Source organism: Elgaria multicarinata, chromosome 21 (assembly GCF_023053635.1).
Source record: "Elgaria multicarinata webbii isolate HBS135686 ecotype San Diego chromosome 21, rElgMul1.1.pri, whole genome shotgun sequence".
In the NCBI taxonomy this organism is placed as follows: Eukaryota; Metazoa; Chordata; class Lepidosauria; order Squamata; family Anguidae; genus Elgaria; species Elgaria multicarinata.
In genome coordinates this window covers 1308728-1379526 of record NC_086191.1, presented here as the reverse complement: position 1 = coordinate 1379526, position 70799 = coordinate 1308728, and the positions used below count along the sequence as shown (strand labels likewise).

At 51.0% G+C, this 70799-nt stretch overlaps 2 protein-coding genes across 2 annotated transcripts in view; both read right to left on the bottom strand.

Annotated features, from left to right (window-relative positions):
• Positions 1-4622, bottom strand: part of LOC134412328 (semaphorin-4A-like) — a 71994-nt gene extending 67372 nt beyond the window's left edge. Inside the window, exon 1 of the mRNA XM_063146229.1 lies at positions 4525-4622. Coding sequence (XP_063002299.1) covers positions 4525-4622 — 98 coding nt within the window. The remainder of the gene's footprint in view (positions 1-4524) is intronic.
• A 7555-nt stretch (positions 4623-12177) lies between these two features.
• LMNA (lamin A/C) lies at positions 12178-65969 on the bottom strand. The gene is made up of 12 exons (XM_063146146.1): positions 65495-65969; positions 28689-28845; positions 26031-26156; positions 24214-24384; positions 22101-22226; positions 21499-21719; positions 20733-20946; positions 19870-19977; positions 19202-19321; positions 18139-18234; positions 16549-16809; positions 12178-13284 (listed from the first exon to the last, which is right to left on the bottom strand). The coding sequence occupies exons 1-12, from the start codon at positions 65842-65844 to the stop codon at positions 13258-13260; spliced, it is 1977 nt and encodes a 658-aa protein (XP_063002216.1). The 5' UTR covers positions 65845-65969; the 3' UTR covers positions 12178-13257.
• Positions 65970-70799: the final 4830 nt, after the last annotated feature.

Here is a 70799-nt window from a genome sequence, read left to right as displayed (position 1 = left end):
CTGATACCTGGGAGCTTGCTCAGCCTGCCCCCTGCCCTGCCCTGCGTTCCCGCGCTTACCCGATCTGCCCAAAGCTACGTCCACTTGCATAACCCAAACCAAGGCCACCACTGATACTTGAAGAAACAACATGGAAAAGTTGCGGTAAATCAACACTTTCAAAACGTGCAATTACAGGGAGAAAAGCCATCGTGGCTGCAAGTTGGTGGCTGTGCAGCTATGATTCCTGCATTGAGCAGGGGGCTGGACTCGATGGCCTTTTAGGCCCCTTCCAACTCTACTATTCTATGATTCTATGATGGGTGAAGAGGGTGCATGGACACCCCCTGGATAGGTTGTCTGGGCTGGGAGTTGGAGGTGCTGCACTGTGGTGATTTCGCTTCTTCTTGGATGGCCGATGCCAGAGGTCGCGCTGGGAGAATAGTACTCTGTTCCTTGACAATTATGCCGTGGGGTGCCACAGGCTCTGTTTTACCTCCCCCTACTGTTCAACATCTACATGAAACCACTGGGGAGGGTATCCAGAGACATGGACTGAAGTGTGTCACCAATATGCGGATGGCACTCAGCCCGATCTCTGCTTTCCAACAAATCCAGGTGAGGCAGTGGGTGCTCTGAACCAGTGCCTGACTGTGGTGATGGACTGGATGCGGACCAATAAACTGAGACTCAGTCCAGACAAGACGGAGGCCATGATAGTGGGTGGCTCATCTTCCTGGCTAGGTGATGCTCAACCTCCTCTGGAGGGGCTCGCACTCCCCCTAAAGTTCAGGTTTGTAGTTTGGGGCTGCTCTTAGATCCAGCACTGTCATTGGAGGCACAGGCCTCCTCTTGGTTAAAAGAGGCAATAAATGAAACAAGCAATCATATGCAAAGACCTTCACTAAAGAAAGTTTCTTTTGCGCTAGGAGGACCGTTTAACTATAAGCCAGCTTCGAATGTACCATTCTTGGCGAAGGTGTTGTTGTTGCAACGCCAAGTGCATCTGGATGATAATGATTATCTTGATCCAGTTCAATTGGGCTTTTGGTTGGGATATGGGACTGAGGCTGGTTTGCAGACCTACACCAGGAACTGACGGCAGGGGCAGGGGCCTTTTATTTCTCCTGGACTTCTGGGTGGCTTTCGGTACCATCGGCCACGGTGTCCTTCTGGACTGCCTGGTGGGCCTGGGCTTTGCAGGTGCTGCTTTGCAATGGCCCTGGTGGTGCTGGGGGATGACTGCTTCTCCCCATGGCCATTGGTTTATGGTGCCCCTCAGAGTTCTGTCTTCTTCCCTATGGTAGAGTTACCAAATGGAAAGGAGGACAAGGCTTCTGCCCTTCCTTCCAGGTTGATGGAAGGCAGATATAAAAAAAAATCCTTTATGCAAAAGATGCTGCCCTTGTAATGAAACTGAAGTAGAAACCATTACCCACGTCCTGTTTTTTGTAGCTTCTATGATGATATCAGAAAAGAGCTGATACACCCTCTTATACAGGCTTTGCCTGGCCGCTCCCCAGAGACGCTGATGGTGAGCCTCCTCCAGGGCCAAAATCAATCAATCACTATACAGGTTGCCAAGTTTCTGAATCCTGCCATTCTCATGAGACCACATAGGATTGCTTGAATTTTCCTCCTACATTCTGTTCAAGATCTAATGTTAACACATGTCCCATCCTTGCTCTGATCTTACTCCTTTTTACCCTTGATTTTTATGTATTAAATGTATTACTAATGATATGTTTTATATGCTTAGGTTATCTTATTGACCTTTTGCTTGGAATAACTGTACCTTTCTTTTTCTGGTCTATTGACTGTAAATAAAGGATTGATTGATTGACAAGGCTTCTGTATCTTTAACAATTGTATAGAAAAGGGAATTTTAGCAGGTGTCCTTTGTATGCATGCAGCACCTGGTGAAATCCCCTCTTCATCTCAACAGTTAAAGCTGCAGGACCTATACTAGAGTGACCAGGTACAATGGAGTACCTGTACAAAACAAGAGAGGAGCCCTAACTGTATAAAATGTTTTATTATGGTTTGAATTTTTGTGAACCGCCCAGAGAGCTTCGGCTATTGGGCGGTATAAAAATGTAATAAGCGAAACCCAAGGGACCTTTGAAAAGTGATACATGCTACAGACAAAGCTGTGCAAATCATAACTGTATTAGTCAGATAATGTATTACATAACACGCCATTGCTAATCTGTGTTAATACATTAAACATTATACAGATTGTTATAACTGAAATCCATACAGACATATTTGTCATATAAGAACAAGCCAATGCACAGAATAAGAAGACACCAACTCCAGACTGTGATAAACGTTTCAGTACTTCTTCAGTCAACTCTGCATGTGGACCCTTGAACCTTTAGTCATTATCAGGTGCTTAAGCTGCAGGATCTACACTAGAGTGACCAGATACAAAGGAGGGCAGGGCTCCTGCAGCTTCAACTGTTGTGATGAAGAAGAGGGTATTTCACCAGGTGCTGCAGGCATACCAATGACACCTGCTGAAATCCCCTCTTCATCTCAACTGTTGAAGAAACAGGAGCCCTGTCCTCCTTTCCATAGGGTCACCCTACGCCTATGTTATTTAATATTTACATGAAATTGGTGGGAGAGGGTGCTTTGGAGAAGGTGCCACCAGGGCGCTGATGACACCCAACTCGACTGCTGTCTGCCACCTAATACCAAGGAAGCAGTTGAAGCCCCTGAACGTTGCCAGAGTTCGAAAACGGGCTGGACGAAAGTGAACAGGCCCAGGACAAACCCAGAGACGTAAGGGGGGTGTTCTCAGCAGCAAGCCTGCCTCGGGGATTGGGGTTCAACCTGTTCTGGAGGGGGCTGCGCTTCCCCTAAAGGATCAGGCCCAGAGTTCAGGGGTGCTTTTGATCTTACACTCTCCCTGGATCTTCAGGGGGCAACAACAGCTACGGGGTTTCGTGCTTGGGGCATCAGCTGTGATCCCTGCTTAGGTTTTCATTGTTTTCATTGTGCGTCCGGCCCTTTTCACCAAAAATGGTGCCCAAGGCGGCTCACAATACTGAAATACAGATTACAAACAAATTCTTAATTAACGTAAAAACTTAATCCATAAAAACTCAATAAAAAATACAAATAAAATAAAATAAAACCAGCACTCAATCAATTACAACTCCCCCTTAGCAACAGGCCTTCGTAAGTTTGTAATATCTGATCAGTTTTCAGGTAGTTGATGAAAACGATGAAAGTGGTCAAAATATGAATTTCTCCTGCAAACCAATCAAAGCCTCTCTCTCTCTCTCTCTCTCTCTCTCCTGCAAACCAGTCTAGGAAGAAGCTTCTTACACCGATGCGGAAATGAAGCCAGAGACAGCATCTCCAGGCGACAACACTGGAACAAACCAATCTTCAGCTTTGACAGGAAAATGCCCAGGACTGACTGGGCTGAAGGGAAAACGCGGCGATCCCTGGGTCAGGGGCATGTGCTGGGCTTTGACCATCCTGCCGCTTCGGTACCCTCCTTTAGTGCCTCCTCACCAGCACCAGCACCACCCGGGTCCCCACCACCGCTCGGCACCTCCCTTCTGCTGGGGTTAGCAGCACCCCCGCCTCGACCCGCTCCTGAGCCTTTCCCATCTCGCCCCATCACTCCATCTGCATGATGGGAAGGGGAGGAGGAACTGCACCTGTGGAATTTGTGCCTGCTGTGCAGCTGTTTTTAAAGGTACAGAAGGGGGAATGAAGAGCAGGCCGTTCCTCCTACCATTGATTAAGGGGGTGGAAGGGGGCTTCACTCCGCCTCTTGGCTTGGCCCACTAAAGGTGGACTAGCTCCAGCAGTGGCACCAGCTGCTCATCCGTAAGTGGCTGAAGGCACAAGCCGCCCTGCCCCACATCGCCTGCTTCCCACGGGGCTCTCCAAGGCTTAACATACCTTGAGCTCTTGCGCTAAGGAGCTTGGACTTCATGCTGGGCCCTACAATGAAAGGACCCTCTTTGCACCAACAAAAGCTGTGTAGACTTTTCTAAGACGACTCGCCACTCCGAAAACTTCGTGATCAAGGCACACATGTACCAAGTTTGCTTTCATGTTGCATAAGATGTATAATGTAATCAAAGGTTGGCTGAGCTTCTTTACTAGGGAATAATGGAAGCCCTTGCCAGACATGAGCTGCTAGATGGTCTCAGGCCTTGCAAGGAGTATGCAGATGCATGAATCTGAGCTGGACTTAACAGGGATACATTCTGAACATGTGTCCTGTAGTGTCCATGCCCCAGTCCTTCTGCTCCAGGAATTAATTGGGGGGTTGTGGTGAGAGCAGAAATCCTATTTGTCTGAGTAAAGCAAGGCCCTAAACAGACTCGCTGGTGCCAAAACCTCTGCTCAGTTCTCTCCTTCTTGGGTTTCTTCATTCGGATTTCATCACACACTTCCAGCCTCCAGGACATGCTTTCGCGCACCACTGAAGCAGGCGGAGGCTGCACCTGACCGTCCACACTAATGCCCTGTTTGCAGCCATGCTTAGAGCATCCATTTAGGGCTGGGAGACTTTACCCCAAAGCTCGGTTGACCCGTGGGGGCTTTGCGGCAGTCACTCGCCCTGCGGTGCGCACACGGCATTTCCTGCGCTTCCCTTGTGGCCGCACCAACATAGTCGGACTTGTGTTGACCTGTGGCTGCTGGATATAAAGCAGCAGTTCCTGCCCACACGTAGTTTAAGAGGCCCAAGAACATCTTGCTGGCACCTCACAGTTCAGGGTAAGCCCTGACAGCGAGCTTAACGGATTTCTCCGAAAGGCAGGCAATACAATGACTGTGTCCCATTTTAAGGCAATTTTGTAGCCTCTGGGCGTGGGCCGCGGAGTCCTTTAAGGACCTCGCCATGCCCCTGCGCTGACCTGCCCTGGATGAGTCTCCCCTTCACAACTCCCTTCCTCCCACGAGATGTGGTTGTGCAATGCTTGTCCGTCTGCTGGATTTGCAAAACAGACCCAGATGCTGCCTCTGCTCCAAGGGGGGGGGGGCAGCAGCACTCCACGCACACCCACCCACGCACCCACCCTCCGTCTGTCTGCGCCTCTCTCTCTCTCTCTCTCTCTCGCGCGCGCGCGCGGTCTCACACTATGGTTGAGTTCGGACGACCCGCTAATCAACTAGAGGGTGTTTTGTTTTGTTTTTTAAACAGCCGTTGATTCGCGTGTCGTCCGAACTCCGCCATCCTGTGAAACTCGGCGCCCCAAAGTGGTGCATCGAGAGGTTCGCCCTGGCCCCACACCCCAGCCGAGCCCCCCTGCTGCAGCGCAGGGCACAGGCGAAGCCGGGGCTCCAGCCGCGGGAGGACTTCCCTCCTCCTCCAGAAGAAGACGCCGGAGACCCCACTCACGTGGCGGCGCGGTCGTTGCTCCGCGGGGCAGGCCGGCTCCGCGCGCGCCTCCCCGGGACCAGTTTGCCCAGGCAGCGCGCGGCGGGCGCCCCGCTGCCCTCTAGCCCCGCGCCTCCCGCGCCGAGGACTGGCGCGCGGCTCCGGGCGCTGCTGCTGCGCTCCCCCGCCTCGGCCGCCCGGCCCCGCCCCTGGGCTCCGCGGCGGAGACGGCTCCGGACTTTCGCAACTTCCCCGCGGGAGAGACGCGGCGGGACTGCCCGGCTCTTCGGCACATGGAAGCCGGGGAGTCTTCTGCCCCCGCCCCCCTCGCACTCGCGCGCGCGCGCACGTGACCCCATTCCAAGGCTGTGAGGTCCAGGCCAGGGTTTGCGGGGAGGGAGAAGGGGGCCCCGCCGCGGCCGCGCGCTCTCGCCCGGTGGGTCCCTTGCGCGGCGCCAGCAGCCAGGCGCGGGCCCGGGCCCTGCCGACGTCCCCCGAAGGCAAGGTCGCCGCTGCACGTGTTCGGCATGCCTCGAGGCAGGCTGCGTGGAGCTCCGTCGAAAGCCCGTCCGGCCCGACTCTCTCTCGCGGGAGGGGCGCGACTCTGCAGGCGCCTGGGCGCGTCCCTCGTCGTGCGAAATGGCTTCTGCATGCCCGCCCCGCACCCCCGTCCGGTATGCTTTCTTCCAGGTTTGTAACTCGCGAGGAGAAGGAGGCAGCGTCGCAGCAGTGCCCCGTCGTCCTCCGCCACTGCGAACCTCCTTCCAGTTGCCCCCTCCAGATATGAGAGGGCGACGCTCACGCCACTGCAGCGCCCACCTCTGCGACAAGAGCGCCATTTCTTCAGCCGGGCGGACCTCTGCGTGGCCTGCAAGTGTCTCCCAGATGTGAGCCCAGATGTGCGGGGACTCTCTCAGTATACACTCTAAGTCCTCTTGCATTTGGTGGCCTTTGGGCCCCACTGGCAGTGAACACAGGTGGGCTGGCACACACAGGGCCCTCTTTGCAACTGTTACAAAGGAAAAGTGGCACGTGCGCGCACACAGCCCACCGCCGAGACTAAGAGTTTATCGTGGTCCAGACCTGCATGGCCAGAGCCCACGTCCTCAGATGTAGGAAGCGCTATCTTCGATTGGCAGAGAAAGGGGCATTCACATGGTATGAGACAAAGAGAGAGAGAGGGAGAGAGAGAGAGAGAGACACACGGAAGGCTTTGGAAGCAGGTGTTGACCCTGGTGCCTCCAGTTAAAAAGGTGCTGGGCATGGGATGCCCCAACTGCATCCTTGGGAAACTCCTACTCTAGTATGGGCTAGAAAACTTGATGTTGTGCGGACTTTATACTGTTAGTTTTACCCTACCCTGTGCCTGCTTACCCTACCCTGTGCCTGTTTGCATTCTCTTCCCCTCCTTATTGTTTTACTATGATTTTATTAGATTGTAAGCCTATGCGGCAGGGTCTTGCTATTTACTGTTTTACTCTGTACAGCACCATGTACATTTATGGTGCTATATTAATAATAATAATAATAATAATAATAATAATAATAATAACTGGATTTACCAACGGTCTGACTCAGTATAGGACAGATCCGTGGCTTAACATACACAAGAGAAACGTAGTGTCCACCATTCACAACAGCAGTAACTGGCGCTCACTCTTGCTATGTTCATTAACACTTGCAGCAGCACAGAAAACCCTGATCTCAACACAGTCCTAAACAATCAGAATCAAACTTGGTGATGGATGTCTTATGTCATCTTTCCTCCTCTCTGTGTCTATGAGGGAAGAGCAGGCTTTGAAGAGCTACTTCTACAAATATACCACATTCCATTCCAGTCAGTGGTTCCAGTTGCTCAGAGTCTGTATGCGCTATCGTGCCATGCAGCTTGCCGGCACATCAGGGAGCATCATGGGCGTGTCAGTGGAACTACGGACCAAGCGCTGGACTGGAGGCCTGGGTTCAAACTCCTTCTGGAGGGGGCTGGGGCCCCAGGTACTCCCTGACCCTAACCTACCTCATAGTGTGGATTATTGGGGCAAGAGGGCTATGCCCCGCGTCTTTCTTTGGAGGGCAGCATATGTATGTGACAGACAGTGTGTGCCCCCCTCCCCACCGGTGTCCCCCAAAGTAGCCAACTTTTCTTGTGCCCTTCATAGACTGGAGCCACGGAAAAGGCGCCCATGACCTCTGGCGGCCACAACGAGTAGATGCAGAAGAGGCCACCTGAATATTTTCGAGAATCCCAGGCAAAAGAGTTGACAGACTTCAGCCTGAAGGATAGGCGCTGACAGGGACCTGCCCAGGCCCCTTGACAAGAGATCCCTGGAGCTGCTGCTCCCCCTCTTCATCCTTTCAGCCTGCACCTTCACCTGCCTCTCGCTCTGGCCCAGACAGCAGCAGCAAGCAAGTGGGATCAAGGAGGAGGAGGAGGAGCTGGTGGCAACGGTGGTGAGAGCGTGGGCTCACTCAAAGAGGGCCTGCATGGAGGGGGTCTGTCTTTCCCCAGGGCCTTCAAAAACCTGGAGCCGGCGCAGAGGATGGGGGCAGCGACAGCGTTGTTTTGATGCCCAAGGTGAAGTGCTGCAATAACCTGCCAAATGGGTTTGGAGGAATAGTTGGGACAAGCAGCGTCGCCATATTGGGATGGCAGGAGGAGAACCCCTTAAGGGCGCCCGGCTCAAACTGCAGGTAGAGATCGCACATAAAAGAACGCCGTGGCCTTAATCCCAGCCTGCAGCCTTGCTGGCACTTGCCAGGTGGTGGTGGGGGTTTTTACAAGCTAGTTTAGCCTTCCTGTGTTGGAGGGACTGTTAGCCTCCAGAGGAAGGGAGGACTCACCACAACTTCGTGGTACAGCCCTGCTTTGAATGCAGCGATCCCAGCTAGCAGGAGAAGGATAGATCATTCTCTACCGGCATAAAGCTTTTCAGAGCTTTCCCACACAGGGCATTTATCATGCCATCAAGATTGGTTGCTCATGGAAGTTCGCTGGTCCTTTAAATAGGGTGAAATGATGGCATTTTCTGTCATCACAGTGCCATCTAGTGGTTGTAAAAATGAATCATATAGAAACATACAGAGCTTGCTGAAAAAGGACTTTCCTCGATTCAAGGCACGCCCATGTAAAGGAGCCGATCTTAATCCCGCAGAGAATCCGGAAGCAGCCTTGTGGATTGCAGCCTTGTGTGATGAACCCTTTATTGCATGCGGAAAGTCCCGGAAAGAAAGACCCTTCTTTGCCCAAGACCCCAGGGGGTGGCTGCAGTTGACCTACGCAGATCTAGATCTGGTGTCAGGGACTAGATGGACCTAAGACCTGAAGCCTCTGTTTCTGAGCAAAATTTGATTGCTTGAAAGGAACAAGCCCAGAGGCTGTGATGTCTCCAGCCAAAGAGGAGCTCTGGAAACAAGACTGGGAAAGGTCTCTGCAGCAGCCATTGCACAGTTGATGTCAAAAGAGCCTCAGAGACACTGATTGGCTGAGGTTGCTTTAAGAATCTCAACTCTTTCACAGCCCCACAACCTGCCAGCCCTTTTTAATGGTCAGGGATTGGGCCTGGGCCCTGCCCTGCCACGAACGCAGCTGCCTTAGCCAGAATCCAGTCCTGAGTCCACTCTGAGCTGTCTTCCTGCCCAAAACTTGGGGCGGGGCCAGCTTCCCCAGCCCTGCTGCTCAGGGGGAGCCTCTTTAAAAGGACGGCCCAGGGGGCTCTGCCAGGGACTTCTATGTGCAAAGCCACTTATTTAATGAACCCAGACAGTCCAAAGGACGGACCTCTTCACACAGCACGTTGTTCAACTAGGGAATTCGCTGCCACAAGAGATAGCCACCCATTTGGATGGCTTGGAAAGGGGATTAGACCAATTCATGGAGATGATTGCCTGCTCCTCCTGACAGCTGTAGGCCACCTCCAGGATCAGAAGTAGGCTCAGCTCTCATTACCAGTTGCTGGGGAACACAACCTGGAGGGCGCTCTTCCACTTGCGCCCAGCTTGTGGGCATCTGGTTGGCCACTGTGGGAGCAGAATGCTGGACAACAAAGACACAGCTCTTCTTAGGCTACCCTAGAAAGGCAATATTGCATTTCCCCCAAACGGATCCCTAGACAGACCCTGACACCAGCCTAAAGGGATAGATCTACTCCCGGAGCAACTCCCAGAGTGCAGGACACGGAATAACGGGCTCTCAAGTTAAAGGAAGCCAGATTCCAGCTGGACATCAGGAAAAACTTCCTGACTGTTAGAGCAGTGCAACCGTGGAACCCATGACCTAGGGAGGTTGTGGGCTGTCCCTCACTAGAAGCATTCAAGAGGCAGCTGGACAACCGTCTGTCAGGGATGCTTTAGGGTGGATTCCTGCATTGAGCAGGGGGTTGGGCTCGATGGCCTTGTAGGTCCCTTCCAACTCTGCTATTCTATGATTCTATGATCCTCAGTGAGTTTCCTTGCACCTTGCGTTTTTCATAGGACACCACTCATTCAGGTTCTAACTTCTTGCCACATGAAAATGGGCAAGGCCCAGAAGCAAAGGCTTTTGGGAGGCCTGCTGAAGTCATGCTTGGCTACATACACGATCAGAGGAGACCATCAGAAGCAGAAGTAAAAGAAACACAGGAGACAAGTTGGGTAGACGTCTTGTAAGTGTATTGGTTTAAGAAAATACAGAAAAATTACGCTATTGCCACATTATCAGCAAAGCAGGCCTTGGCAGGTGCGCCCAACAGCATCCAAACTCAACGGGCCCGACAGTCTTCTCCTGAAGAACCGTTTTAGGTAGTGGACCTTTGCCAGGAAGGGTGGGGGGTCGTGGTGTAGTAGCAAAGGCAGGGCTCTCAGGGGTCAAACCCTCCCGACATTCTGATGAGCAGGGGACGTTCTGCCGGCCCCCTCAGACTTCCTGTTCCCTTCAGAGCTTAACAGTAGCTGGGGAGAAAAGGATTTCCCCAGGGAAAAACAAATTGTCCTGAGCTGTGCCTGTTGTAATGTACCATGTCTTGGAGAGCCCTTGGCCTTGAGTTGGCCATTAACACCTCTTAGCTCTATAAAAGACTTGCTCCTGAAGAACTGGTTCCTTGACTTACAGATAAAAAGGTCTCTCCCTGGTGCTGGGAAAAGACACTCTTGAGCTGGTGGTCTTCTGTCCTTCGGGCCTAGCTGCGTCCCTCCCTTTCCCTTTCTCTGGCAATTTTAGGTCCCTCCAGCGCAAATCCAACAGGCTGACCTCCCCTTCGCCAGTTTAGTGCTTTATTAGCTATTCCATTGATTTCAATATATTGGGTATTATGCACTGCTCGGGGTGTGTGTGTGTGTGTGTATGTGCACACATGTGCATTCATTCACACCAACATAATACACACTGAGATTTCGCTCCCCATATTTTGGACCCTCCTTGGTGGCACAGCTAGCGGGGTGTCAGGACAAGAACCTGCACTTCAAAATTTGCTACTACACCACTGGATGGGAGAGAGTTGGGTTCAGGTGGCAGAACAGAGAGGGGCTCCAAAGCTCCGGCACCTACTTGCAGAGAGCGCGAGGCCAACCCCACCGGTAGCCAGGCACACTTCTGGCACGGCGCTTTGATTCTGCACCGGCACCCGCATTAAGGCAAGAGAGCAGATGCAATGCAACAGACACACAGGTTTGCTGTGTACGACTGAGAGGCTCACGTCAGGCTCCTTGCTCACAATGTTGCTCAGCGGTTCCTGAGGAAAGTATCCGGCTGCAGTCCAAAGAAGCACGCAAAAAGGGGGGGGGGGCGCAGAAAAGGTCCCCTCACCCCACTGTAGTGCCACATTGGAATTGAGTTTTTTTTAAAACCACCCACTTCTCATTCAACAACAGCCCGTTTCCTGCCCATTCCCCTCCAGCCTGAGAGGTCTTCCTCCGCCCTGCAGTCTTCTGCTTAAACCTCCTCTCCTGGAGCCATTCCTTGAGCTACGAGGAAAGGACAGGCAAGACTGCTGGGATCCAGCCGGGAGCACGGGAAGGAGGCCAGAGGCTGCCCTCAGAGCTTCCCTCCCGACTGCCCACCTGCACGGGGTACTGTGGCTCACACCGGTCCAGCAATCGAACCAGGGCCCGCCCAGGGCCTAGTGTTGGTGTCGCTGGGGATGCTGGAGGAAAACGTTCCCTGCCTTTCCCAGGGACATTCCCGGCACGGCCATCTAGACGTGCCCTAGACACAAGGTCACCCCCTAAGCGGATCCTTGTGTCTTCCAAACTTTCCCTGAGGCGCGAACCTGAAAATTAACGAACTGAACTGGAGCCTCCCTCCGCGCCTGTGCAGTAAGTCAAGGAGAAGGCGTTGGAGCTGCAGAGGCGGCTGGAACCATTGTGGGCCCAGAAAGGGAATTCCCTGCCAATGGACCGGGGGGAGGGGCTTGTGTGCTTTTGCAGTGGGGGAAGCTCCGTGGCACAATGTCACTGTGGGGCTGCTGCTGCAGCTGGAGCTCGGTGGGGTGGGGGAGTGAACTCCCGGTCTGGGCTGGAGGCAAAATCCCCAAACCTACCTGATGTGTCAGCGAGGAATTCAAGTCAACAGCCCATGAAGGGCGTCGGGGGCCAGGCCTGGAAGCAGAAAACTGGTCCCGGGACTGCAATAAAGGCACTGCACCTCCTGTGCCACTCAGCTCACCTGCCCTGAGCCCTCAAAGGCGACCCCCAAACACCCGCCACCCTGGTCGCACGAAGCCTCTTCAGCAGCAGCGTCTCCTGGCTCCCCCTGCCCCGGGCTGCTTCTGGCTGCCACTTTTTCCAAGGCACATCCGGCTAGTTCTGACCCACACCTGCTCACTCTTTGCACCCTCAAAGTGCCACCAAAGAACAATACAGTACATAAAATGTCAACGCAGTAGCATTTATATTGGCTATTACAACATAGCAGTTGCGGGGAGGGAACACCAGCTGCAACGCAAGCAGAGCATGTCAGCGGGGCGGGGAGGGGGTCCTAAAGGTGTCGTCGTCGTCGTCTTCTTCTTACTGGGCAGCGGCCCAGCCCCAGCTGCTGACTACCTTTTCTAATAAAGCAGGATATGAAATGCTAGTTTCCAAAGTAAGGTGTTCTCCATTTTTAAGCCAAACATTCTTCGAAGCAAAAGCCAAGAGGGGCGTCGAACGCCTGTGATTTGACAGCATACAAAATGTTTGCATCACTTGTTTGTGAGGGGGGGCGGGGCGGGGCGGTTGGTCACTGTCTCCTAGAAGGTCGTCAGCATGAATTAAAAGACAACCTGAACGACCTTACATGGGATTAAATATGGTGAATTTCTTGTCTAGGAAATCAAACTGAAATTAATTAGAAACTACGAACAGTAACAATAATAAAAAATCTCCCATCCGTATTCAAAATGTAAACAAGGCTTAACTCTGACTTGAGACAGCCTCTAGAAGGGTCAAGCCAGTTCACCTCAAGGGTGTCTTGGCAACTGTGGCTTGAGGCTGCTGTTAACCGAGGGCATAAGTGTAATTCCATCTTTTTCAGATCCCACAGAGAGAGATTAAGTGCAAAAAACCCCAAGGGGAACAGGGCCTTAACTCTGAGGGACGTATTTCCTTTTACAAACGGAAAGCTTTGGTATTCAAAGAATATATACACACACACACACCCCTATCTAAAGACATATTGAACTATAACATTTTTTAAAATTCTCTTTTTGGCAAAAATAACTCAACCTCTTTGGCTTGGTTCTTTTTTTTTTCTTTTTTTGTTACAGAAAAAAGATTTTTCTTGAAAAAACCCTGAAGCATCATTTAGCATTTGTATGTGTGTATATATATATATATATTATAATAATAATAAAGTATAAATTCCTGCTGTAGAAAATAGCTCTTTATAAATGTTTCTTTCTTTCCCCCTGCTCACATGGAGAGGAAGTCGCTTCATAGAACAGGGGCAGTGAGCAGATCAGGGAACGTCAAAAGGGTTACATGATGCTGCAATTCTGAGGACCCTGCAGGGGAAAGAGAGGAGGAGAAAGAGGTGTTGATTCCTGTCCAGTACTTTGGATCCTGGTCAAAATGCTGAGAAGCAAGTAGTGATCCACCTATGCAGAAAGAGGCGGACCACACAATCGAGGAGGCGAGATTTAACCAACGCATTTGGGGCCTTTTCGTTCAGAAAAGATGACAAAAGGCATTTCTACAGGATGCTTTTATCTCGCAACTTTACCAAAGCTTCTGCTTCCAGATTCTTTGTAGAAGTAAGATTGGCTCCTTTATAAGAGCTTCTTTCTGGGGGGTTTCTTTCTCTGTCCCTCAATATATTTCATTATACAGCTATATTAGGTGGCACGGTGGTATAGTAGAATTGCTCAAATACATGGAGCCTTTCATTAGGATACTCCAGACTTTCCTCAATTTAAAAAAATCTCGTGATCACGATTGCAAAGCCTGGGAGACACCCTGGAGGAGGATGATCTCATGTAAAGGACCCACAGACTACAGTCATGAGCACACAATTAAACCCTTGTGTAGAAAAGATCTAAGGAGGGACATGATGAAGGATACTACAGACTTTCCTCAATTTAAAACATCCCATGATCATGGTTGCAAAGCCTGGGAGACACCCTGGAGGAGGATGATCTCATGTAAAGGACCCTCAAACTACAGTCATGAGCACACAATAAAACCCTTGTGTAGAAAGTATCTAAGGAGGGACATAGAATCATAGAATAGCAGAGTTGGAAGGGGCCTACAAGGCCATTGAGTCCAACCCCCTGCTCAATGCAGGAATCCACCCTAAAGCATCCCTGACAGATAGTTGTCCAGCTGCCTCTTGAAGGCCTCTAGTGTGGGAGAGCCAACAACCTCCCTAGGTAACTGGTTCCATTGTCGTACTGCTCTAACAGTCAGGAAGTTTTTCCTGATGTCCAGCTGGAATCTGGCTCCCTTTAACTTGAACCCAACATGATGAAGGATTAGAAAGTTATGCATGGTGAGGAATGAGTAGAGGAAATGCACCTCCTGCTCATCATACTGAACGTTTGGGTCACCCAATGAAAGTGGTTGGTGTGAGATTCAGAACAGAGAATCCCCCAGCAATGAGGCTCACACCTGGCCCCTCCCCACACGCCTATAGGGAAAAAAATAAAGAACAGTAATGAAAGGGCACGATGAATGTCCCATCTAGATTAGCCCTTAAATCACTGAAAAAAGTGGAAGTGGTGATCTCTTTTTTTTTAAAAAAAGGAGCCACATGCTGGGAATGGTGATAGCAGGGAATGGTGTGGATCCAGGGTCAGTCAAACTTAGAGCAGATGCATTGAAATGTTCCGGCTGGACATCAGGAAAAACTTCCTGACTGTTAGAGCAGTGCGACAATGGAATCAGTTGCCTGGTGAGGTTGTGGGCTCTCCCACCCTAGAGGCCTTCAAGAGGCAGCTGGACAACCATCTGTCAGGGATGCTTTAGGGTGGATTCCTGCACTGAGCAGGGGGTTGGACTCGATGGCCTTGGAGGCCCCTTCCAACTCTGCTATTCTATGATTCTATGAAATAGGCCGACTCCAAGCCAGACTTCAGCCCAGCGCCGGGGACTTTATTTCTTACCCAGAAAGCCCGGGGCTTTTACCACCAGGTAAGAGACCATTCGAGATGCTGCCATTTAACATTGCCTTGCTGAGCAAGAACTGCATCCGTTGTGATAGAGGGTGGAAGCCCTTGAACCCTGAAGCGGAGGTTCGACTTGGTGGAGCTGCCTAAGATCTGAGAGCTTTCGGAAGCCTTGGTGAGAAGCTCAGATATTTGATGCTACATTTGATTCTTCCCAATTTAGTCCACTGGGTGTATATTCCTGGGGTCTCTGAGACAGTCCGCGTACCTCAAACAGCTGCCAAGATTTCACATGGCCCTAAGCCCTCCTCCTCCACCACCACCACCACCAGTGGAAGGAGAGATGCACATAACTGGCACAGAGCTTTCACTGCACAATTGTCTGGTTTTGTTCCTTTACAAGGAGGCAGCTGGCTAATCGTTTTCGGGGGGTGGGGAACCTCAGAGGCCTTTTGTAACCTTCATGAATTCTCAGTATGGGACAGACATTCACTGCCCTACTATGGCCTTGTGGGGATCTGCTTACACAAGGCACGAGCACAGACCGCTTGCCAGGCAAATCAGACAAACACAGGCATCAGTCGTGGCTGGGCCCCAGGGACCCCGGGGACACTCCACTCCTTCCAGTACTCATCGCTTGTGGAGAGGAGCCGCTGCCTTCATGTCCTACTTGCGCCACTCCTGGAGTCAACTCATAGGAGCGGGATGCTGGATTAGACGGAGCTTTGGTCTGACTCGGCCGGCTCATAAATACCTAACACACAGCTTGCACTTAGCAGCCTAGGAAGCTGCCTAACAGAGCCAGACCCTGGGTCCACCTAGGCCAGTACTGTTGACACGGAATGGCAGCAGCGGCTCCCCAGGGTTTCAAGCAGGCATTTCCCAGCCCTTCCTGGAGATGCCGCCAGGGATCGAACCGGCGACCTTCTGCCTGCAAAGCATGGGCTCTTCCGCCACTGAGCCACCAGCCGACTTGGGCAGGAGCTCGCCGCTCCCGGGTGTCGGTGTACGGAGGACCAACTCAAAGGTCCATCTGGGGGACGAGGACCATTTGCTTGAGGACACTAAGACCTTTACATGCGTCAAGCTCAGCAGGACACGCTGCGCCCAGCACGGGATGCACAGAGAGATTTTGACCTGGGGGTGCGCGTGCTTTCCTTCCAAGTTGGTTTAGTCCAGCTATTTTCAAACTTTCCCACTACAGGGATCCTTTGCACATCTGCGTGGCACAGAGGGTTCGAAGGCTCAGGCCCAGTTCCCACATGGTGCTGGCAAGGCAGGCTGGATCACACCACTGATCCAGATCAACTGGATCCACACTGGACAGCAGTCTCAGCAGGCAGGCAGGGCCTCCGTGCTCACCATGACTGACAGCAAGCCATGGGGGCCTCTTTGAGTTTTAATCCACATCTGCACACAGATGCAGGTGGGCTCCAACTCTCATCAGCCTCAGCAGGCATGCCCAAGGGTCATAGATGATGGGAGTCGTAGTCCAACAACATGCGGGGAGCCTCAGCTGCCCCAGCGCTGCTGGAAAGCCCAGAATGCTGACTGCCCTGCCGTGCGAGTCATCTAATAAGGCAGGCAGGTAGAGCCGAGGCCTCCCGAGCAATGCGCCTCCCCTGCCTCCCCCAGGGAAGCCCTGGCCCACAGCGGAGCACTGACCTGCTGGCGTGGGCTGGAATTGCCCAGGATGTAGGACCTGGGCAGCAGGCTCTCCCCAAGGCCGGTGCCGCCGGTACGGTAGCTGCGTGTGATGGTGAGGCTGGAAGAGGAGGAGCCAGAAGACATGGTGCTGGTGGCGGCGGCGGCGGCGGCGTTGGTGCCACCAGCCGCCTTCTCCGCCGGCTGCCCACAGCTGCCGCACAGGACAGTGCGGGAACGGAGGTTGTACTCGCCCGGGTCACCGGAAGCGCTGCAGTGGCTCTGGAGGAGAAGGCAGAGAGATCAGCAACCCAACATGTGCAGAGGTGGAACCGCCCCGTCACGGGAGGCCCCGGAACCTTAGTCCTAGCAAGAGATGGACGCGATCCCCACTGCCCTGCCCAGGTGCGCTCGGAATGGTACTGGTATCTCTGTAGTCTACTACTGGCTGGCACACTTCCCACCTTCGCACTGCATTGCTCCTGATGACGACACTGGTGGTTTAAAAGAAAGTACTCTGGGATACAATTCTATCATGCTAAAATGAAATGGACGTGAGGTTAAATGCAAATTTGCACTTAATGTGTTTTATTTATTTATTTACAATATTTATATTCCACTCAATTATCTAACACAGATTCCAGAGCGGTGAAAAGCAAATTAAAACTGTTCAATTTAAAAACAAAGGAACCAGAAAAACAGCAGCCTCGTGTTGGCGCCTGCCTGACCTCCAGGAGCAGAAAGTTCCACAGAGAAGGGGCCGCTACACTCATGTTATCCTGGTTGTATTTTTATATTGTATTTTATATCATGTTCTTATACTTTTTGTTTTATACTTTGAATGGTTTTAATTTTTGTGAACCGCCCAGGGAGCGTCAGCTGTTGGGCGGTATAGAAATGCAATAAATAAATAAATGAATAAATAAATAAAGGCTCTTCTCCTGGTGGGTTCCAGTCAGGCCATATGTGCAAATGTGGGGTGGGGGGAAGGAGAGGGGCTATAATCCTCAGAACTGCGGCAGGAGGGGTAGGGGAGCTTAAGACTTCCTTTCTGTGCTGCCCTGGGGTAAATCCCTCCTCTCAAGGTGCTATTTGCAGCTTCAAATGAGTTATTTTCTTCAGGACCACAGCAGGAGAAGAAAGGGCTAAACTCCCCTCCCTGAGAAGCCCAATGATTCTCAGCCACACACGCACAGTTGAGGCTATTTGCATTTTTAAAAAATGAACACATCAAATACAAAGACATATCGAGGTCTAGTTTGGGCCACCGAAGCACATGTTGACGGCTCCAACTGTTCCCATTTAGCAGGAACAGCCTCGTTTCCGGCCTCCTGTTCTGAGTAAAACATCCCCCCACCCCCTTGCTGGTCCCTATTTTGTCTTTTGGAGTGATGGTGGAGGTGCATTTTAGATTCCGGTCGGTGCGCCCTGGAAGCCTTCAGGTTCCAACGCTTTTCTCCTGTTTCTCGGCATTCAATACCTCAATGGGAGGTGGGTGCCTGGGGCATCGCTTCCACCTCCCGAAAGCTGCCTACACCTAGATAGGAAACGTGGCTGTAAGCCCATCGCTAGGGGGCTCCACGGGCTAAGACACCGTCCCACGAAACTCACGTGGTGGTGGTGGCGGTGGTGGACGCCATCTTCGTCATCCTCCTCTTCATCATCATCGACAATCATCGTGCGCACCAGCTTCCTCATGGCCACTTCCTGCAGAGAGGGAGAGCGGAACGGAAGAAGCGACGTCACACAGGGGCAGCTATTTGCCCAGCCAGCTCGGCTGGAAGGATTTATGCATGAGTGGCAGCCAGGCAGAGCAGGGAGGGAGAAAGAGGGGGGCAAGAGGGCTGTGGACTGTAGTCTGGGTCCTGAGAAGAGCTCCTGGGCAGAATTACCGCCATCTCTTAAATGTCTAAAAACAAAGTGCTGCATAGCATAAGGGCCTATGATCCAAACCAGGGGTGGGAGAAACCCTGGCCTGAGGACCAGATGCTGACAGTGGAAGTTCTTGGTCCATCCCACGAGTTTATTCTACAGGCTGCCTCCCCCATGTTCCCTCCAGCTCTGTGCAAGAAGCCCACACTCTTATCTCCAATCACTGACTGGAGATAAAAGCTTGGATTTCCCAAGAGAAACAACCACGTCTACTCAGGAGGTAAAAGCACTGGAGCTTACTCCCTGAGTAGACATGCATAGAATTAAGCTGTGGCTTGTGTGCCTCATGGTTTTAATTTCTGTGAACTGCCCAGAGAGCTTCGGCTATTGGGCAGTAAAGACATGCAATAAATAAATAAATAAATACTTGGTGGGAAAATCACCAAACTGGTCTGAATTCCATCTGGCCCTGCCTACTTTGCTTTGCCCCACCTACCCTCTGGTACCCGTAGCCCACCCACTGCTGGAATTATGCCCCTCAGAGACCCTTCCCGAACTGGAATCCAGTCCCAAAAACATTTGCCACGCCGTGATCTAAATACAAACAGAAAAGGAGACAAACAGAGGAAGAAACAGCAACGAGGCAGACGTCCAGCTGCTCCAGCAGACGGCCCCACTCCCTTTCCCGCCTCCCGCTTTGCCCAGGGCCCCCACATGTAGGCGGCCTTCTTGGCTTCGCGACGGACGAGCTGTTCCATACCAGCCACATCCACCCCTGAGCCTCAGCCGCAACGGGCCTTACCTCTCCGGTGTTGGTGAGGAGAGCAGTGCGCAAGCTGTCCCCAGATCCCCACGAGCTTTGGTTCTTCCACACCATATCAGTGGGAGGGTTATGGGTCACGCCAGCACCAGAGGCCCAGATCTTAAAGGGGGCAGAGGGACGGGGAGAGGGAAAGGAGCAGAGAAAAACCATCATGGAACGTCACGCTCACACAACAGCACAGCCTGTCTCTGGGGTGTCCGATGTGGTGCCGCCTCTCACTGCTCAGCAAGCTCTGGATTTTTATTCCACTTCTTGCCGTTTTTAATTTTTGTAAATGGAGAAGTCTGGCCCTGCTGCCCCCAAGCGCCGTCGTTCCTTGGGTTCAAACGAACGGTTTTGGAGCTCAGGCCTCCGCCTTGTCCACAGGGCACTTCCCCCCCCCTTCTTTTTTTTCCCCCTTTTAGCCTCACCGGTTGGCCTTCTGGGAAGTGAGTGTTTTGTGACCAGCCATGCCCGCCATGGCAGCCGTTTTAGGAACTGGCAGCCATTTTGTGGGAGCGCCCGTGACAGTGTCTCGACATTCCAAACGTACCCCTGACCCAAAAGAGCTGGGGGTGCCTGCTGACTGTATCTGCACACCGCAGGAGTTCCTGGGGAGGTCTGTCCATTTTCACTGCACCCTTCACACAAGACTCACAGCTACTCACCGTAACCAGCTGCCCAGCCTTCAAGGTGAACTTTGGGGGGAACCTATAGCAGACGGGGGCCTCCTCTCCGTTCTGGCGCTTGATCTGCCAGTTCCCCAAAGACTGGTCCTGGGGGGGGGGGGGGGAGAAAACAGAAGGAGGTTGTTGCAAGGATGAGGGAGGAAGCAGCAGCCAGGCACCTCTCCACCGTGCCTGGGTCCAGCTGAGAGCCCCCTCCCTCCTGCTGTCAACTGTAACTGCTGAACTTTACAACTAAGATTGTAGTGCCTGAATTTGCTTTCCTTTTCCCCCTCCTCCTCCTCCCTCCCAATCCCCTTTCCTTTTGTGTCATGTCTTTTAGATTGTAAGCCTGTGGGCAGGGACTGTCAAGAAATACTTTTGTAAGCCGCCGTGAGAGCCTTTTTTGGCTGAATGGCGGCATAAAAATCCTTAAATAATAATAATAATAATAAGGATCCCCCGGCTACACCAGTCCTCCTCAGAGGAGCTGCCATCTCCCAGGAAGAGACGCGGGGTGGACCGGGCTCCCTCTGGACCAGGCCGTTCCGTCCTCTCGTTTCCTTCCACTGGGACCCACCTCAAGCAACCCCACCACCCTCCTCTGTCTGTGAGGGCACCTAAACAAGCGGCCTCTCCATGACCAGCCAGCCCATCGCTCCAGGAGCAGGGAAGATCTCATTAACTCCTCATCATCAGTTTCAGCTCTAAACTTTCATTTGGCCTGATGAGGAGTTCTGTGAAGCCTGAAAGTTCGCGAACCTAAGTCAGACGACTGACTGGTCCACCGAGACCTCTCAGCTTCTTTCACCTTAGGGTCATCTGAACACCGTTCCCCGACCTCTTCGCATATCCGGAAGACCCACCTCGTTGGACTTGTTCCTCAGACGGACAAACCTCCCTTCCAGGTCGACCTCCTCCACGGCCACACGGCCGCTGGTCCTGGCATGGTGGGAGAAGCTGGTGCGGCTCTCGCCGTCCTCCAGTTTCCTCTTCTTGGAGGAGCCTTGCATGGAGGAGTGGGAGATGCGGGTCCGGGTGCCGCTCTTTTGGGAAGAGGGGCTCGGGGAGAGGCGCAGCCTGGGAGAGGGAGAGAGGAAGGGGCAGCAGGGCTGAGCAGCCGCCCTCCGCAGAGGCAGGGCTGAGCGCGGCTTCCCTGCACCGTCCGTCCGGGAGCACCACACCCCGGGGGGCTTCTGGCTGAGCACGGAGTGAGGTGCACTCACGGGGCCCCGGCCTCAGGTGTGAGAAGCTGCTGCCACTGCTGCTGCTGTTGCCGCCAGGCCCTCTCTCCTGATTAAAGAGGCACTCGCCCCAAAAGGCGAGTGCAGGTCCAGGGCAGGCTCCCAACTCCAGCCCTGTGCTTTCCCTCACACACTAAGCGGGGCTCCTCCCAGCCAGACAGAGAGAGAGAGAGAGAGGAGAGATGCTCCCTCTAGGCCAGTAGTCGTGAACTAGTCCAGACCCAAGGCCCACCTCGGACTCCCGACCTGCAACGTGGGACCTACTTTCACAACTGCTCAACCCATCTGGACTTACCCACCTCTCGTGACCCACCACCGCTCTAGGCCACAGCTCCCCCCCCCCCGCCCTCCAGGCCACCCCTCCTTCTGGGCCCAGCCCTGCGCCCACCTCTCCTCCTCGCCCTCCAGGAGTTTGCGGTAGGCGTTGATCTCCATGTCCAGGGCCAGTTTGATATCCAGCAGCTCCTGGTACTCGTCCAGCTGTTGCTGCATGCGGGCCCGCATCTCGGCCATCTCCCGCTCCTTCTCGGCCATGATCCGGCGGCTGGTGTCACGCTCCCGGGCAAGGGTGTCCTCCAAGTCACGCAGTTTCGCCTCCTTGGCAGAGAGCTGGGGAGGAAACGCAACAGAGGCGGTGGCCAATGAATAGGAGGGATTAGATCCAGGCTCCACACAGAGGCTGAGCCATCCCGAGCCGAAACGACGGATGGCGTCCTCTGCAGCAGCAATGGAGACGTCCACTGGAAATACCAGGGTCTCACAAGGGGGGCATCTTGAAACAGAGGGCTGGGGAGGAAAGAGTGCTTCACTCAAATGCCTTAGAGTTAAGTGGATAGCACTTAGGTGCACTGCAGAGCACCACGTGCTATTGGGGGCGTACACTGTACATTTTGGGGTAAAGGGAGCACTCTGGGTAAAGGAATTCGACAGAGCTGCATGCAAAAGCGGGCCGGGGCGGCATCAGCCCCCTGCCCCCACCCGCCATCGTACCTGCTTCTGCAGCTGGCTCACTTGGGCCGACAGGCCATCAATGCGGATGCGCATCTCGTGCAACTCTTCGTGGGCTGCTCCGGCCATGCTGCTGTTCCTTTCGGCTGACTGCTTGGCATTTTCCAGCTAAAAAAGAAGGTCCGCTCCCAGTGAGGCACAGAAGAAATGCTTTGGACTGAGCACTGGAGGACGACCACTTCTGGGGAAGTCCTGGGGCATTTGCAGTATTAATACTTCTTGGATACTACTGAAGGGGTGTGTGCTACACTGCCCAGACCCGCTGAGCGGAATCCACTGGTTCCTTTCTGCAGACAGGAGGAGTCCTTCCTTTTGCAGAAGAGTCTCCGATTTAGTCTGGCGGGGGGGGGGGGGGAAGAGGGGAAACACAACACCCCCATTTCTACCGACTCCCCCTTCCTGTCACAGATCCGTGAGCCACCTTCCATGCTGCTCCAGAGGGTCCCCCAGCGCTCTGGAGCAGATTTTGGGGGGGGGGGGGAGCAAGGGGAAATCAGCAAAAACTCCTTGCCCTCCTCTTCCTGTGGCAGAAGCACCTGCTGGACCAAAAGCCCTTCCAGAAAGAGGAGGCTGGCGCTGGCCTCCCTGCACCCCTGGCCTTTGAAGCACGGCTCCATTCTCCAAGCCTGGCTTTATTTCCCAGCACGCGCCTACATTCTTCCCTGCTGCCCCTTTAAGCCTGGAACTCCTCTGCCAGCCTCCCCCAATCTGGTGCCTTCCAGATGTGCCAGACAACAACTCCCAGCATGCTTGGAGTTGTAGCTCAACGTATCTGGAGGGCAAAAGGTGGGAGGGGGGCTTTCCCACGCGATGGCCACCTCTCCCACCTTGCTCAAAACGGAGCTTAAACACGTGGAGCTGAGCTTGTCAGTCATCCCCTCGTCATTCTTGCACCTTTCTTCCAAGGGTGACATTTGGATTGTAAGCTACTCAGGACAGAGACCTGGAGTGGGGCGTGGGGGTCATCCATGGGCATCCTTTCCAGGGGTTGCGCAGCGCTCGGAAACCCCGACACGCCATAGAACGGAACGCCATCAACGCAAGAGGTGCTGCTCAGCGAATGACAGAGGCCTGTTCCCCCGCCCCTGTCCACGCACCCCTGCTCACGGAAGTTAACTGGAAACACTGGATTGTGCTCCCCCTACCCCCACCCCCAGTTAAACCCCCCACTTCTCCCATCTCATCCACCGTTGGGATAGTGTGAAAAGTTAAAAGACTAAAAGTGCACTTTTGTGAATGGAGAAAACAGAATCAAGCTGCCATCCTGACAGATTGGAATAGTGACACTGTGCCTTTAAGGAGGGGGAAATCAGCACTGCAGCTCCAGTTTTCTCAATGGGGAAAAAGACGCTGCGGATTCTCAATGGGGGTTAAGGAAGTGCACGGTTCTGAAGGGGGGGCAGGGAACAACGCGGCTTCAACTTCCTTAAAAGTTTGATATTTGCTGCAAGCGGAGGTGTCTTTCTTCAGAAAACGCAAGCAAGCTACAGGCAGAAAGGTACCAGGTGGGAGGGGCAGAAACGCTCGCTTCAGCACTGGAAGCAATATTTAACAGCCCTGATAACTGTTTCACAGACACACAAAAAGTGGCTGCAAGATTTTACATCTTCATATGTCCATAGAACCCTAGAATAGCAGAGTTGGAAGGGGCCTCTAAGGCCATCGAGTCCAACCCCCTGCTCAATGCAGGAATCCGCCTTAAAGCATCCCTGACAGACGGCTGTCCAGCTGCCCCCTGAGGGCCTCCCGCGTGGGACAGCCCACCACCTCCCTAGGCATAGTATGGATTATATGGCACACAGGGCTTGCCGTAAACCATTTTCTCTCTCAAGCTCAGCCACACATGCATGCTTGAAGGCCTCGAAGAAACCACATTTCGCACAAAATAAGGCCCAGCCGAGGAAGAGCGTGAAACCCGTCTTCCCTCCACGAGCTTTTCGAGAGGTGAGGAGTCCTGGGTGTATTTATTTCCTGTCTTTCTCTGCTGCCTTGGGGCCATTATTGCCTCCCACCCTGGCCGGCACCCATAAAAGAGAGAGAGGTGGGAAGTGGGTGGGAAGCGGCCCGGAGCCCCTCTCCGGCCAGAAGGCCTCACCTTGGCGCTGTACGTCTTCTCCAGCTCGTCCTTGTACATCTTGACCTGGGACTCGTGCTGGCCCCTCAGGTCGTGCAAGGCGTCGGCCAACTTGCTCTCAAACTCACGCTGGCGCCCGCTGTCAATCTCCACCAGGCGGGTTTCGTGGCGGCGTTTGGACTCACGAAGCTCCTGCAGGTGAGGAAGGGGGAGGCGCTTGAGCTGGAGATATTGGGCCGAAGCAGGGCAGGGGGACGGGACGGGACACACCTCCACATGGCAAAAGGGACCTGAAAATTACACCCACTCCTACCCGGCCCCATGATACGAGGTGAAGTAGTTTGAATGGGCAGAAACCCCTCCACCACACGGTATCTCCTGGGTGCCCCCGTCCTGAGGCCAACTTCCAGAAGTCTATCCGCATGAAGCCAACAGGGCGCAAACTCCCACGCAGAGCTTGTGTCAGACGCAAAGCTGGCCAGAGGTTACATCTATTTTCAAATATTCGTTTCCCCCAGGCTAGGAATGTGCGGAGGGCATTTCCCTCCCCCCACCCCCCTGGAGGGGCATAATGTCTCTCAACAGAAGTGTTCTACCATGTGCAGAGTGCCTTTCCTTTGCAAAGAGCATGCTCTCCGTGCTTGCCAAGCACACTGTGGAATCGGGGGGGGGGGGCTACACTTTGCCCCCAGGCCGATGCCTTGGCACGACCGGCTGACTGGACAGGGTGGACTTGACGATTTAAATCACGATTTAAATCACTACTCAGAAAGACTCGATTTAATGATGTGATTTCTCCCCCCCACCAAAAAAAGTGCCCTCTTCCTCGCTATATTTTATACAACTCAGAGTTACCAAAGACTCATCCTTGCTGGTATAATCTTAATATTTACAACCAGATGAAGGTTTCATTTTTAGAATAGCAACTTTTCAGATTAGTTTTACCGTTATATAAAAAAAATACCGATTTGGTTATACTATTAGAAACACATCATAGATAGATAATTATGAAATTATTACGAGGTGAACTACCTCCAGTTTAATAGGTTAATCATTCATATTTGGACAACTTTTCTGCTGTACTTTATTGGAAGGAGAAAAATAATCTTACAGAAACCTCTGGAAGAGGCTGACATTGTGAATGGATTAATGGAATTCATTTACCAAAAAATTTAAACAGCCTTATGCTACATAATTAAAAACGAATCCTTATTTCATGATGAATAACCTTTGGACTATAATGTATCTTAAATAGAAAACTATCTCTAGATAGATTTTTCCTCAAAAAGCATTTTATTTAAAAAATCCAATTTAAATAAAAAAATCCAATTTAAATTAAAAAATCCGATTTTTTTTAAAAAACTCATTGATTTTTATCCACCCTGCCAGGCTCCCACTCATTCGGGTGAGAGGGGGCTGGACTCTGCATTCGGCTGGGGGACGAAACAGATCCCGTGAAATTAAGGCCGGCCACATCCACGCGCCTCTTTACCAAGAGCTGCATGGCCCCACGGTAGTGGCGGCAGCTGCAACAAAAATGCATGATCTGCCCACATCGGCGCCTCAGTGCACACAGGCATCCCAATTCATGCACACTCTCTTTATTTATTTATTAGCTAAAATGGCGCTGGTCGATCCAGGTGGAGCGGGAGCCGTGGCAAGATGCCGCCTCGCCTTAGGGCTCAGAGGGGAGCTACAGCCCACTCCAAGCAGGCCCTCTTCTGCACCGAAACAGCCCACAGCCCCACAATGCAGAGCACGTGGCTCCCGCCACGGGACAGGAAGGCAGCAAGAGCAGAGGAGGCGCTCCAGTGCCACTCCGCAAGCCGCCCACGCACCTCGCCGTAGATGTTCTTCTGGAACTCCAGCTCTTCCTTCAGGGTCTGCAGCCTGTTTTCCGCATCCACTCGTCGCAACATTTCATCCTGAAGCTGCTTCTTGACCTCAGCCAAGGCAGCTTCCAACTGGGGAGGGAGAAGGTGGAAAGAGAAAGGGGGGGAGACAGGTGTCATGGTTAGAGGGCTTGCCTGGACCGGCCCCGTAACTTCCCAGGTGGCATAAGAAGTATTTGGGAATACAGAGGTACCAGGCACGGTACAAGGCGAAGCTGCGATGTTCCTAATCTGCAGGAAACGCACATGGTACAGTCCTTCCCAGAGGCATTTCAGCCTGCAGGGGCCAAATGCTCACTTTATAACCGTCTCCTTGGTTTGCTATTTTTCTGCGTGTTCATTTTTCACCTGTGAGGAGCATTGAAACACACTGTCCTCCACCTGTAGCCTGAATTAGCACAGTCCGCTGAAGGACTGTACCACACGTTTCCTACACATTAGAAGTTTGTTGAATTGAATGCCTTTGCCCAGGTTGTGAGTTTTGCTGCCACCTGGTGGCCCATTTGGTTTCTCAGGGGAAAGATTTCCTAACAGTCATCAAACTCTAGCTGCCACTGAAACTTTATCACCTGAAACAAATTTAGGGGTTCATGCAGCAAAATAATAATAATAATAATAATAATAATAATAATAATAATAATAATAATAAGAAGAAGAAGAAGAAGAAGAAGAAGAAGAAGAAGAAGAAGAAGAAGAAGAAGAAGAAGAAATCGAGAGATTTGTATGTTTGGGCAGCCAAGAGACAGACTCTCTCCCCAACCAATCGCTGCCCCGTCCCACCTTTACTTTAGGGAAAACTACAGACCGCAACAGAGATTTTTAATATTACAATTAATAATATAAAATATAAATTTTGCATATTTCTTTTTAATGTTCACTGTTTTTAACTTTTGTAAACCGCCCAGAGAGCTTCACCTGTGGGGCGGTATATAAATGTAATAAATAAATAATAATAATGTGGAGAAAGCGTTTATTCTTTTCTCCCTCTCTCAGAATGCTTGAACTCGTGAGCTGATTCACAGAAGAAACTGCAAGACTCACACAACTGACCAGTTCAAAGGCGTTTTTTTAAAAAAGAGGGTGACACAAATTCAGGGCGGTGGGTGGTCAAATAACAGCTTTTAACCGTGATAGTGAAATGGAGCCTCCGTGAACAGAGACAGTCAGATGCTCAGCTCAATCCACCTTCAGACCCTGCTTGTGTGTGCTGAGAGGTGTCCAGCTGGCTGATATTGGAAACAGAACACTGGGCCACATGGCGCTCTGATCCAGTAGGGTTCTGCCACATTCTTGTGGGCCCCACCGAAAAGGGCCACTTCACGTGGGATTTCCCCACCCCACCCGCAGTACAAAAAGTAAAGCTGCCTGCACTTAGGGTGACCCTATGAAAAGGAGGACAGGGCTCCTGTATCTTTAACGGTTGTATTGAAAAGGGAATTTCAGCAGGTGTCATTTGTGTATATGGAGAACCTGGTGAAATTCCCTTTTCATCACCACAGTTAAAGCTGCAGGAGCTATACTAGAGTGACTAGATACAAAAGAGGGCAGGGCACTTGCAGCTTTAACTGTTGTGATGAAGAGGAAATTTCACCAGGTTCCCCATATATACAAATGACACCTGCTGAAATTCCCTTTTCAATACAACTGTTAAAGATGCAGGAGCCCGGTCCTCCTTTTCATAGGGTCACCTTACCTGCACCCCTTATTAGAAAGGAAGCAAATCTGGTGTGGGACCCTTGTGTCCACAAACATTAAGGCTAAACTGAACCTGCTGGTTTTATTACATGAACTAGTCAATTAAAACTATTAAAGCACTTTTGATTCACTCAAAGAGATGCCCTCTTACTAGCGTTTTTTAAAAGAATTGCCAGCCATTTTTAATTCAAGGATGTACAAGATGTGGGGTGGAAGCTGCCATCTTAGCAGAGGAATTTCCCCGCCTCTCACACACAGGGGAACATCCCTTACGAAAATGGCAGCTGCTGGGATACGTGCAGGAACCCGAGAAAGATATACACTTCCTTCTTTAGACGCACTCTTTTTATTAATATTCAAATCTATCCAAATGCAAACCAGCTGGTGCCCTCCAGGTGGGCTGCACTGCAATTCAACTCCTCCCAGTTAAAGGTTCACCCTCACCCATTAGACAGAAGTTCTGGGGTGGGGTGAGGAGGAAGAGAGGTGGTTTTTCAAACCTGGGGATGCCATGAGTGAAGGCAGGAGCCAGCAAGCAGCTTCTCACCACCCCAATCACTCCTCCTGCAGCTGGGCAAAGCTTGCTGATTGTGACATGCAAAGCCGGCACTGTGGATTGTTGGGAGACAACCCAGAGCAGGAAGCCACGGTTCACTCTTGGGTTATAACCCCCAACAACGCACAATGCCAGGTTGGGATGTCACGACCAGCATCAACAGAGCATCCCTGGGTTGGCCCCTTCAAGGGAGCCAGCGCGCGCGCTCGTTCATGACTTAGCCATGGTTTAAACAACCCATAGGTAGCTGCAGCGTGTGAACAGGGCCAGAGCTTGGCTTGAATGGGCTGCTGCCCAGGAGGCAACCAGGAAGGAGATTTCTTAGACACTGCAAGGAAATGGGTGTCCCTTACCTTGGCCACCTGGCCTCTCAGTTCGCGGAGTTCATTTTCCAGGTTGCGCTTCTCCCCCAGGGCGGTGGTGAGCGCGGCTTCCTTGGAGTTCAGCAAGGCCTCGAGATCCTTCAGGCGGCCTTGGGCGGCCAACAGGTCGCTTTCTTTCTTGGCATTCCTAAAATGGGAGGCAGAGAGAGAGAGAAGCAGCCATTAGCCTAGATTGTAGAGACGGACACCCCAGAGCCAGGTGTGTGTTGCATCATTTCCCATCTCGTAAAAGGGAGGATATTGGGGTAATATTGTCAGAACCCACAGGAGTCTTGCTAGATCAGAGCACGGGACTGCTTAGTCTAGCATCTGTTTCCAACACTGGCCACCCAGTTGCCCCAAAGATGCCCCCAAGCAAGGCACGGAGGCAGCAGCAATGCCCCCTTCTGCTGTTGGCCTAAAGTAACTGGCATTCAGTGGAAGACTGCCTTGGAACCAGGAGGCTCCATTTGCCATCAGTCTAACAGTAATCAAGAGAACTCCCCTCTTCCATTCAGTTGTCCCCTGTGAAGGCCAGCCAAGCCAGCGGCCATCACAGCTTGTGGTAGCAAATGCCAGAGAACTGCGTGTTGTGTGAAGTACTCCCACCTTGTCCCTTTGGGACCTGCTGCCCGTTGATTTCATGGGGTGAAATTAAAATTCTAAGAAAGGAAGTTACCATTTCTATGCACTTTCTTCCCAGCATGCATAATTTTATGAGCCCCCATCATGTCCCTACTTAGCTTTTTTCAGAAATGGAGGGAACTGGAGATGTGCAAAGATGGCGCACGTTATCTGCAATGACACACAACCCCTGAGCGGGTCTGTTTTGCTCGGCAGAAACCCAGCCTCCCTTCAAGAAGCAGGACTCTCCCACTGAGGCAGAGGCCGGGATAACGCCTGCGGAGCCTCGCGGGGGGCATTCATGTGCTTTCCCCTGGCGCAGGCTCTGGGTATTGCTCGCTCCACGGGCACGCAGCCCCAGCGATAGGACAACGCAAGCTCTCCCACACACGTGGAGGCGCTTCACGGCAGGAGCCAAAAACCACGTGAAATCCAGCACAGAGAAAGCCCAGAAGCCCAGCGGCAGCGGCAGCAGCAGTTCACACATCCATCTGGCCAGGCTGGTAGAGCCCCGATTTCACACCCCCTCGATGCAACACAGGCTGCCTCCCCACACAGGACGCTGCCCCAGATGATCTTGCACAAGTCAGATGCCGCCTGAAACGGGCTGCCAGCCACTCCCTTTGGCCCTTCGACTGGCAGACCCCCACGAGGAGATGAGGCTGGGGTGGGGGGAGGGCTAAAGCCTGGCGCGGGTTTAAGCACGGGACCAGTGCATGGTTGGAGAGGTAGAACAGGGCTCCCCACCCTCCGGCTCCTAAGAACTAAGGACATGTGCTGGTCCAAACCTTGACCGGCTGCCTCCGTCAGCCTTGGACACTCCACGCACACACACACACACACACCCCGGCAATGCAGGGCTAATAATTCCAGCCTACCTCACAGAGGCCAGTTTGACCACTTAGGAAGTAGGAAATACGATTTGGATGGTTTCCATAACCAGGTCTTCTTTGCAAGTGTGCCTGAGACCCAGGACTCATCCCCATGTAGCGACAGTCACTAACTCGGGCAGTTTTAAGAGGGGATGAGGCAAATGCATGGAGAAGGCCATCACCGACTACTAGTCCTGATGGCTATGTACTACCTCTAGTATCAGGAGCAAGATGCCCAGGTGCCATTCAAAGTGCTGGTTATGACCTATAAAGCCCTATATGGCTCGGGTCCAGGTTATCTGAAAGGACGTATTCTCCCTTATGAGCCTGCTCGTGCTTTGAGATCTTCTGGAGAAGCCCTTCTCTCAGTCCCACCATCATCACATGTGCGTCTGGTGGGAACATGGGAGAGGGCCTCCTCGGTGGCTGCTCCAGTGCTTTGGAACTCTCTTCCTGGGGAAGCTAGACTGGCTCCCTCCTTGATGGGCTTTCGGAAGCAGGCAAAAACTTCTTTGTTCCAGCAGGCCTTTGGAGAATAACCTGGGCCTCCATCTACGTTAAGGACTTGTAAAATTGTCGTGTATTTAAAATGTTTAATGTTTTAATATTGTAATATATTTAATTTTTTAAAACTATTTCTTTTCATAGGTTTTAAAATGTGTATGTTCTAAATTTCGTAAGGCCTCTTTGAGGCCCAGTATTGGGCAAAAGGTGGGATACAAATATAATAACAACAACAACAACAACAACACAACACGTGGCACTCGTGTCCTGCTTGAGAATTTCCCATGGTCCCCTGCGCAGCCACTGTGGGAACAGAGTGCAGGACTAGAGTGGCCTTTGGGTCTGATCCAGAACAGCTCTTCAATGCCTGCAGCACTGGAACATGGCGAAGAGCAAGGGCACCGGCCACAGTGGGGCTTCCGGCCGACTGGATTCCCGGCACATGAAGCAACCCTATGCATGACTAGACAGAAAAAAGGCTATGGCTCCCAGCAAGCTGGCTGGGGCATGCTGGGAACAGTGGGGCTTTTTCCTGTCTAAACATGCATAGGGTTGTCCCCTGAAGCACTGCGACCAGAGCAATGACCTTCACAATGCAACCCTAGGCATATTTACTCAGAAACAAGTCCCACTAGGGCTTGCTTTCTAGAAAACGTGAACAGTATTACAGTCACAGAATCATAGAATCGTAGAGTTGGAAGGGGCCTATAAGGCCATCGAGTCCAACCCCCTGCTCAAGGCAGGAATCCCCCTTAAAGCATCCCTGACAGGTGGTTGTCCAGCTGCCTCTTGAAGGCCTCTAGAGTGGGAGAGCACACAACCTCCCTAGGACATGGGTTCCATTGCCATACTGTTCTAACAGTTAGGAAGTTTTTCCTGATGTCCAGCTGGAATCTGGCTTCCTTTAACTTGAGCCCGTTATTCCGTGTCCTGCACTTTGGGAGGATTGAGAAGAGATCCTGGCCCTCCTCTGAGTGACAACCTTTTAAGTATTTGAAGAGTGCTATCATGTCTCCCCTCAATCTTCTCTTCTCCAGGCTAAACCTGCCCAGCTCTTTCAGTCTCTCTTCATAGGGCTTTGTTTCCAGACCCCTGATCATCCTGGTTGCCCTCCTCTGAACATGCTCCAGCTTGTCTGCGTCCTTCTTTAATTGTGGAGCCCAGAACTGGACGCAATACTCTAGATGAGGCCTAACCAGGGCCAAATAGACGGGAAGATTTGTACGATTTGGAAGCTATACTTATATTAATGCATCCCAAAATAGCATTTGCTGTTTTTGCAGCCACATCACACTGTTGGCTCATATTCAGCTTGTGATGTACAACATGATCTGTTTAAGTTGGTTTTGATCCATCAACTAAAACTTCCATTGAGGAATCTAGGGAAGTCCATTTTAAATCTGTGCAGCTGAGAGTTGAGAGCAAGTGCTTGTTTTCCATGGCTGTTTTGGTGTAACCCTAACAAGAAACCCATGGAAGGCGTTTTTTCTCTCCTAACGTGACGTGTAAACTTTGCTTCCTAGATAATGAATTTTTCCTACTCTGATATTGACACTTTTTTTTAAAGGCCCACATATATCGAGGTGTTGATAACATGCAAGACTGATTTAGTTAACTGAGAGGGCAAAAGGCAGACAATCAAGTACAAACCTTCTGACTTGCTTAAAGCCCTCAAACACAGAGACGGCTCTGAAGGACCTTGATGTCCCTTATCACCTTCTGGTTGAGAGAACCAGAGAGGTCCGCCTGGCACCTACACTGTGCTCCTTTCGTCGCCAGCTGAAGACCTTTTTATTCTCTCCGTATTTTAACACTTAATTTTTACTTAAATTTAAATTTTACTGTTCTAACTCTGTATTTTAATCTTATATCAATTTTGCTGCGTGGTTTTATCCTGGTTGTGCTTTTTATACTGTATTTTGTATTTGTGCTTTTAACCTGTTGGTTGTTTTATGATGGTTTTAATTTTTGTGAACCGCCCAGAGAGCTTCGGCTATTGGGCGGTATAGAAATGTAATAAATAAATAAATAATTGTAAGGAGTAGATTTCTTCTTTTCTGGAGCAGCAATAAAGGTGACAACTGACCTTCGATCTCCCTCAACCAGGAGGCTTGCCACAGCTGGAGCACGTATGCCAATCTTACCCAACCAGGTGCCCTCCAGATATGTTGGGTTGCATTCCCCTAATTCCAAGCCAGCATGGCCATTGCCCCTGGGAATGACGGGAGAAGCAGTGCAATGCAGCTGCAGAATATGAGGTTGGAGAGGTTGAAGTACGTCTTCTGGCAGTTGCACATACTTTTTTTATTGCAACTGGCTGCAGGTGACCTGAGGTAGGGAGGGGGCTGGGTTCTACTTCACTCTGAAGCACCCTGGGTCACCTCGGGCCCAGCGTAACCTAGCTCACAGGGCTGGTTGGGATGACAGAGGGGGGAACCATATAGGACGATGCGATTTCTTTGGAGGAAGGGCAAGCGGATTAGTCATAAGAGCGAAACAGAATGTTCAGTTTTGCACCTGGGACCCTTGGGGTGGCAGAGGGAGGGGAGCTATAAACCCAACCAAATAAAATACCAGTAAATGCATCCATAATAAGTACACCGGATAAAGAGAACTCCTGCTTCTACTCCAAAGCCCAGGGAAAATGGGGCCTCCAGAAGATATTTTTAGTTTAGTTTTTGTTTCAGGAGAGAGAGAGGAAGAAAGCTATTAATATGATTGAGGGAAGAGAAAATCCAACTGTTTTATCATCATTTCCAATCCAAGTTTCCATTACTTGGTTACATTCTTTCCTCCTCCCCACCCCGCATTTGTACCAAGACAGATGCAGCCAGGAAACGAAAATGCAGCTGCTTAGAAAAAATCAAAAGAGCACCATCCACGAAACAGATGACGGGAGCAAAAGACGAGACGCCGGCTGTTGTCGGCAGCAGGCGCTTGTGCAGCTGGAACATTGCAGGCAAGGGTATCGCTCAGAACGGGGAGCCGCCTGGGCCACGCCGAGTTCAGGCTGCACAGCCATCTCTGAAGAAGCTCCCGTTGGCTGCGGGGTTAACAGGGCAGCAGGCCAAGGGGATTCTCAGGTTAGGACATGGTGCCTCTGGGCATGGGCAGAGTTCTCCCCTCCCCCTTGTAGATATTTAAGCCCTGCGAACATAAGTAGTTGTCTTCTGCACAGTCAGACCACCCAGGCCTTCTCACCCAGCACTGTTGACTTCCCAGGGGCTCAGGTGGGGTCTTCCCCAGCTGTCCTATCTGAGAACTGGCGAAGGCCGGAGACTGAACGCAGGAGGCTGGGCAAGCAAAACGTGAGCTGGGCCCCCTCCCCAGGCGAAAAGCAGAGGCACACAGCTGGAGAGTTCTGCTTGGGAATCTATGGAGCGGTCTTCTCCAGAGCCGGCCCCTTGACCTAAACAGCCCAGCTCCATTTACAAGGACTGTCGGGGGTCCCCTTGACTGGAGATGCTGAGGACTGAGCCGGGGTGGGGTGGGGGCTCTACCACTAAGGTATGACGCTTCCTCCGAACTATCTTCTAGTAAGCCAGCAGTTCCTGACGTGGAGCAGAACACACACGGCGACCAAGGCAAGCAGCAGCACCGTGCAGACGTACGAACTGAAGCCGGAGCCGCTCGAGAGTCCAGCATTTCCGAGGCATCGCAATAAAAAGACCGTCATCCGATTGCACGTGAAATCCCCACGCAAAGAAACACTGCTTTACGCCCCGCCCAAAACACGTGGCTCAGTTCGGCTGGGGCCACTTATCCAACCAACGATCAATGAGGATTCACTTGCCGACAGATGTGGCGCCATTTGCTATTGGAGCGGCTACACTAAGTCATCCAAAAGCCCGTGTAATAGATCGGCATGAGGATAATGGGGGGGGTGCTGCCCAGACATGCACCGCTTGAGCGGCGAGCTGAATGAAGAACCACTACCCCTCCCACGCCTGCCGCACCTCTGTCGAGGCGTTCCAGCTTTTCTCCTGGAGAAAGCTCCAGGGAAGCCACTTTGGGTGTTCACAGCAGAAACCAGCTTTGCACAGGGCTGATCGGCTGGAAACGGGTGATGCCCCCTAACCCACCTCCTCCAAGCAACTTCTCAAGGACGTTGCTTTTTTTAAAGGGGGGGGAGAGAAATAAGAGCATATTTAATTCAATATACATGAGGCACTTTAACAAACGTAAACATAGAACTGTTTTTTGGAATCAGAAGAAGCTGAATCACAGGGCGCCACTAAACAAGTGATTTATTGCTGACTTGTGAATGGCCACTCATGGAAGTTTTTGGGTTGATTTCATGACGTAGTCAACAACCAGGATGTCTCCTGCAGAATCCACCAGAAATCCCGGGATAAAAAGAACCGCTTTTAAAATGCTAATAGCAGGGAAATAGGAGGATTATCTGCCACTAGATGGCACTGTCTCAATAGAACTCAATGGAAATGAACAGAGGGGAAGTATTCAATTCCACCCTTGTCGCCCCTGTGTAATGCAGCCCATAATAATCCTGCCAAAGAACCAGGACACACAAAAGCCCTGGGTAAACAATGTGATTTCCCACCCAGACACACAGCAATTCCTGATTTGCATGTACGTTTGTACACTCTCAGTAATGTCATTGTGGTTCACAACTGTCTTTTTTTTATTATAGATGATCTTTGAACAGTACATTGTTCGTTAGTATGGTCTTTTCATCTGTATATGGAGCTTTGTGTTAAGAGCAAAGGTCAAGACAATAAGTTACTAGCAAGATTAAAGTGAATTCAAATAATAAAACCCAGAAAGCTTTGCTCAACAGTGAGTCACTTTCCTCCTTTAACTTTCTCTTGCTGTTCTCAACAATGTCTTACCAGCAAAAGTCTGCATCTAGGGCAAAGATGACATGAATAGCAACTTTAAAGAAGAATGCTCCCCTCCAGCATTCAGGGCTTGGCTTCAAAAGGCAGAAGAATGAAGGAAACAGACAAGGTGAGCTGAAAAAGTTCCTCAGGTACCAGTTATCAGTGGGGGAAATCGAGACATTTGGAGAAGCAAGATTACACCGTACACAGTGGAATCTGGTTTTCCAGCACAGAACCTGATGACTAATCTCAGGTTCCAATTTGCAAAGGCAAGACGTTTTTCTACTCCTGCAAATTGCTCCCAGTCTCAGAATGAAAACCAGCCTGCTTGCCTCGAGAGGCATCTTCACCACAGCGGGGAACCCTAAGCAGTTTCGCTTCTTCAAAAGCCTCTTCCGCGCCGGCCACAACTGGCAGTTCTCTTTCTGCACGACTGCCCCAGACCTGGGATTTCCCACTGAAGTTGTGAAAGGAAGCGTCGCCTCCCCAGTACCGTCACTGGATATTGCGACCGCTCATTTTCTGATTACAACTCTTCTCCTGAAATGGGAGGGGATTCTATTTTAGGCATGGGAGATTTCCTCTCCTGCCTACGTTTGTAAAGCTGGCGCAAAATTCACCATCCAAGGTTAAACACAGACAATCAGCAAAGTTTCCTTCATGTTGCTAAGCAAAACTCGGCTGCTGTGAAGCAATAGAAGCTCCTGCTGAGCCAAAAACAATCCCGGCTAGCACAGAAACGCCTGCGAGCCTCCTGGGTTTGCCTTCGGGATGCTCTTGGCAAAGAACTCCCATCCGCCTTACCCAAGATCCCCCTCTTAGGCTACAATACAGGGGAGTCTTCGGATCAGCCAGGGCACAGACACCAGGGTGCCCGACGCGGCCCTCCGACAGGGCTGCCCAGCCCTCAGCAAACCAACTAGGGGCTGGGGCAGCAGAAGCAGAGGATGGGGCGAGGGCGCTCGCTGGCAGGCAAATGCAGGGTGGGGGAAGGCTCCTGCTGACCCACCCTGTTCCCTTCCCAAAGTAGCCCCCTCCAACCAGACCTGTTGCAGACCAAGGATTGGGGATCATGCCCACTGTGCACATATCTCCCTGCCCCCCCACTCCCAGTTTTTGAAGGCATCTTATTGGGAGTTACGTGGAGCTGTTTTTGGAAATAGGAGGTGCTGAATCCAAACAGCATGCAGAAAGCTCACCGCGAGTACCCTCTGGATTTTGCCCATGCCACACCCATTTTAGCCACCTCCCCCCCACCCCCAGATTGTGCAAGAATAGAGGCTTTTCTGCACTAGCAATTTAGCGGGTCTTTTACATGACGTCGTCAACCTCCAGGACATCTCCCGTACTTTCTCCACTTTCTCCCGCTTTTAAAAAGGTCATTGACAATTTTCAAACGGACGTTATTCCGATTTATCAGCTGTGTGAAATGCTGACATAGCACTATCCTGACAGTGCCACCTAGTGGCTGTAAATTGAAACACACAAACATATAGAATGGAAGGACTTCCTTCCATTCAAATTACTTGTCCGCCGTGTAAAAGAGCCCATTATAATCTTTCAAAGAAAGTCACTTTGCAGGATTATAATGGATGCAGGATTTTTGCTTAATATAGAGAAGAACTAGGATTGATGTCGTCTCCCCAACGGAAAGGAAACTAGATAGAATCTGATAGAAAGCAAGTTTAGGATAGTTGCCTGCACTATTATATCCACGTTGGAAATCACATAAGAGGTATCTGTCATTTTGACGCCCCCCCCCCCGCCCCCGTTACCTGCTTTGAGCCTTTATTGCAGGCCACAGGCTTTAAATCATCATTATATTCTCTTCATCATAAACACGTCAGACAACTGAACAGGCACGAATACAGGAAATAAAGTCAACTTGGCAGCCCCAAAGTCAGTTGCCTACCTGTGCTGCTGGGCCAGTGACCGCTCCTCCCAGGAACGTGAAAGGGCCGTTGGGCACCGTGCAGCTCAAACGGACGGAGCCTTGCAATCCAAGCATTGGCTTCGGACTGCCTGTACCACTAGGGATGCTGGCTGGGACGGAGCTGGGCACTCCCTGGTGGGAGACTCACTTAACATCCCTGTTTCATGTGGCGAGGGAGGGAGGAAGATGGGTGACAGACAGCAAAGCCCACTCAGTGGGGCCAACTGGGACCGGCCGCTTTTGACCAGCCTCTTCAGTAGCCACCCAAGCTGGTCTCTAGAAGGATCAAGGATGCAACTTTAAGCACCCCAATTAGCTGTGGGTTTTTTTAAAAAAAATATTCTCCAGCCCCCCCCCCCCCAATATGGCTTTTTCCATGTGGGTCATTCTACAAGACAGTAAGCCTGCAGGGCAAAGGCTGTCTTGTTTTTCTATCTCTCCCTGTACAGTACTTAGAAAACTTCAGGTGTTTAAAAAATGAACAGCCGCCCCCTCCCTCTCCTTCTGGCCCAAGAATTCACGTGATGCAGGAGGAGGGCTGATCCAGCCCTAGTGCCAGGTGCAAACACCCCCTGGCAGTGCCGTCACCTCCATCAATTTGCGCAACCACTGGGGCTGTGGGCAACAGCTGGCCCAGCTCCTCCTCTGGGCGCCAGCCTCCCCTGGGGCCTGAGCACCGACGGCCACACGTTGCTCTCTCTAACCCAAGGACGAGCTGGCAAGTTCGTTCTACTGTGCTGCGAGGCAGGGGTACCAGGGGCTCAGGATGGGGAGGGAATTGCCCAAGGAAATGTCTGTATAATTGAAACAGAACCATCGCCAGAAATACTGCAGACAGCCCTCACCCTGAATCAAGCTGGCTGGCAGGGTTTCTGGCATCCCTGGTGGAATATTGTTGTTTTTGGAGCGGCAACACAAAAAGGCAGGAAAGGGGAGGCCATGAGGAACCGACGGCAGGAATAGGGGTGCCACCCCAGCCCATCCTCTCCTGACTCATCCATTCTTCATGGCATCACGGGCGTCAACGCCAAACCGCCAGGGATGCGCCAGATGGGAGCGAAACGTGCGCAGCAGCACCTGCTTGCAGGTCAGAGCCAGAAGGACGGGAGTCAGTGTTCAATCTCTCGCCTGCTGGAGGCGAGGAAAGAATGCCACGGCCACGGCCACGCGGAGGGCCACGCCCAAAAGCTCCAGCGCAAATTGGTGTGCTGACAGCGGCATTACAAATACGCAAGGCTCAAGAATGTGAGGAAGCCGCTACATTCTCTGGCCTTGAGAAAAAATAATAAAAGGGGGTGGGGTAAGAGACCCAAAATACAAGGAACACACACCCACACACCATACAAAATGCAGAAACACATATCCATTCATACACATATCCATTCAACTGATTGATTCAAGCACAAGAAAAAGTACTCCTGTGCCCAAAGGTTATGGCACGCAAAAACTAAAAACAACCCCCCAAAAGGCCCTGAATTAAAACGGTTCCTTGATGGCAAAGAGTGCAGCCTTTTGACCTTCATGGGACTATTTTGGCAGCTTTTAGCCTCTGATGTCCCATCTGTAATGCCACAGAGCACTACCTGCATTCTGACAACTTACAAAGACTTTTGGTTTATTCTCAAACCTGAAATGGGGGCAATGAAGGCCTCAGATTATTAACATATTAGTAGCATATCACTTGCATGCCAATTAGTGGACACACTGCTCTAGGATCAATGATATTTGCCTGCTGAAATTGTTGCCCTGCCGTAGAAAACACAAATCATGATATCTAGACTTGCAAGTAATTGGAGATTGAAAGCAACCCAGCCAGGGCAACTCTGCTACATGCTGCCTTTTTCCATTTTTCAAAAATGTGCAAATAAGTCGTCGTGGCTGTGATCAGAACTAGACCTTTTCCCTAAATAGGGAATGGAAGCCACACTCCCCCAGGAATCCTGTGGGTTATGCTGAACGCATTTATATGTGGCCACCTAGAACACCCACTTTAAAAAAATAGAAAAGAAAAGACTGTTGCACTTTTGGGGTGGGGGAAACACCCATGCAGAGTGTAAAATATAAATTACACATTCATACACAAGATCTGCAGATAATCGCTTGGGTATTACTGCAACAATGAAACCAAACGCTGTTATCCACAAACCAATATTTGTGCGGCTGTGACTTAGCTTGGCTTATCGAAAGCAGGAACGGCAGTATTAAATGTATATTACATTAAGGGAGGAAAAGAAACCTAACAATCAATGAGCTAGTGTTGCCGGGAGCCTCCGCCCGCCATCCTGCCCCCACACACATTCCAGGCTTGTCTGCTGGGCTGAGTCATTCCAGCCGCTTTGCTCAAGTCCACAAAAGGAAGGGCTCTGGCTGCTGTTTGGGCCCCAGGAGTCCTAGCAACAGCCGCAAAGGGGGCAGGGAGGGAGCGGAGTCAGAGGAGGAAACGGGAGCTGGCACCTGCTCAATGACGCTTCGGGAAGAAATGAGTCAGACCGTGCAGGACCTCCCCCCCCCCCCCCCACGCTCCACCAAAGTTGCCATTTCGCAGAAAATTGAAGGCAGAACACCATTTGAAAGAAGGGGGTTTTCGTTTTGGATTTTGCTTTGTTTTGAGGAGGGAAAACCGCTAAACATCAGACTGATATCAAGATTTGCATGTATGTATGTGCCCACAAACACATGCCCTTCCTTCCCCCAGTTTTAAGGATCATAGAACCATAGAATCATAGAATAGCAGAGTTGGAAGGGGCCTACAAGGCCTTCAAGTCCAACCCCCTGCTCAATGCAGGAATCCACCCTAAAGCATCCCTCACAGATGGTTGTCCAGCTGCCTCTTGAAGGCCTCTAGTGTGGGAGAGCCCACAACCCCCCTAGGTAACTGGTTCCATTGTCGCACTGCTCTAACAGTCAGGAAGTTTTTCCTGATGTCCAGCTGGAATCTGGCTTCCTTTAACTTGAGCCCGTTATTCCGTGTCCTGCACTCTGGGAGGATCGAGAAGAGATCCTGGCCCTCCTCTGTGTGACAACCTTTTAAGTATTTGAAGAGTGCTCTCCTGCCTCCCCTCAATCTTCTCTCCTCCAGGCTAAACATGCCCAGTTCTTTCAGTCTCTCTTCATAGGGCTTTGTTTCCAGACCCATGATCATTCTGGTTGCCCTTTTCTGAACACGCTCCTGTTTGTCTGCGTCCTTCTTGAAGTGTGGAGCCCAGAACTGGACGCAGTACACTAGATGAGGCCTAACCAGGGCCAAATAGAGAGGAACCAGTACCTCACATGATTTGGAAGCTATATTTCTATTAATGCATAGGATGAAAGCATAGAATGAAAGCATCCTAATGCATAGGATGAAAGCATGAAGGGGAAAATTGAGACCGTCCTTCCCGCAAAGACACTGCCAGCGAAAACACACACACACGTGTCGCGGTGTGCAACGGCTTAGAGTGAGGCTCTGAACATGCCTTTCAGGGGCCCTTGCCCACCCGCCCGCAGGGTCGTCCCCAGAGAGTCCCGCGAGCAAGATGCAAAGCAACGCAAAATCTGGGCTTCCCCGCTGCACTTCCAAGAGGCCACATCTTCCGGTTCGAAAGCCTCAGAAAAGCCACAGGAAAAGCTACCACAGGAAGTGGCAAACCACAGAAACCAGGTAGAGGCAAGGTCTCCACCACACACGCTCCGAGCGCTTTTGTTCCTCTGAAAAGTTTTTCATTCCCCCCCCCCCCCACTTTCTGGGTGCTGAACCAACACGGGGCAAAAAAGCGCCGCTTCAGGGAGACAGCATCAAACTCCAAATATTTGTATGAGACTCTGCCAATCCCACCCAGAAATGCTGCATTGCCTGCCAGCTGCTGGCACCGAGGTGGCACAGCCCAGGTCCACTTGGCTCTGGCCCCTGGCTGACCCCCGTGACCTTGGCCGAGTGCTTGAAAACCCTCCACACACCACACACGCAGACGCCAACTTCAGGAGAGCCCAGCAAGGGGGCAGCTCAGAGGCGGGCGCTGGAGGGGCTTTGGGGACGAGGCCGCTCCTCCCCTACTTCTGCTGTGGGGCAGCCCCCCTCCTCTCAAGGGAATGGAGGGGGCAGACCCCTCCCTCAGCGGAGTACAGAAGAGGCGGGCTGCACACAATGCGTCCAACTCTGATGACAGCTGGGTGCATTTGCTCAAAGGTTTTGCTGGATCAAACTGTTCCAACCCCTGAGAAGCCGGGTCTGTTTGCTAGTTGCAAATATGATACACAGCCATGCAGTGGAATTTTAAGATGTTTTTAGGATGTTTTAACAATGTATATTATGTTTTAATTCAGTTTTATGTATTTTATATTTGCTGCTATTCCCCGCCTCGATCAGAATGGAGAGGCGGGTAAGAATAAATTTATTATATTTATCTATTTATTTATTTATTTATTTATTTATTTATTGCATTTCTATACCACCCAATAGCCGGAGCTCTCTGGGTGGTTTAAAATATTAAGACAATTCAAAACAAAACAACAGTATAAAACGATAATATAAAATACAATATAAAAGCACAACCAAGATAAAAACAGCAGCAATGCAAAAATACAAATTTAAAACAGTGAAGTTAAAATTTATTGATAGACTGTTAAAATACTGGGAGAATAAAAAGGTCTTCACTTGGCGTCTAAAGGTATATAATGCAGGCGCGAAGCGAACCTCCTTAGGGAGCTCATTCCACAGCCGGGGTGCCACAGCAGAGAAGGCCCTGCTCCTCCTGGTAGCCACCTGCCTCACTTCCTTTGGCAGGGGCTCGCAGAGAAGAACCCCTGAGGATGACCTCAGGGTCCGAGCAGGTACATATGGGAGGAGGTGTTGCTAACCAAGCTTTGGGGAATGGTGGGCCAGGGGGCAAGTAAGCTTAGGGGTGTGTGTGTGTGTATGTGACACAAGTGCCCCAAGGGATCGATCTGGAAGTGGGGCAGGAAGCACGCAAGGAGACCCACAGGGATACAACCCAAGAATCTCCATGTTAGCACAGCCGGCTCCGGATCCACGTGCATCGAAAGCCCACCTTTTTCCCTCAGGAGGAAGCGGAGCAATGGCTTCCTCTGCTAACCTGCCAAGGCCCCCCTTGCCCCCGCCTCCCACTCTTGTCCGATCTGGGTCAGTCGCCTTCCTGGGACACCAGCATTGCCTTCCAGGAGTCCTGTGTGATCAATGGTGCTCTCTGTTCTCCCCCAGTGGTGTGGCTTCAAGGGCAGCAAATGAAGATCAGCAGACCAGATCGTAGCGCAACTCGGGGCCCTCCGGCCCTGCAAAGGCCTTTTTCCTGCTGCAGCGTGCAAAGGAGCCATTTGCTTTCAAATCCAACCCTCACCCTTGCCAAAACGGAGAGGAAATGACTGCCGCCCTGTTTGCCAACCAGCCCACAATTCACATGGCTCGCAGCCTGTGTACACATGCTTCGACTCCTGGCTCCAGCTCACAACTCTGCCAGCACCGCCCCATGTGAAGGTTGCAGCCATTTTAAGAACATTCCCAAACGGCCGGGCTGGGCTCCAGGATATCCTGGTCTGGGCTTCCTGCTCTGGAAGGGTCCCCACATAGACCATGGGCAAAACACACATCAGAACATCAGAAGTGCCCTGATGCTGGATCAGACCAAGGGTCCATCTAGTCCAGCACCCTGTTCACACAGGGGCCAACCAGTCATCGGCCAAGGATAAACAAGGCAGGACATCTGGGTTGCAACCAGCTCCTTCATTCTCCAGAACCAGAACCCAAATGGTTAGCTGGGGATCATTTCTGCCTGTCGTCAGCCAAAGGTTAATGGTGTCACAAAAGCTTGGGAAAGCAACATGTCTGGGTGGCTCTGGCTTTTCTTGTGCAACATCGTCTTGCACTTGTAACCCTTTCTTCCATCTTTTTTCTTTAAACAACAACAACAAAACCCTTTAAGGTGGAAAAGGTGGAATAGCTACACACAACGGGCCGGTTCACACGATACGACAGCCCATCGTGGGTTAGTTTACCCTCAGGGAACTGTGGCGTACGCCAGCCAACATTAATTTTTGTGAACCGCCCAGAGAGCTTCGGCTATTGGGCGGTATAAAAATGTAATAAATAAATAAATAAATAAATAAATAAATAAAATAAATTATGACTATGCAAAGGATCTCAACCAAGGACTGCTGTGTTGTGTGAAAGCAGCCAGCAGGGTTTATTTGAGGGTTAACAACCGTTGCATAACCTAGTCTGTAGTAGGGTTATCCAGGGGTTGTTTATCCCTTGAAGAACCCCCACCATTCACACAATACAATTCCCTGTCGGGGTTGCATATTCATAATGATTGTAAGCCTGTGGGCAGGGACTGTCAAATACTTTTGTAAGCCGCCATGAGAGCCTTTTTTGGCTGAATGGCGGCATAAAAATCCTTAAATAAATAAATAAATAAATAATGGCAGCAAGCACACCCCGCAGCTCCTTGAGGGTAAATTAACCCACGCTGGGTTGTCACTTCATGGGATGGAAGTACCCGCATCCTCTTTCTGCAGCATCCAAAGAAGGAAGGCTTTTTAACAATCGGACCAAGTCACAAACAAGACAGAGAGGTGCACTGGAGCAGAACTTGGCACCAGCTGCTGACCCCAACCTCCTGCCAGTTTTCTCTGTCTATCTCATCTGACCTCATTACCTCTAGGCACATTTTCACACTCCTTCTGGAAGGCCCACGAATGGCACATGAAGGCCACAGCAGCTCCCCTGCCCTTCAGCATCTGATCAGAGGCAGAGGCCCTCCGAATGTGGAGGTGGCATTTGGCTGTTAGGGACGGTGGATCTGTCTAATCCCCTAGTCAAAACATAAATAAATAAAACAACATCTTCTACCAAAACTGAATATTCAAATCAAGGAACGCAAACCGGTACTTTATGCCGCACCTTTACTTTCACTGAAGCGCAAGGGACAGAGCGCAGGGGACAGAGCGCAGGGGACAGAGCCATGTGCTTCGCATACAGAAGGCAGCAGGTTCAGCCACCTCAAAGGATCTTAAGCAGCAGCGCTACGGAAGTTCCCTCCTGCCTGAGCCACTGTCAGAGTAGACAAGAGGGGCCAGATGGACCCCAGCGACTGCTCAGCCTAGGACAGGCTCATGGGGATTAACTGGAGAGGAGGCATCGCTCCATGGTAAAGCACACGCTTCGCACACGGAAAATCCCTCCCCAGGGAAAAGGATCTCATGAAGCCAGCGTGGGAAGCACCTAGAATAGCTGCTAAGAGCCAGGCAACACGGAGGGCGCGTCTTAGGCACCGATTCTGTCTTTTCCTCCTTATGGTGGTTTTCTTCTTCTTCTAGGGAAAAGACAGAAGAAGCGGAGGGAAAACGTGGGAGGGTGGCAAACGGTAGGCGATGACATCTGTCCCCCTAGTAAAATTCCATGTCTGAGGCAGGGCAATGGCAGATTAAAGCCTCGTCCTGGAAGCGCCTGGACTGAAGGTCGTGCGTTCACAGCGCAAACCAGGCTGCGCGCTGGTGACTCTCCTCCTTCTTCCAAGCCTTCTCGCAACGGAGCAGTTCAAAGGGAGCGACGGCTCCTCTGCCATTCTGGGCAAGACCCTGCAATCTACCCTGCTGGCAGCTGAAATCTATTGCAGTCCAAGATATAATGGGAGGGATTGTCAGGTTTCTGTTTGAACAGATCAGCTACAATCCGGCCCAGGCACAACAAAAGGCAGCTCTCATTATTTTGGCTAGCAGATACAAAAACTCAGGAGAATTATTGACATTGCAAGCCAGGAGAGGGCCGGTTTTGTTTTGCACGGTGCGCAGGCAAAGCTGGGAGCATTTTGCAAGCAGAGGCAAAAGAAAGAGGCCCAGCCGAAGCCGTGTCTGGCAGCTGCCCCACAAGGAGACCTTGGGCTCAGTTTGGGATGGCTGAGTCATCACCCCTTTAAAGAGAGAGAGAGAGGCTGCCTGCCGTGGGATCAATGAACGTGGCACTGTAGGATGAGGTCCCTGTTTGAGGGTTGCTACCTAGCTAGAAACAGGAGTTCTGGCTTTTAACTATCTTGTGGCCAGTGGCTGGAAAACATATTTCCAGAAGGCAAAGGAGAGAATAGTTTTACAGACAGCCATTAGCTGCAGTAGCTAATCAGAACCTCCATACGTAGAGGAAGTCTATCTGCACCTTCCCCCCCCCCGGTGCCCCCCAGGTGTGTTGGACTAAACTCTCTTAATTCACCAACCAGGTATGTTGCAGTCCAACACACCAGGAGGGCACCAGGTTGGTGAAGGTGGATATAAGTTGTACTAGAGGCCAGAGCTACAGGACGGGAGGGAGCGGTTCCCTTTATGCCCTACCTGTGGGTGTTCCCGGGAGGCCGCTTGACCACTGTTGGAGATGGGATGGGATCCCTTGGTTAGGTCCAGCCGATTTTTATTTTCCAACATTAACACAACAAAATTACATAGCCAGTGTTTGTTATTTTCCTCCTATCATTGGATGGTGTCCATCAGCAAATTCTTAAGGGATGTATTGTAAAAAATAAATAAAAAGGAAGTGTAATGCAACTCAACTCCCCCCGTCACAAGGAAACTGACCGCTTAACGGGCTCCCTCGCCAAATGGCCAAATGCTCAGAAAAGCAAGACACGCGCAGGGCATAATCGCTGCACCACCTACTGGGAAAGGTCACCTTGCCTCTTCCCTCCCCCACCCCATGTGAGGCTGCTGGCAATGCCTCTACCCCAGGCATGCCTCAATCTGTGTTTGGCACAGGACCCAGCGTGGGAGCCTCTCGCCCCCAAGGCGGCGGGGGGGGGGGGGACGACGACCCAGGGTGGGACGGGCAAGAATTCAGGCCCACATAAACAAAGCTGGCTTTTCTTTAATGGCTGGCACAGAGTGGCGACACATGCCTTGGAGATGGAGGGGCCGGCCGGCCCAGACGGATTCCCCATGCCGGCTGTTGCCTCTGCCTGCTGGTCCACAAAGCTCTGCTGATTGGCTCTGTTACTACCTGCCGCCATGTTGGAAAAGGTGCCTTCGAGGCCCTCTCGGTTAACCTTTCTTCTCCCCTCTTTTATTTTATTTTATTCCACTCCTGTCTCCGCCCTGTTCACGGGCAGAACCCTCACGGCAAACTATGAAGGACATTTCTAACTGATTAATCATCTGCCTCTTTGCCAAGCCAAGCAAATACATTTCAATTAAATTGCCTGTTACCAACACTTAATTATAGGTGCTTTTCAGTTACTCAAAGAAAACAAGAGATAGTTTTGTTCAGTAATGTTAGCACCTCGTTAGAAGGAGAGGCCATTTTCAGCATTTTCTTTTGTTCCTAAGTGTGACCCTCAACCAATAAAAATCTGACCTCCGTAATTAAAATTGGATCCTGCCACACAAAAACACAGAGTTTTAGATTAATCAACTATTAATTAAAACATGCATCCCTGCTTACTACATTGAATATTACCAAGCTTGCAATACTCAGAGAGGTAACTGACAAAAAAGATTCCCACCTATTAACAGATCCCAAGAATTAGATAAAACCCAGACAAGAGCTGGGTTCAAATGTTTACTCAGGAATGAACTCTTTGCAGCACCTGGGGGCTAAACCAGTAACAGGGGAAGCCAAAGCATCCAAGGCCCCAGCTCCTTCCTCTATCCACATGCTAATTTAGGTAGGGGTGAATACCTGAATAAATAGGCTAAAGGAACTAAGACTGAAGCCTTCATAACCTGGGTGACTTCACAGAATTCTGGCTTTGCTTGCATTTGGTAGTGTCGCTTCTGAGTACCAAACTGGAGGTTTTTCTTCCATGCAAAACCTGCACTTGGGCGAGGGGACGCTGGGTGGAGCGTCACACAGAACCAAACCAGCTTGGCAGCCAGCTTTGTGACACAGCCGTAGAGCCGCTTGCTGGAGCGGTGCCCGTCCCCTGGCCTCACTGCAAGAAGAGCCACTCCCCGAGATGGCATGTGCTCGTGTGGGATCACATTTCCAGTCCGGCGGCCGCTTTGACGCATATCATGCTGAAGGAAGCGAGCAGCTAGCTAGAGTTCCCGTGGGGAGACGGGTTCCTGCAACCCACGCGGATCCCTCCCAAAACTCCTTTTGCAAGACCTCCAGAGCAGATCCCCCCCCCTCGCCTCTCCCTCCTTCCAGAACTTCTGTACGTTTTTGAAAACACTGACGGCCAATCACTAAATAAAGTCACACTCACAAACTGAAGATGCAGGCTAGGGTTAGGGTGGAGAGTTTCAAGGGTTGGCCCACAGTGTCGGGTTGTTAGCCCCGTCCTCAAGGCCTCAGAGGAAGGAGTAAACTCTCCAAGGGACTGGACAAATCTGCAAACTGCTGTTCCCAGCCAGCTGCTCCTGCTCACACAAAGCAGTTATTGAAGGCAGGGAGGAGAGGGAGCAATGGTGGAGACAGGTGGGCAGCCACACTGCTGCAAGGCACTTTCAGCTGAACATGGGGCTTCCTTCCTCTCCCTGCTGGGGTTTGGATGGAAGTGATGCAGGAGGCATAAACAAATACGGGGGATTTGCACAGTACACAAGAGCACTTGTGGAAGGGCCTTGAATGTAGCCTTACAGAGAAGCCCAAGGATACTTGCCCACATAATGGCTGGGTTCGCACAACACGCTAACCCACACTTAGTGGCTGAGTGTGAGTTGTTATTGAACCATTGGTTGTTTGTTGAATTGTGGGTTAGTGTGCTGTCTGAACCCAGGACATTTTCCACAAGGTGCCTTATTAACCATGCAGAGTGACTTACTTTTCTTGAACAAGCCACCTTGAGAACCCATGGTTTGTTGCTAGGTTGTTCAGTGTGGTTAACAAGCCACACTGCAGGAAATGTCTTGGGTTCAGACAACATGCTAATCTATGGTTCAACAAAGCACCCATGGGTCAACAACAACCCACACGCAGCCATGGATATACATTGGCACAGAGCTTGAGGGGGGTGGGAACAAAACCACACTCAACCACTGAGTGTGGCTCGTGCATTGCTCACACAGCTCAATCCACGCATCAGTCTTGACTCAGAGGTCAGTTCCACCAAGTACAATGGGCTTAGTTATTCCCAAGGAGGTGTGCATAAAAGTAGCACCCTACAACCAACATGAAGCAGGGAACCCTCGACCTGACCGTCATCTGCGCAGTGGTGCGGAGCGGAGAGGGGAGTGATAAAAGCTTCTCTCTCCGCCCAGTCCTGCGCCTGCACCTATGGGCTCCCCCCCTCCACCTCAACTGGATCACCTTCCTATGAGTGAAAGGCAACCTTCTGTCTGCAGCTTCTAGCAACTCTCTCCCAAGGCTCCCTTTGCAACTAAACGCCAGACTGCTCTTCTGCTGTTGCTTCTAGGGAGCGAGGACTTAGCACCACAGCTGCAGCTGCAAAGACAGGCTGCTTGGGCAAAGAAGCAGGAACACCCAAGCGCACCGCTGACTCTGCGCAAGTCACCGCTGCTCAAGGACTTTCCCATTTTAAAAAAGAAAAGGAAAGAAAGTCAACGCACAGGGAGCACTCAGGCATCTGGCAAGACAGCTTCTTGCTTCAGATTGGCTGATTCCAATCTACCCTGCTTCTGTGGGAGGAAAGCATGAATGCTCCATGCACCATGCGGGGGAGGGGGGGCACTCGCCCAGGAGGACCTCCAGTGAACTCCCATAAAACTCCCCAAAGAGACCCAAATACAATTCAGACGAAGGAACAGCTAAAACCACGACTGCCTGACAGCGCAGGTCTTGGCTGCAGGGCCTTCGAGGGTTCACAAACTGGTCTTTCTGCATTAGAATCATAGAATCATAGAATAGCAGAGTTGGAAGGGGCCTACAAGGCCATCGAGTCCAACCCCCTGCTCAATGCAGGAATCCACCCTAAAGCATCCCTGACAGATGGTTGTCCAGCTGCCTCTTGAATGCCTCTAGTGTGGGAGAGCCCACAACCTCCCTAGGTAGCTGATTCCACTGTCGCACTGCTCTAACAGTCAGGAAGTTTTTCCTGATGTCCAGCCGGAATCTGGCTTCCTTTAACTTGAGCCCGTTATTCCGTGTCCTGCACTCTGGGAGAATCGAGAAGAGATCCTGGCCCTCCTCTGTGTGACAACCTTTTAAGTATTTGAAGAGTGCTATCATGTCTCCCCTCAATCTTCTCTTCTCCAGGCTAAACATGCCCAGTTCTTTCAGTCTCTCTTCATAGGGCTTTGTTTCTAGACCTCTGATCATCCTGGTTGCCCTCTTCTGAACACGCTCCAGCTTGTCTGCGTCCTTCTTGAATTGTGGAGCCCAGAACTGGACGCAATACTCTAGATGAGGCCTAACCAGGGCCGAATAGAGAGGAACCAGTACCTCACGTGATTTGGAAGCTATACTTCTATTAATGCAGCCCAAAATAGCATTTGCCTTTCTTGCAGCCATATCGCACTGTTGGCTCATATTAGGAGATTTGGGGGAAGAGAATCAAGTGCAAACCTTGATGTTGGATAAATCAGGTTAGGGGGCTGCAATTCAGGAAGCAATGGTTCAACCGACAATCTCTGCCAAAGGAAGTGAGGCAGGTGGCTACTAGGAGGACGGCTTTCTCCGCTGTGGCACCCCGGCTGTGGAATGAGCTCCCCAGAGAGGTCCGCCTGGCGCCTAAACTGTACTGCTTTCGTCGCCAGCTGAAGACCTTTTTATTTACTCAGTATTTTAACACTTAATTTTAACTTAAATTTAAATTTTACTGTTTTAACTCTGTATCTTAATCTTATACCAACTTTGCTGTGTGGTTTTATCCTGGTTGCGCTTTTTATACTGTATCTCGTAATTGTGTTTTAACCTGTTGGGTGTTTTACTGTGGTTTTAATTTTTGTGAACCGCCCAGAGAGCTTCGGCTATTGGGCGGTATAAAAATGTAATAAATAAATAAATAAATAAACAAACAAACAAGCAGAGCCTTGCTCCTGTCAGAAACGGAAAAGGGGAAAGCAGTGCCATTCATCTGTAAGCAAGGCCTGAGCCAGAGCAGAAGGAGATACGTCCGTCTGAAGAACGACAAGCACAGGACCGCCTGGCACCTTAACGGCAAAAGCGGGTGGGCAGAGGGTGGGGTGGGGAGCAACAGCCCTCCTGCCAGCCTTCCCTCCCCCTCCCCCTTCCTCACACAATACGTCACAAGCAGGCCATGGTGACGGTGGAGAAACTAGACCATGGCTGGTAGCAACACAACACAGAGCAGCTCCTCTCCCATCACAACATTTTCGGGCTTTTGCAAAGTATATATATATATATATAAAGCAGATCTCCCAAGAGAAACTTCTGTGTTCAGATTGAAGCAGATCTCTGGACATGCAATGAGCAGTATTCTGTGTTGGCTCTCGGTCCTGATCTCCCGCAGAAAGACAACGATGGGGACACAGGGACAGATGCGCGGACTCTTATCCAAAGAACGGGCAAGGTTCGGATAGAAAGGGAAATTTATTTTTTTCAGTGCTTGAACAGAGTCCTGGTTAGAAATGTAGAAGGGAGATGGATTTAAACACGCTCACACCCTTACAATGAGGACTGGAATCTTAGCTTTAACAAGAGGTGGAGATTTTCAGAAGTATAACCAGCACTCCAGGACTATGTAGAGAATTGCCTGATCAAAATATTGAGGGGGGTGGAGGTTGGAATTTAAGACACCCTGGATTTGGGAAGGGGATAAATGGGTAGGCTTGAGGTCACTGCCATTTTCTGAAGAATAGTTTAAAAATAAGGATAACACATTAAAGGCCCAGAATTGGGGGTTCCCAAGAATGGTTGTTAGAAGTTTCTCTCACTTAAAACAAACAAACACATCCCTGAACACAATGGAGGTGGCACAAAATACACACACACACACACACACACACACACACACACACACACACTACCCTTCCCCACCGCCCCTCCCTCACTTGCCGGGACGTGCAGCCAGCAGAACCCTGGCAAAGAACGGACTGTTCCAAGCATGGTTTTGGATCCAGAGGAAAGACGGCAGAAGGATCCAATTAAACCGGGAACAAAGCCCCACCCAAAGCAGTCAAGGAAGCTTCCCGGGCAGGAACGGAGGGTGCCTGCCTGCCATTTCACATGCTCCCGCTGTCCCCATAGCCCTGCTGCCATGATTGTTCCTGGAAGTTTCGGGAGAGAGTCTCTGTTTCCTGTTGCCTATTCTAGACAAATCCCTGTCCCAGTTTTGCCTGTGGGGGGGATTAATTTATTTATTTATTTTTAAATGCAGTTAAATGCGTTGCAGTGAAGCCCTGACATTTTTGCTTTATTTTTATATGAAGAGCAGCAACAGGAGGCTGCTAGTTTGAGCAGAGGGGGGAGGCAGCAGCTGGGGGAGGGAGGGGCTGCTGAACTCTTCCCCACTGGGTTCCCACTCCACCTCATGCCCTGTTCCCCCCCCCCCCTCGCTCCAGCTGTGGTCGGCCCTGCAGGATTCCAGGTGCCTGCTTGAGGGCAAATACGCCTCTGGAACCCTGGTGGGGAGGGATTGGAATAAGCAAAAAAAATGCCGACAGGGAGAGGACTGAGCACTCCTCTCTTCAAAATCACAACCTCCTAAGGCTGCGTTTCTTTAAACAAACAAGCGAGCAAAACAAAGAACGGCCTGCTGCACACAACACACATTTGCACGCAACGTGCCATTTGCCTTCGATTTGCAGCTGGGCCAGGGCAAGTACATGCCAGATCCGCTGAGAGAGCAAACGTTCTTCATTTTTAATGGAAAGTGTTAGCTCACTTTACTAATTCTCAATGCCTCAGGAGCCGGAGCAGGATAGGCTATTGCAGTCAAAGCAAATGCATAACAGCCTGCAGCCCGTGTGCAATCGCATAAGCTGGGCAGCCCCTGCTAAGGCACCAGACATGGGTAATGACACAAGGGATTTCACAGGTGAGTGTCACTACTTTCGTCACTGAAGTGCTAGGGGTGGGGAGGGCTATAGCATTGCTGGAGAAATAGCCCGGGAGTGGGGCAGAAGGCAGGGGGGACCTACAACACAGCCAGATTTCCCTGGGTTCTCATTTCACAACAAACCATCCAATACTTTCACTCCAAAACAGCAACACCCGTTTAAGATTGAATCATAGAATCACAGAATAGATGGCCTCTAAGGCCATCGAGTCCAACCCCCTGCTCAAGCATAGTCTGTAAGCAAGCTTGGGCCTAGAGAGGGACCACAACTCAGTAGCGGTCTCAGGATCCATCACTGGCATCTTCAGTTCAAAGGATCAGGTAGCAGATGATGCAAGAAACTCATGCCTGAGGTCATGTTGGGAAGAAGGTAGAAACAGCCAGCTCCAAACAGCTGCGTCTGTGTAGAGTGTTTCAAGAGCCTACTGCTAAATTTCCGAAGAAACACGGCGTCAGCAATCAAAACCAGCAAGGGCCAAATGGGCCAGAGGACCCTGGGTGCAACAACTGCTACACCCCTCATCCACAGACTCAAGCTTATTTCATGCTCTCTCCCTGTTACACCACTGCAAGCACAAGGAGGAGAGCGGACTCTGGGCTGGGCTGGGGCTCCGTCAGGCCCAGCCGTCTCCACACTGAAAGAGGGCAGCCTGGAGAGTGGGGGGCGGTGGCTCTGCCACCCCCACCCCCGCCATGGCTCCACTCTCCCCCTCACCCCATTGTAACTGTGAGAAGGGAGAATGCCTGGACAGGGCCACTGAGAGCGAGGGCTTGGCTAGCAGGCACACAGGTGGTCTCTTTTCCTTGTCTGCACAAAGGAATAAAGTCAGCATCATTGCAAGGACAAAGCTTGCTAAGTGCTTTAAGGAGTTGATCATTAGTGTGAAAAACGAACAGTCAGTATCAAGGCCTGAAAAAGAAATAAATGCAAACCGCTGCCTCCTGAAATGAAGAAAGAAAGAAAGAAAGAAAGAAAGAAAGAAAGAAAGAAAGAAAGAAAGGCAGGCAGGCAGGCAGGCAGGCAGGCAGGCAGGCAGGCAGGCAGGCAGGCAGGGGGAGAAGGGAAATATTCTGTCAGGCTTCCAGAGACTTAAAGAAACAAATGAACAACCCAAACCACAGTTATGTCTACGTACACAGCTTATTGCTCTGCCAAACACGATACACAGGGCTTGGATTTAAGGGCAGAATCCTCCAAGCCCCCACCCCCGCCAGCACTCTGTGCCTTGCCATCCCCAGCCACCACCTCCGTTGCGCTGCCCGAGTGCCACTCTCAACCTCCGCAGCCCGAATGCACCAGGAAGGGCACCGGGGACCCCCGCTTTAGATGGGGAGGCAGAAGCCTGGAGGGGCAAGCAAGGCAGCAGCCTCCCTGGACCGCACCCTCCCCCCTCGGAGCGAAGGGCGTTGGCCGTGAGTCACAAACGGGCCTCTCTGGCACAGAGGGCCAAACAATTCAAATCCAAACCACCGCCATGGCGAGCCAATCCCAGCCTGCCAGGTCAAAGTCCTCCACTGCCATTGGCCCATTAGAAAAATGCCAGGCGCTGGGGAGAAGGGAAGCCAGCCCCCCCCCCCACACCTCCACGTTATGCCCACGAGATGGCAGAGATGCCAGTGCACAGCTCGGCAGCTGTTCCTCCACAGGCCTTGAAGCGCCGTCCTTTACCTGGCGAGCTCTGCAGGAAGGCAGAAGATAACCTGCAGCCCCATCATCTTTCTACAGGGAGGAGGAGGAGGAGGAGGAGGAGGAGGAGGAGGAGGAGATTAGGGGCCAGAATAAGACAGGGGAGGTGCAGGTTCGACTCTTGGCTCGCTCCATTGTCTTGGCCAAATTACGACCCTGCAACGGACAGCTCCGAGCGCTACCAACCAAAACACAGAGGGCGCAGCAATCATTCCATCTCTCCCACTGAACTGGGGGTTTTCTTTGGGTGGAAATAATAAAAAATTGGGGAAAGCCCTGGCGAAACACGGGAGGCTCACAAGCAGAAGGCGCCACTGTCTGGACCCACCGTAAATAAGGCACCCTCGTTCTAAACTACCCAGCAGGAAAGTTGCAAAACCAGGCAAACGCTGTAAATCTTTGAATGCAGAAAACACAATGGAAGTAGATGAAGGGCTGCTTAACTTCTCATAAACTTGGGGGGGGGGGACTCACCCTTTCCCCTATGTAGGCTGTAATTATAAATATAGTATTATTAAAAGACTGGTCTCTTCCAGCAGGCCTACCCAGTTGAATTTTAAGATGCCTTTTTTAATGGTGTGTTGTTTTTAATGATGCGCTGGTTTTAAACGTTTGAATTAGTTGTATGTATTTTATGGTGTTTTTATTTGTGTTGTGCCCCGCCTCAATCCAGAGGGAGAGGCGGGTAACAAATAAATATATTATTATATTTATTATTAAACACACCGATCAAACATGGCTGCATTCATACATAACAGCAAGCCACAAGTAGCCAAGGCGTTCGTGTGAATTTACACCGATGTAAACTGCATCTTGTTTGCATTTGTATTTGGCATGCAACTTCTATGTAGGAATTTAGCAAATGTGTGAGGCATGCAGAAATGAACCAGAGGAACTAGGAAGCAGCCCATCTATCCTCAGAGATTTATCTACTCCAGAACTGTGTATTCTGACTGGTAGCAGCTCCGGGCTTTTCTCCGGCCCAGCAATTTGAGGTCCTTTTATTTGAAGATGCCACAGGGTGAGCTCAGCACTTGGTGGGTGCTTTTCTACTGAGCTCCGGGCCTTTCCCTTATGAAATATAGAAGTGAACTAAGCAAGCAAACGCAAATCAATTTTAACAGCCAGTTAGCCATGCAAATAAACTCAAAGAAGTTAGTAATTTACAGTTGCTGTTGTTTTTAGTTAACACTGCCCCCCCCCATACCCCATTTTTCTGGCGGTCAACCGGGGTGGGGGTGGGGAGAGAAATCAGTCACTCCCATCTGCCAAAGCTATCAAAGGCTACTAGACGTGATGGCTATGTATTCTTTCCAATATCAGAGACAGTATGCTTCTGACTACCAGATGCTGGGGAACATGAGAAGGAGGGTGTTATCCACGTCCTGTTGTAGGCTTCCCGTAGGAATCTGGTTGGCCACAGTATGAACAGAATGCTGGACTAGATAATCCTTTGGTCCGATTCAGCAGGGCTCTTCCTATTTTCTCATTTACTAAAATATCCCTGTCGGCTCATCCGGAGGTAACTCTTTCTCACCACAGGTGAGAAGGCAGGCGTGTGCCTATCTACACCGTTTGCTGGGGAACATAGGCAGGAGGGTGCTGTTGCACTCCAGTCCTGCTTATGGGTTTCCAGTCCACAGAGCTAGTTGGCTGGACTCGGAGAATGCTGGACTCAGATGGACCCTTGGTCTGGTCCAGCAGGGCTCATCTAGTGGGCTTCCTGAAAGCACCCAGCTGGCCATTTCTGGAAACAGAGCCAGGCAAGACGGGCCTTTGGATGGAGAATAAGGCAGAGAGCCAGTGTGGTCTAGTGGCTAAAGTGTTGGACTGGGAGGCGGGAGATCCAGGTTCTAGTCCCCACTCGGCCATGGAAACCCACGGGGTGACTTTGGGCCGGTCACACACTCTCAGCCCAACCCACCTCACAGGGTTGTTGTTGTGGGGATAAAATGGAGAGGAGAATTATGTACGCCAAGTTGGGTTCCTTCGGAGGAAAAGGGCAGGATATAAATGCAATAATGACACATACATACAGGGAGCTCCAGCATTTAATGCCAACCAGACCATGCTTTGAGTGCCAGAGCTCAAGGCATAGTTCATGTTGGTCCCTTTGCTTGCTGCAGCAACTGCACCCTTGCTGAGCAGCTGCGGGCTCTACCCAGCCTGGTTAATGATAACCCAGCCTGGATAATGATAACCCAGCCAACGGTTGCTTGCGGCTTCCTGCATTCCCGCCCTTCGCCTCTTGTGGCTCCTGCCTGAGCGTGCCCACAAAACTGCCTTCCCCAACCTGGTGCCCTCCAGATGCTTTGGACTACAATTCCCAGAATTCCTGGCTGTTGGCCATGTTGACTGGAGCTAATGGGAGCTGAAGTGCAAAACTGGAGGTCACCAGGCTGGGGATGAATGATCTACAATATAACAGGCCTGCTTTAAAGAGGAGTGTGGCGTTACACCCCACAAGTCAATTCCCAAAGGTATGCCTGCAGTTTGCAAGTCTGTGGTTTGTAGAATGTTGGCCTGAGTGGGCGGAGTTAGAATGTCTTGGGAGGGGGGAGGAGTGATATATAAGGGAAGGACGGAGGGGATTGTGAGTTCTTTCCAGGGAGACTTGTTAGGGACTCTTAGAGTCTGTAGTGCTCTCTGTGTTTATGGTACTTAAGTTCTGGGAAATTTGAGAGTCAGTGTAGTGAGTGGTGTCTTTAGAGTGTGGTGTGCACGTAGTGGAAGTATATTAATCAATACTGAGAATAAAGAAAGTTCAAGAGTGATTGTGTGAGAGAAAGGAAAGCGCGAATGTGAGAGTGACAGGATTGTATGGAAGGTTTCAAAAAGGTTTTTAAATGTTGTTATTTGAAACAAAGCTTATGAACTTTTAAAAATAAATTTTGATTGTTTGTTTTAAAACTACCACAAAAATCCCACGTGTCTGTTTGGCGTTTATCATCTTAAGTTTACACATTCAGCACCCACTCTGACAATCATTCACCTAAGCAGATATAACTCACAGCACATTATTATATATATTAAAATCCATTCTCCATTTTAAACCCCTTTCTCCACATAGTTTGGAGGAAGGTGGGTTTTATCCCTTGCCTCAGGCGTATCAAGCGGTGGTGCTTGGCTTGAGCAGGGAGCAGCCTCGGCCAGGTCTGGTGTTCAGAGCCTGTGCTGCCCCATAAGTGGTGGCAGACTTGAAGTCTGGTGTTCAGAGCCTGTGTCGCCCCATAAGAAGTGGTGGCAGACGAGAGGTCTGGTGTTCAGAGCCTGTGTCGTGGCAAGGAGCATTTGCAACACTCTGGCCATAGTTAGAGGGCCAACCACGCCTGCCCAGAGGGCCGACGACGCTGGCAGTTTGTTAAAATAAGCTCCCATAGGCCTATCGGGGAGCCTTGGCCTTCTCTCTACACTCCCACTCCATCCTTGAATGTTTCCATGAGGAGGAACAGCTGGATTGCTCACATATTAATTCCGACCACTTGCAAGGTCTTCCAACTGCAGTTCTGATATTGCACTGTAGTTGGAAGGCGATGCTCAGTGTTCATGCCTTGGCATGCCGGCGGGGAAGGGACTATTGCAGAATACCAGAAGTTACCGTGGCGCACGGATTATGGAACCAGACTGGTTAGCCAGGCAATAGAATCATAGAATAGTAGAGTTGGAAGGGGCCTATAAGGCCATCGAGTCCAACCCCCCGCTCAATGCAGGAATCCACCCTAAAGCACCCCTGACAGATGGTTGAGCAGCTGCCTCTTGAAGGCCTCTAGTGTGGGAGAGCCCACAACCTCCCTAGATAACTGGTTCCATTGTCGTACTGCTCTAACAGTCAGTACTTCCTGTAACTTGAGCCTGTTATTCTGTGTCCTACACTCTGGGAGGATCGAGAAGAGATCCTGGCCCTCCTCTGTGTGACAACCATTTAAGTATTTGAAGAGTGCTATCATGTCTCCCCTCAATCTTCTCTTCTCCAGGCTAAACAGGCCCAGTTCTTTCAGTCTCTCTTCATAGGGCTTTGTTTCCAGACCCCTGATCATCCTCCTCTGAAGATGCTCCAGCTTGTCTGCGTCCTTCTTGAATTGTGGAGCCCAGAACTGGACGCAATACTCTAGATGAGGCCTAACCAGGGCCGAATAGAGAGGAACCAGTACCTCATGCGATTTGGAAGCTATACTTCTATTAATGCAGCCCAAAATAGCATTTGCCTTTCTTGCAGCCACATCACACTGTTGGCTCCTATTCAGCTTGTGATCTACAACAATTCCAAGATCCTCCTCGTTTGTAGTATTGCTGAGCCAAGTATCTCCCATCTTGTAACTGTGCCTTTGGTTTCTATTTCCTAGGTTCAGAACTTGGCGTTTATCCTTATTCAATTTCATTCTGTTGTTTTCAGCCCAGCACTCCAGCCTATCAAGATCACTTTGAAGTTTGTTTCTGTCTTCCAGGGTATTAGCTATCCCACCCAATTTTGTGTCATCAGCAGATTTGATAAGCGTTCCCTGCACCTCTTCGTCCAATATACGCTTCCTGCTAAGTCCCAGCACTCCCCACAAAAGCAATAAGGAGAGTGCCAGCCTCCGTGAACCCGTCCTCCCTTCTGCATTGCTAGAAGCTCCTCCTCCTCCTCCTCCTCACTCTCCTCATGGCTGCTGCTTGCTTACCTGGCAGGCAGAGAGCCAGGCCTCTGCTTCTCCTCCTTCTCACCACCTCTGTTGCCTGAGCCAGGGCGAGAGGCAGGTGAGCAAGTAGCTTGCACTGGGGAAGAGCAGGAGAAGCAACTCCAGGGGGAGCTCTCCGTGGGCTCCTGCTGAGGTGAGGGCCTTTGGCAGGTATCCAACCATGCCTGCCCTTGATGCTAGCCCTGATCAGAAACTAGGCACACCACCACACCTTGGCCAGGACATGCCAAGAGATCATCCGGAGGCATGGGGTGGGGTGCTATCAGTATGCTGATGACACACAAATATATTTCTCTATGCCTTTGACAACAGCATCAGCTAAGGAGTGTGTGTCCTCTGAATGAATGCTTAGAGGCGGTAATGGGCTGGATGAGGAAAAACAAACTGAAGCTGAATCCAGACAAGACGGAGGTGCATGCTGTCAAAGGCCACAACCTGGTTTTGGAGGTGTGTCAACCAGTTCTGGATGGGGCTCCACTCCCCCTGAAAGACTGTGTTCGCAGTTTGGGGGTGCTCCTGGATCCGTCGCTCCAAATGACAGCCCAGATAAAAGTGGCGGCCAGGAGTGCCTACTATCAGTTTCAGCCCTTCTGCAATGCACTCTACATAGGGCTACCTTTGTGCCTAGTCCAGAAACTTCAACTAGTTCAAAATATGACAGCCAGGCTGGTCACCAGTACACCTAGGGGTAACGACATTACACCAGTTTTAAAATCACTTCACTGGCTGCCAATTAGTTTCCGGGAGAAGTATAAAGCGTTAGTTATCACCTTTAAAGCCCTACATGGTTTGGGTCCAGGCTACCTGCGGGATCGCTTTCTCCCATACAATCCACCCCGCACACTCAGGTCCTCTGGGAAGAATTTACTCCAGCCGACAAAAACAAGGCTGACAACTATTACCCAGAGGACCTTTTCTTCTGCCACTCCCAGTTTGTGGAATGGCTTACCAGGAGAGATTCGTCGACTTAACAGTCTTCCAGAATTTAAGAAAGCCATAAAGACTGATCTCTTCTGGCAGGCCTACCCAGTTGAATTTTAAGATGCCTTTTTAATAATGTCCTGCTTTGCATTTGTGTTACCCCACCTCAATCCAAGAGGGAGAGGTGGGTAACAAATAATTATATGATGATGATGATGATGATGATGATGATGATGATGATGATGGACAGCTAAGCCTTAGAAAAAGTGCATTTGCTTCAGAAGACCACATCCTAACTTGTTTCCTTCCAGCCTTGAACATTTGTTTCCCCAGTCCAATCTTAAATATGGTTGCACAAAGATCTGGAGAGGAAAGCCAACTGCACAACCCAGATAACGGCTTAGTCAGACCGTGGGGCACGCCTGAACAGCTAAGATACCCGGTGTGACATCCAGTCTCTAAATTCATGGACCCCTGCATATTTATGAATGCCACTTGCCTGCCCCATTTCTCTCTGTGGGGTCCAGAATGCAACCAACATCTTCAAACTACCTCTGCAAAGTTTGTTGGGTCCCGGGCAAGCATCCAGTGGCCAGCCAAGTCAGCAGCTCCCTCTCCAAGATGTTGGCAGCCCCATCAAACCTGTTATTATGCTTTAAAAAGTCTTGCTACCAAGCACCAGTGTGGGAGGAATGGGAGGAGAAAGGGGAGTGATGGGAGCCAGAGAATTAAGTATTGCATTAAACAGGGAAACAAAGTTAGTGAGTAGCGTTGCCTCCCCTCAGATGTGCTGGATCATTGGTCATGGTGGCTGGGGATGCTGGGATTGGACTCCAACAACACAGCCGGAGGGCACCACATTGGGGGAGGCTGGATGAGTGGGAGGACGCTTCCTCACACAGCTGACTTTGATTTTCAGGACGGGCCCCTTAATAAAATGTTACAGGCAGAGCGGAAGAGCTTGTGAGGTGCAGAGCGCCGTTTCTGCCCGTCATCCTCACCCGCATGCAACTTCTCGCTTTCCCTGGAATTTCAAAATCAAATGCAGTTTCAGTCAATGAACTGCTGTTGTCCTTTCCTCTTGCTGACTCACCCGTCTGTTTGTAGTCCCACAACATTTGCCACTTCTCCTGGCAACTGCTACCTCCGAGCTGTTGCACAAGGCAGCCAATCAGGTAATTTTGAAGCCACGTTTGTAACTAGCCCTGCGAAAGTGAAAAGACCAGCTGCCCCGTGGGATGGGATGGGCACCTGGGGTTGTTTGCAGCACAAACACAGGGTTGTCAAGCAAATCTCTCTCACAGACTGCACATCACTGCCATGGACTGACTTCCAGGGCAGAGGCACGTAATGGCTGAGGCAACAACCACCCAGTAGCTGGGAAGGTCTTCAGATATTTGCCATTACTCTGCATTTGTCCGCTCATACAAGCTAGATATATGTAATGGCAATTTTGTCTCTCTCACTATCAAAATTTAGATTGTAATTTTCCAAATTACCCTTGTGGTCATGAGGACTAGAAGAGGCATGTGTTCATTTTCTTAAATATATATGAGAGCTGCTTTGGTTAAACTATGCCGAAGAGACACGGAAATGATATGGCAACCGTGGCTAGACACCGCGCGGAATACACCAAGCACTATCAAACCGTAATCTGAAATTTGCTTTCAGATTATGGTTAGATAGGAGATACAGCATCACATGGTTGGGAGTGGAGGAAGAGGTGAATGACACTAGAGGCCTTCAAGAGGCAGCTGGACAACCATCTGTCAAGGATGCTTTAGGGTGGATTCCTGCATTGAGCAGGGGGTTGGACTCGATGGCTTTATAGGCCCCTTCAAACTCTGCTATTCTATGATTGATTCTATGAATAGAAGAAGACACACTGGCACACCTATAATGCTGCTAAATCCCAAAAATATGTAGGCAGGGATATTAATTAATAGCCATCACTCTTCACCTGGGCTGAATAGGAATTGGCTCCAGGAAACTAGAAAAAGGAGCATTACAAAAGCATGGTTCTTTCAGGCCATGAAGCTATTAGAACAGGTATATGTGGGCACCTGGGCTAGCAAAAATGCTTGCAGAGCACAAACGCAGCATGAACTTATTCGCAAGCTATTTCTTATTACCCGATCGCTGGCTGATAATAATAATTCAAACTTTGTACAGCCCATTTCCAACGTTCAAACACTTCACCTGCATGTCTCGGTAGTCCTTACCACAGCCTCACAGGACAGGACAATAGCATCGCCCTCATATTGCAGGCAACAGACTGAGCCACAGCGAACACTAGTTTGGCTAAGGTTGCAATCCTAAACACACACCGTTTGGGAGTACATCCCAGCTAAATAAGCAGGGTGTACTTATGAGTAAAAATTATCGGGCCACAAGGGTTACCCAGGGTATTCCTGGCTGTGAAAAGGTTCCAACTGGGAACTTCACATAAATCAGAATAATCAAGAGGTGAACTTGAGCACAGAACTCATTCATAAAACTGATTTTCCGGTTTGGTTTCGGTGATTGTGCTGTAAACAGCGCTGCTTTAGGGGCCTGGGGGTGGACACACTCCACACCTCTGACTGCACATTGCACACTGGTGCAGATCCATCCGTATTAAGCAGCCGCCCGGTGTCCACGTAAGGAACAGCCACCCAGCAATGCAGTCTTTAAACAGCTCAGCCACATGGCACATAGACCCAGGAACTAAATGCAGCAGCTCACGTTGCAGCTATCAAGATGAGCACAAAGTTATCTAAAGAGGGATAAGCAACGGGACACGCAAGTTAAATATAAAACCCTGAGTTGCTTTTGGAGGCATGTGTAGAACACATTTTATCTGGGCAAGGTCATTAGACTATTCTGGCTTGTGGTGGGCAATAACCAAGAGTTTATGGAAATTGAACCACAGCCTTCAAATAGGTGTTGTTCTGCTGCTCCAGTCTCCCTCACCTCCAACTGAGGACACAAGAAACCTGCCTGATGCTACTATGGCAGCCTCCCCAGCCTGGCACTGGGGGATCATGGGAGCTGCATACACCTGGAAGGTGTCGGTTCAGGGAAAGCCATAGTACAGTGAGCCAACAGTGCGATATGGCTGCAAGAAAGGCAAATGCTATTTTGGGCTGCATTAATAGAAGTATAACTTCCAAATCACATGAGGTACTTGTTCCTCTCTATTCGGCCCTGGTTAGGCCTCATCTAGAGTATTGCGTCCAGTTCTGGGCTCCACAATTCAAGAAGGATGCAGACAAGCTGGAGCATGTTCAGAGGAGGGCAACCAGGATGATCAGAGGTCTAGAAACAAAGCCCTATGAGGAGAGACTGAAAGAACTGTGCATGTTTAGCCTGGAGAAGAGAAGATTGAGGGGAGACCTGATAGCACTCTTCAAATATTTAAAAGGTTGTCACACAGAGGAGGGCCAGGATCTCTTCTCGATCCTCCCAGAGTGCAGGACACGGAATAACGGGCTCAAGTTAAAGGAAGCCAGATTCCAGCTGGACATTAGGAAAAACTTCCTGACTGTTAGAGCAGTGCGACAATGGAATCAGTTACCTAGGGAGGTTGTGGGCTCTCCCACACTAGAGGCCTTCAAGAGGCAGCTGGACAAGCATCTGTTGGGGATGCTTTAGGGTGGATTCCTGCATTGAGCAGGGGGTTGGACTCGATGGCCTTGTAGGCCCCTTCCAACTCTGCTATTCTATGATTCTATGATTCTACAGAAGCCTGTTTCTAGCCATAGCCAATCAGAGGCCTCCAGGGAGCCTCGAAAAGGGCACAAAAGGAAGAGCCCTCCCCTGCTTTCATCCCTTAGCACCTAGCATTCTGAGGTAGATTGTCCCTGAATGTGGAGGTTCCATTTAGCTATCATGGCCACTGATGGATCTACTCAAGACAGGAGCCAATCCTTCATTTCTTCACCTCAGCAGCAAAAAGGCTACACTTCTCAAATGGAAGTAAAGTCGACAACTATCAACAGCAGCTGGCATAAAGACATTGCTGCGCCCTCCGCGTCCCCTGGTGCCTCTCAGAGATCAGTTACGTTCCAGGACCAGGGCACGGAGTGGGTGTGGTTTGCCTGCAGGCAGGACAGGACACGGCCACTAAGGGGGAGAGCCCCCTCTCCCCCCCCCCCCCGTGCCCCATTGCTTGAACTTTAGGGTTAGACGTTTCGACTTGTGGCTGAAGAGGTAAAAATGGCCCTGAGAAATGGCACAAAGAAATCCGCCGTGGAACTAGGGGTGGTGGGTTTTCCACGGCCGCCACCAGGTCTCTCCCTCTATTTCTACACAGCCTGTTGCTCTGCGAGTCTCAACTCCCATCCTCCAGCTCACGCCCAAAGAGCTGGGAGGAGATGGCCCCACCCTGCCTGCCATCCCCACCACAAGCTCTCAACCAACTTATAGTCACTAAGTGTGAGTGAGGAAGAATCTGCCCAATGTGCATAATTTATTCCAGCTGCAAAAACTGGGGACGGGTGGGGCTAAAGTCACGTTGCCGCCCCGCCGTCACGGAAGGCTTGCGCTAACCTGGGGTGCTCCCAGACGAGGCTACGATTGGGCAATCCACACCGCCTCGTGCATGGAGCTTCACAGGAGGGTCGGAGGACATTGTTATCTGCCATTTGTAACACTCCTGTATTTTTCCACTGCTTTTCCCACTGTTTTGCTTACCAGGAGGAAGAAGAAGAAGAAAAAAACATTAAGCAAGTGTGTAAAAGGGTCCAACACTTTCTTAGGTATGGATGTGAAGGCAGAAAGCTGCGCACAACTATGAATGGAAGGCTCTGCACTCCAGCCCACATACCCGCAACCCTCAAAGTTTGACTCCGCGCAGCTGCGCAAGGCAACACTGAACAACAGCCAAGGAAGGACTTGGCTTTACCAAAGATGAAATAGAAACCTTGAAGACCAAGGAAAGCCTACAAGCAAATAGGTGCAATAGGCCTAAAAGAGAGAGAGCCGGTAGGTAGGAGCAGTTTCCCCGTAGCCCAGTGGGGCCCACCTCGGGGCCCAGCTGACACGCCAAATCCAACTTGCCCCACAGCCGCTCTTCCACTCTCAGAGGAACAGGAGCCACCCAAAGGCTTAGTCACACGCGCAGGCTGACGTTTTACTGGGTGCCCCGAAGTCAGCCGTGGCTAGCAAGATGGAGGCTCTCTGCGAGGGCAAAAGGCAGCGAGAGAGAGGGCGCAGCGAGAGAGAGGGCGCATCGTGTGACTCCAAATGCGCTGGAGAAGAAGACCGGAATGGATTTCACGCAAGGCGCTCTGGGTGGCACAAAGCCGGGGGGGGGGGGGGCTAACGCAGGCTTCCATTAGGGGAGGCTTTTTTCGTGGGAGGGGGCCTTTGGCACAGTGGGTGGTCTCCCTGCCTGGTGGGGCTGACCAACCTGCTGTCCAACATCTCAAAGGATTCCCCCTTCCCCAGGTCACGGGACATGATTTTGACAGCTGCTGGCTGGAGACCAAAATAGTTCTTTAAAAAAGAAAAAAAAAAGAACAAGAAAAAAGCCCCCCCTCCATGAGAGTTCTGAATGGGGGGGAGGGGAGGGGGATCCTTCCCTTCCTCCTCTTGGCCCCCGCCCGCCCGCCTGGCCGTCGCCGCCGTCGCCTCCCCTGGCCTCTTGCCAGCCAACGCCACTGCCAGGCGACAGAATCCCCGGCGACGACGCGGCCAAGGACATGGCAGCGCCGCCCGCACCCAAAGCAACCTGCACCCCGGGCTGGCGGGGGTGGGGTGGGGGCGGGTCTCCCCCCCCGCTCCCTGCCCGGAAGGCCGGGCTCCGGCCAGCGGCCGCCCCTCGCGCCCCGCGCCCCGCGCCGCCGCCGCCGCCGCTCACCTGGCCTTGAGCTCCTTGAACTCCTCGCGGACTTTGCTGAGCTCGAGCTGCAGGCGCGCGCGCTCCTTGGCCACCGAGTCGAGGGTCTTGCGGGCGTCGGCCAGCTCCGCCTCGTAGGCCGCCTTGATGCCCGTCACCTCGCGGCTCACCTCCTCCTCGGACTCGGTGATGCGCAGCCGGAGGCCCGCGTTCTCCGACTCCAGCGAGCGCACCTTGTCGATGTAGACGGCCAGCCGGTCGTTGAGCTCCTGCAGGTCCTCCTTCTCCTGCAGCCGCGTGATGCGCGCCGGCGACAGCGGCGTCCCGCCGGCCCCGCTCCGGGTGCTCCGCTTCTGGCCGGGGGTCTCCATGGCGGCGGCGGCGGCGGCGTTGCTCGCTTGCTGCTGCTGCTGCTGCTGCTGACGGGGACGGTGAGCTGCTGCTGCTGCTGCTGCTGCTGGCCTCGCCCTGCGCCCGCCTGACAGTCTGAGCCAGGCGCCGCCTTGGAGGGCCGCTCAAATAGCGACAGGGAAAGGCCGCGCGGGGCGGAGCGCGCGCCGGGACGCAGGCAGGCAGGCAGGCAGGCAGGGACGAACGGGGGGAGGGATTCGCCGCCGCCGCCGCCCCCCGCCCCGTGCGCGCGCGCGCCCGGCCCCTCCGGCGCGGCGTTAAAGGAGCCTTTCCCTCCCCCGGCGCGTTCCAGCCCGCCTGCCCGGCCCGAGCCGGGCGCGGGTCCCCTGCCCTGACTCTGGCGCTGAAGAGAGGGGCGGGGGAGGAGAGAGAAAGGGAAGGGGGCAGAAGCGCGAGGGAGGGAGCCCGGGGCGCCGTAAACCAAAGGCGCAAACCCCTCCACGGTCCACCCAACCGGGTGCCCGCCGGATGTGTTGGATTGCAAGTCCCACCCTCCCCAGGCGGCATGGCCCAGTTGTGGAAGGCTGATTTCAGTAAAGTCTAAAAGGGAAGGGTGTCAAGCGCCAGAAGCCCGGATCCTTCACCCAAGAGGACGGGTTGGCTGCTGCAGGTTCCAAGCGGTGAGACAGTCCACACATGCTCAGAGGCATTCTGTACTCAATCTGCCCTTGCCCCAGAGCTGATCGGGCTCCAGTGAGACACTCTTGTCAGCCTTGCCTTAAGCTGCATGCTGCTCCTGCCACAAATCCAGCCTGACCAAGAGACTTAATACAGTCTTTGTGATGGATGCTGCCCTGGGGTTGAGTTATTTATTTGCTTTGCACCCAAAAAACCCCAGCACTCATTAATGTTTCGTTAAAACATTAATAAAGCAAAGACATTAAAACAAATTGGAAAACACAAGTACAAAACAGCCCCCAGCTTAACAAGGCCATCTCACGTGCCAAAGGCTTGCCTGAAAACATCTTTGCCTGTGAGAGGAAGGACAGAATGCGGGGGGGGGGGGGATTTGCAGGGGGGAGCAGCCTAACCTCCCTCAGCAGGGAGTTCCAGAGCCTGGGACCAGCCAGGCCTCTCCCGAATGCCCACCCAACAGCACTTTGATGGCTGGGAGAATGGCTCATGTGGGAGAAGGCAGTCTTCTTTCAGGTAGCCTGGGGGTCCCAAGCCATGTAGGGCAGTACAGGACATTCACCAGCACTTTGACTTGGGCCTGGAAACAGCCCGGGAGCCAGGGGAGCTGCTGTAACGAGTATGTGAACGCAGCTGTATTACTGTGTAGATGCAAAGGTTATGGGCCAGCATTAGGTGCACAGCAGCATCCCAGAATGCTGTAGCCGGTGACAGGAGCACGTGACTCGCTCATGCTGTCATGTTTCCCCTCAGCCTTCTCTTCTCCAGGCTAAACATGCCCAGTTGTTTCAGCCTCTCCTCACAGGGCTTTGTTTCCAGATCCCCTGATCATCCTGGTTGCCCTCCTCTGAACACACTCCAGCTTGTCTGCATCCTTCTTGAATTGTGGAGCCCAGAACTGGACGCAATACTCTGATGAGGCCTAACCAGGGCCGAATAGAGAGGAACCAGTACCTCACGTGATTTGGAAGCTATACTTCTATTAATGCAGCCCAAAATAGCATTGGCCTTTCTTGCAGCCATATCGCACTGTTGGCTCATATTCAGCTTGTGATCTACAACAATTCCAAGATCTTCTCGTTTGTAGTATTGCTGAGCCAAGTATCCCCCATCTTGTAACTGTGCCTTTGGTTTCTATTTCCTAAATGTAGAACTTGACATTTATCCCTATTAAATTTCATCCTGTTGTTTTCAGCCCAGCACTCCAGCCTATCAAGATCACTTTGAAGTTTGTTTCTGTCTTCCAGGGTATTAGCTATCCCACCCAATTTGGTGTCATCCGCAAATTTGATAAGCGTTTCCTGCACCTCCTCATCCAAATCATTAATAAAAATGTTGAAAAGCACTGGGCCCAGGACTGAGCCCTGCGGCACCCCACTCATTGCCTCTCCTCAGTGGAAGGGCAGACAGGCAAAATAGGGTGTTCTACCCCCCACTCCTCTTGCCCTTCCCATTCCGTGACCTTTTTACTGCCACCAGATAAAAATCTTCCCCACCCTTCTAGCGGGCTTCACCAAACCATCCCTAAAACTCCCTGGCCTTATCCACACAATCACCTGGGACAGTGGGTAGGGAGGGGGGCAAGAAACTACAATGCACAAACACACACACACACACAACCAGCAACCATGCGGTGCACTGTGGATTATTTACCCATCCCCGCACCGTGGTTCCTGCATCCTCCTCCCACCACCACCAGTTATCCCAGCAGCCACTATGCGATGGTGACCATAGGAACGGTCATGCTGCCTAAAGCATTGCTGGACGTTGCAGGTGCTCTAGGTGACCACATGTTTTGCAGATTCATACATTCATAGTATATTAGAGGTGAAAGAGACCTATAAGGCCTTGAGCCGTGCGGCACCCCACTCGTTGCCTCCCCCCAGTTTGAGAAGGTTCCATTGATAAGTACTCTTTGAGTCCGATTCTGTAGCCAACTGTGAATCCACCTAATAGTTGTTCCATCTTGCCCACTTTTAGCTAGTTTTCTAATCAGAATGTCATGGGGCACTTTGTCAAAAGCTTTGCGGAAGTCAAGATATATGACGTCCACAGCATTCCCACGGTCCACAAGGGAGGTTACCTGATCAAAGAATGAGATCAGATTAGCCTGGCAGAATTTGTTTGTGACAAATCCATGCTGGGTTCTAGTAATCACTGCATTGTTTTCAAGGCACTTACAGATTGACTTCTTTATAATCTGCTCCAGAATTCAGGGACTGATGTCAGACTAGCTGGTCTGTAGTTCCCAGGTTCCTCCTTTCCCCCCCTTTTGAAGATAAGGACAACATTAGCCCTCCTCTAGTCGTCTGGCACCTCACCCCTTCTATGATTTCGCAAAGATAATAGACAGTGGTTCTGAAAGTTCTTCTGCCAGCTCCTTTATTACTCTAGGATGCAGTTCATCAGGCCCTGGAGATTTGAACTTCTTTAAAGAAATTAGGTGTTCCTTGACCATTTATTCATCAATCTCAAGCTTCAATCCTGCCCCTTCAGTTTGTACTTTACTTTTGCCAGGGAGGTCATAGACCCACTTTTGGGAGAAGACTGAGCTAAAGTAGGAATTGAGCACTTTGGTCTTTTCTTGGTCATCTGTTATCAATTTGCCATCCTCATTAAGCAATTGAATCACCATTTCTTTCCTCTGTCTTTTACTATGCACATACCTGCTGAAAGCTTTTCTGTTGCTTTTAGCATCCCTCGCTAATCTTAGCAGCTTTAGCCTTCCTGACGCCATTTCGGCACTTCTGCGCCACCTGTCTGTACTTTTCTTTTGTAGCCTGGCCTTCCTTCCACTTCCTATATGTATCCTTTTTTGTTTTCAGGTCATCTCTTTGTTTTCAGGTCATGTTGTAAACCGCCCAGAAACGGTTGTAAACCGCCCAGAGAGCTTCGGCTATGGGGCGGTATATAAATGTAATAAATAAATAAATAAATCTCTAGGCTTTTCGTGGAGACACATTGGTTCCTTCTGTTGTTGTCTTCTGTCTTTTTTCCTTGTTGGGATTGTTTGTAACTGTGCCTTTAAAATTTCATTTTTTAAATACTCCCACCCATCCTGAACTCATTAGGCTCCCTTGCCATGGGACCTTACTTATCATAGTTCTGTTATTATATTATTATTATTATTATTATTATTATTATTATTATTATTATTTATTTATTTATTTATATAGCACCATCAATGTACATGGTGCTGTACAGAGTAAAACAGTAAATAGCAAGACCCTGCCGCATAGGCTTACAATCTAATAAGTTGTAGTAAACAATGAAGAGGGAAGGAGAATGCAAACAGGCACAGGGAAGTGTAAACAGGCACCGGGTGGGGTGAAGCTAACAGTATAGAGTCAGAACAAACTCAATATTTGAAGGCTATAGGGAAAAGAAAAGTTTTTAGCTGAGTTTTAAAAGCAGTGATTGAGTTTGTAGTTCTCAAGTGTTCTGGAAGAGCGTTCCAGGCGTAAGGGGCAGCAGAAGAAAAAGGACGAAGCCGAGTAAGGGAAGTGGAGGTCCTTGGGCAGGCGAGAAGCATGGCATCAGAGGAGCGGAGAGCCCAAGCGGGGTGATAGTGTGAGATGAGAGAGGAGAGATAGGCAGGAGCTAGACCGTGAAGAGCTTTGAAGGTCAGCAGGAGAAGTTTATATTGGATTCTGGAGTGAATTGGAAGCCAATGAAGAGATTTCAGAAGTGGAGTGACATGGTCAGAGCGGCGGGCCAGGAAGATGATCTTAGCGGCAGAGTGGTGGACAGAGACCAGCAGACTGATGTGAGATGAAGGAAGGCCAGAGAGAAGAAGGTTGCAGTAGTCCAGCCGAGAGATAACCAGTGCGTGAACGAGAGTCTTGGCAGAAGAGACAGACAAAAATGGTCGAATCCTGGCAATATTCTGAGTTTATTAAAATCAGCTTTCCTAAAATCCAGAGTACGTATATGGCTACACTCAACTTTTGTCTCCTTCATAATCAAGAATTCAAGTATGATGTGGTCATTTCCCCCCAGAGTTCCCGTAAATGCTACTTTATCCACTAAGTCATCCCTATCGGTCAATATCAAGTCAAGGATTGCCGATCCTCTAGTTCCTTCCTCCACTTTCTGTAGGAGAAAGTTATCAGCCACACATGTCAGGAATTTCTTGGAAGGGCCGCTTTTGGCAGTATTTGGCCACAGCTAGTCCTAAGGTTTATCCTAGGATCATCCAGGTTTCACCCCTGCCTGAGCACTGGATCCCCTGTGTGTCACCTAGATGAACAGGTTTGACCCCTTGACGATCCAGGGATAAACC

What these genes read in the sequence shown, in the direction of transcription:
- LMNA (XM_063146146.1), bottom strand. Translation starts at nt 65,844, where the DNA reads ATGGAGACCCCCGGCCAGAAGCGGAGCACCCGGAGCGGGGCCGGCGGG. An exon ending in AGAAGACGTACAGCGCCAAG is followed by an intron (nt 22,227 to 24,213) that starts GTGAGGCCTTCT and finishes CTTCTTTTTTAG; the next exon opens with CTGGAAAATGCCAAGCAGTC. An exon ending in TCCTCACCAACACCGGAGAG is followed by an intron (nt 18,235 to 19,201) that starts GTAAGGCCCGTT and finishes CCCTCTCTGCAG; the next exon opens with GAAGTGGCCATGAGGAAGCT.